Consider the following 54,619-nt stretch of genomic DNA (forward strand, 5'->3'; position numbering starts at 1 on the left):
AACGCCAGTGGAAGTTCATGTGCAGAATAGAGCATTATCCAACATCCCTGCACTAGTTTGCTCTGACAGAGTAAAAATGTGCAAGGAAGGGGGAAGGCCCAGTTCCAGCCTGGGGTATGTCCCCAGGGCCTCCAGGGTGAAACTGAACCTCTGTGTCCTCTCATCGGAGGTCAATCATGCATTAGATTTAACTCTTCAGGCTCCACAAGAAAGTACAACAATTCTTCCCTTTGGATGGGGGAGCACATACATACCATTAATTATAAACAGTAATTACTGTGTTAGCTCCAGTAATAATTGTGTTAGCTCCAGCCAGAGGAGTTTCCCACAGGCAGAAAAGAACAGGGAAACCATGGCATATAAGTGCTCTGTTAGCCACCAACCACATGAGATGATGAGTGGATTAAAGATGGCCTGCCTAAAATCATGTGAGACTAAAACCAGCCTGGGAACTGTACCTACAGTCACATTATCCATCAAGCACTCTTTTGTACTCCTCTTCCTTCTTGGAACACGTCGAGAAGCACCACTGTCCAGCAACTTCTCAGCACCAACCACTGCACACACTGAAAGAAGAGATTTAAAGAGAGCTGGGGGTTTTCTGTTTATTTAGCAAACCACCATTGTTTTCTGCCCTACCAAAGTCACTGCAAGGGGAGAACCTGCAGTGAGAAGGGACAACATGTTTCTGGAACATCAACTCTCAGCCAAGCGCAACCATTCATTCACTTTCTATCAACAGCAAAAAGCATGAGGTGTTCACATTTGGAGCCAAGGAAAGAGCAAATTAAATCTTCTTGTATTCTTCCCATTGAGATAAATAATTTTTTCTACATGTATATATAGTTATTTACTATAACTTTACTTCATTGAAGTTAAAGACTTTATGTTAAATGTTGTGGGTCTTTTAAAATACAATACTCTCTGGAAAAAGAAAACAGGTTGCTTCATCAAACACATTAAACCTTATCTCTATCTGATTTTTAAAAATTGTGAAGCACAAATTATCCAGAGCTTAGCACTCATTGTCTCTTCCTTGGCCTATAAAGTCAACAGTTATGGTTAAAGTTTAATCAATCCCATAAAATGTTACTCAGAAAGTGACACTGGTGTTATGGCTGAAGTACATCTCCTACATTAAAAAGCACTTTCGTGGAAGCCAGAGCAGTGTTATTGAAACAGAGAGCTAATAGGTATCTAGATGAATTTATGAAAGGGAGGAGAAAGTAAAAGAGAGCACTGGGAAAGGCAGCTGAAGGAGGAAAGTAAAAGGAGAGGGAGGAGAAAATGTTTTTTTTTTTCCCAGTGTTTCTCCACAAAGCTAAATGTAAATACATGAATGTTCAGGTTGAAGTATAAGAAGCTGATTTGACAGTTGCTTAAAAGCAGAGATCTTCCTTAATTTAATATTAAAGCCAAATGCAATTTTCACAGTCAACACAGTAAGATTACAACAAACAAGAGCAATGGTAAAATCAGTGTAGACAGATGAAAAGGCATGACTGATTCCTGCATAGTATAGGCTTTTGGATACTGTTAAGATGAAGCTAATTAAATTCTAACTTCATCAGAACATTGTATTTGCTGGCAAAAAAATAAAGCCAGAAGATCAGTAATTATTCTCTGTGAACATTCTTTTTGACCATTATCATCTGATTATTGATTCACTTCCTAACATCTAGCTGAATTCCATTGCAACATGCAAACACTAGACAGGGCACAGTGGGCCTTGCCACAGATTCTACTTCCTCTATGTTTTGGAAACAGCCAGCATCCTTCAATATTTATATTGTGGTACACAGCTCTGTTTGGAAAGTGTCACCAGTGAAGATGATGAAAGCACATGAACTCTTCTGACAGAGGAAATATGGCTTGAAATCAGAACAGTTAGGCCTACCAATAAATATAAAACTGCACAGTGAGCTTCCAGACCTCTGTATTTCACCCAGCAGAATTTAGACTCCACCACTCACCAACAGATTCACAAAAATCTGACAGATTTCAGGTCAATATTATTAATTATGCTGAACCTTTGGTGGGATATTTGATGTCTTCCAGACCCACGTCCAAGCATATACAAACCACTGAGACTATCAGAGACATTCAGAAACTACCCAAGTTAGCACCTTACCAGAACTAGTTGTGTGTGTTACTGTGCAGGGAGAACTAAAAAGAAAACAAAGCCTGAGGACAACCCAGTTTTGAGAAGCAGCTGAAAAAAAAGCTATTTTAAGAGGGAAAGAAATATTTCTCTTTCAAAGGCCTCTGTCTCCAGATTAACCCATGAGTGATTAGCATGTATTTTCAAACCCTAAAGAAAACATTATTTTTTCTTACTACCTTTAATCAAGTTCTGAAGCACACATCCTATGAGAAGCACCTGAGGGAGGTGGGGATGTTTAACCTGGAGAAAAGGAGGCTAAGTGCAATGCTCACGCTGCAGCCACAGGGTGGAGGTTTCCCAGCTATCACACTCCCTGTGACTGAAGGGCACTTACTAGAGTGGCTGCCCCCAGATCTCTTCTGAAACCTCCTTTGGGTGGCGGTGCTTACAGGGATTTGCAGCTCCCTGCAGCAAGCTGTGGTGTGGGGGACACAGCAGCAGAGCAGTATGAAGATCCAAGGTAAAGAAACAGAGAGAGACCACTTGTGTGAGTTCCAAAATAGTTTAATACCCAGAAGGAGTCAGTAACAATTGGCAACCAACTGAACAGTTGTAACATCTTTTAAAGAGGGGAGGGTATGATGGGTGGAAACAACCTTTGTCCAATGGGGAAGCATTGGGGGAGGAAAACACGACTGGTGATGTCCAATGAGGGCAACCCAGGGGAGGGAGCAAGTTTAACAGTCCAATTGCTTACTAAAGATGGGATAACAGACAGGGAACTTTCTAGAACAAAAGAGGTGTGCTCAACTTGACAGACAGAGGTAGGCGGCAGTACAATGGGGATTGACAAGGGCACATAAGGAGATAAGGGGGGTACTGGGGAGACTGACATGGGGATTCACAGGCACTTGGTGGGAAAATATTGAAGTAAACAACTCAGAGCTAAACCATTTGGGGGACAAAATGGGGTACATGGAGCAAACCATTATAAACTGATTAACAACGGACATTTGAGAAATGCTTCAAAAGAACAATTATAAAACAGCAAACCACCACAGCTAAAGGGGGATCTTCTCACACTGTACAACTCCCCAAAATGAGGTGGTAGCAAGGTGGGGGTCAATCCCTTCTCCCTGCGAGGCAACTAGTAGCACATAGCCTCAATCTGAACCAGGGAAGGTTCAGGTTGGACATTAGGAGGAATTTCTTCACAAAAGGGCTTATTAAACATTGGAATGGACTGTCCAGGGAGGTGGTAGAATCACCATCCCTGGAAGTGTTCAAGAAAAGTCTGGATGTGGCACTCAGTGCTAGTTGACATGCTAGTGATCAAAGGTTGGACTTGATGTCTTAAGATATCTTTTCCAACCAAAATGATTCTATGATACCTATAAGAAATTTCAACTGACTTTTTTTTTTTCTCAGGGATATGGATGAGGAGATGGCCATATTTCTGAGATAATTTCAAGTTAGTTGTACCCTGTAGTGAGAATGTTCAATTGCAGCATCAGATATAAGGTGCTAGTATTTCAGCCTAGTTTAACTAAGGTAGTTAGAACTTGATGTTTATTAAAGGATTATCTAAGCCTGGTCTGGGCTGGAATTCAGTACTGGTAATCCAGAGCAACTTTGACTGCAGTAAGTATTTTCTTGTAGTCCTGGAGAAGAAAGCAGAAAAGCTGTCATCTGAAGGAAAGCTAAAGAAACATTTAGCTGTTTAGCCCTGCAAGATAAATACAGAAAACATAGCTGGACAGCTCCCTCTACCCAGGCCCTCTCAGACAGACCCAGCAGCAGCCAGACTCCTGTCACAGCTATTCTCCTCCAGAATCTGCTACAGCATCCAAAGAGAAGCATTCTCCAAACCAATTTGAGTTACATCTCAAATAACCAAATGTTCGTTATGAATTGTTTACAAGAAAGGAAATACCTGCAATTACTCAAATAAAAGCTGACTTTGAGGGCTTTGCAGATCAGACTGTGTGTCAGCAACAAGAACACAAACTAAAGAGTAAATTATGACAAGTTATTCCAAATGTATATGTTTGCAGTTCTGCACAACTTAAGTTGTGAAGGCCATTAAATGCTGGAACTCAGCTGAAGACACTTGAATGTACCAAGGCATCAGAGTGTGTCTTCCAGATAAAAATTATACTAATCTGAATTTAACTTTGAACCTTTTGGTTTACACAATGTGGGATTCCTTCAAGATTTTATAGTGTACAGAGCTGAAATTTTGCCTAGTTTCATCTTGAAATATATGGCAATACAAGATGTAGTTTAATAAATGTAACCCTTTGATCAGGACAGAAATCATGGTAAGAATTCAGTTGTTACTTCTAAACAGGAGTCACAATTAAAACACTGAGGTGTTCTGTACAGTCCTTATTCCTAACCATGCCAAAACTTGTCTTGGACATTCCTATTCTGACTGCAGGGCAAAAGTAATGAATAAAACAATGAGAAAACCCATGTTATTCACTCAAAAGTGTCAACTTGTTCAGGTGAATTTGCTGATGTGCAGAAGTTGATATCAATGAAAGACAACTTCTCAAGTCTTTAACTTGCTAGTGGTTCCAGATCCTCAGAATGACCAAAGTTGCAAGTACAAAACACCAATTAGTCTCTTGTATCCATTTTCCACTCTGCCGGGGCTTAATATGCTATTCTGTCTCCAAGGCTATCTTTAAACAGCTTTAACCAGAGTTTTTTCTCCCTATCAAGAGACTACTGCAAAGCCATGGCTCCCACCATTAGAGTTTTCCTTCAATACTTAAACTAAACCTTTTGCCTCATTTTAATCTTGTTATTCAGATTTTTTCTGTACTATATACAATAAATAATTCTTTCCCCTTTTTATTTTTTCCTGATAAAAAATATTTGTAGACCATGATTTCTTGCTCAAAAATGGAGATTTTGAAAGGCAAACAGTAAATTGTTCATCTCCCTGCCTTATCTCAGAATGGCAAAAATAAAAATGAAGTTTTCTTCAAATAATTTCACAACAAAATAAAGTTCTTGATCACAATTTTACTAGGAACATATTGCTAGTGAAGACACAGAAAATCTCCAGGGGGAGGGAGGCCTAGTATTTAGCAGAGATGCAATGAATTATGAATAAATAAATAAAACTACCAAACTGAGATAAAGGTTAGTGTTTGAATCTTCCCAGAGCAGAGAAAGAGTTGCTATTTCAGCATTCTTCTGATCAGTCTGTTCAAATTATGAGCTAAAAAGGGTTCCTTTTTTTTTATTCCTTTAAATAACTTATTAGTTAAAAGGGTGTGAATTAACTCAGAATGAATGTTCAATTCATATAGTAGAATCGCCATCATCATTATTACAGGAAACGCTAATCATTACACAGCCACTAATATAAGACATTCTGCTAGCTTGCCTTTAATGAACATGACTCACATTTCACTTTAATGATTCCTACACCCCTGTCTCCTCTGAGCCTTCTACTCAGCCATGGGGGAAGGGTGGCCTAAATACCTTTTTAAAGATAAAGGAGTCACTTCCACTACCCCTCTTTTACAGGAGCTCACACTGAAGAGCATTGCAGAAATCTGAAGTCCAGAAAGTACCCAGAGCCATCTCCTTTGAAGAAGTCTCCAACTGGGCTATCCAAACTTGAGGCACATGGAAAGAGTGAACTCCTCAAAGGAGCTGAGCCATCTGCAGCTTTTCCTCCAGAAGATTCCTTCCCACCTTACTCAGTCAACTCCCTGTTTTCCACAATAGAATGCAGAGGCTTAAGCGGAGCTCACAGGGAAGAGGCTTGCATTGGTGGCAATGCAGAGATGCTTAACATGCATTATTCTCTTCCCAAAGAGCCTGTGGGAACATTCCAAAGATAAGCCCAGCACCTCACGCCCTTCTTTCTCACCCAAATCTAACCTCACCATAACAATCAGGTATTGAGAGACTGAAGCTTCAGATTTCCTAAACAGTTGAAACGATCCATTTACCTCCAGGTTAACTATCTTCGCAGCATAGACCATTTCTCAAAAAAATGCACCTCAATCAATCAGGTCAGAGTCAGCAATATCTCTGCAGCAACTGTAAACTATTGCTTGAGAAGCATTGCAACACCCAGAGATAAGCACACAGTTAGCTCTTTGAGTGTCTGCTACATAAAGAAAAAACACCCCACCAAACCACTTTCATGGCATGAGGAATAAATGAAACTGCTAGTTTCACAGGACTTCCATTCCATTCCTTAGACTTTTCTTGCCACTAAGTGTACAAGTGAACTACAGACTAAATTTCACTACACATTCCATCTCTTAGACAGAATCCTACTCCTAATAACCTCACTGCTAGAGCCAATGCTATGTCATGTGTGATCATAGCCTTCCCAAAGGACGAGGCTTCAATAGTTCAATGAAATCAGGTTGTGGTTTTATAGATGATGGTTACAGGTGTAAATAAATTTCTTCTTTACACACCAAGGAATGGTCAATTGTACTCTTCAGTCAAATAGACAAATATTTTACAGCATTCCTGAGAAACAGATAAAGGAAAAGCAGAGACAACTTTACAGAAGGTCCCTCACATCCATCCCATCCAGGTGTGATGTCTGGCACAAAAGCACAAAGCATTCAGACACATGAAGCCAGGACTGAACAATACTACAGTCACTTAAAATACTGGCATCAGTCTAGGGGGGAAAGATGCCATTACTAGAACTGGTTGAAAAGTTCAACATTACAGTTTTCTTCCCTTTATTTCATAGTCTATTTTGTTTCCTTAACTTTTTACATACAAATGCCTTTCCTTCTGTCATTAAATTTAGACAGGCTGGCAAAATTAAATATCACTAACCTTCTTAAATTACCTTCATTGTCCAGAACCTACTTAATATCCAGTCTTACAGGCAGTACTGTACAAGAACAAAGTTTGGTCCACTCTTGACTTAGAAGCTCAAAAATATCATTGAAACTCCACAGAGTGCTCCTAGCAAGGGACAGGGAGTGCAGTTGCCATGTCAAGAGACTTGATTGCAAGAGAGGGACAAGGAGAATTTGAGGAATAGCACAGAGAACAAGAGAGATCTCTGATACTGTTCTAAAGCAACTAAAGTGACCTGAGAAGAGCAAGAAACTGTCCCTTCCCTACTCCCTATACCTGTACATGACATTTATGCCCATGCTTAGCTACCCAGTTTTATTCATCTGTTTACAGGACATCCCTTTATGTTCAGTGTTCTTAGGAGATGCAGGACTTTCTTCCATTTCAGGTTTGGAGTACCATGGCTATTATTTCATGCATTCAGCTTTCCTGCAGTTGCTTCCTGTTACTCCTTAAAACTATATGACAACCTTTTCTCTCTCTTTGGTCTATGTCACACAAGGATCTGCAGCATCACAGCTGAACTATTCCTGGAAATGCTAAATACCTCATGCTCAAAATTCATCCCTGGTGTAATTCAGCAGCCCAATCCACCATTACTCAGTTAGGCCTAATGTGTGAATAATTTTGAACCAGGAACAGAACAACAAAGCCAGCAAAAACTAAATGATGAAATGGTATGAAATGTTGACCAAATATCTCAGAACAAAATGTTTTCCTCTTTTGCTTTGATGATGACAAAATGAAGATCCTCCCCTCAGTATGCACCTGTTCCTGACATCCTGCTTCACATCTCTTACAACCAAGGACAGAACCAGAACTGCAGATTGCCATTGGAAAGGCTGACCATCAAAACTGAGGTACAAGTTGAGAAGCCTGCAAACCATCCCAAGGCAGACAGTCATTGACCATACAAACTCCCCAAGCCCTTCAGGCCAAATGCAGACATTTCAGCTGGTGCTGAATGGCATCTTTCTTACATGGCTGCACAAGTGCCTGAGCCTGTGAGTTAAACTCTGACCTCATAGGCTTGTTTGAGTTTGCAATAATCCCAAAATGTATTCTTGTCAACAACACACAATTTTCAATACATCACTTGCCTTTCAAGTCAAATTAACACTTCACAGTCAGATTCTGCCTTCTAGACGACTCTATCCTGAGACGTCCATGATTTCATTTCAAGGGAGGGCAGAAGCCTTCATTTGTGATTTTAGCTGCAGGGACAGATAGATAATGAACTGCGTAGATTTCTCCAAACCAAATATCACGTCCTCTGAATGCAGCTACCTGACAAAAGACATTAGACTACAGGGGCTGGGACTGTGCTTAAGCTCAGACATGTATTGTTAAATGTGACATGCTCAATTTATCATTAGTTATGAAGTGAAAACGGATGAATACACATTCAATTTAGTTCAGCTGCTTTCTTAATTTATCACACTCTTTCATCATCCATCATTCTTCCCTGCCATCCTTTTGATTTGAACAAATAACACACTTTCATAAGTTTAATCTAATTAATCATAATTGTAAGGCAATGTTCCCTTAATGAAGCATATACTGGGCTATATAAAGTTTGTTGCCATTTTAATAAAATCTGTTCCAGATAAAATCTACAAATGTTTCCAAGGCATCCAAACCCAGCCCTATCTCTCTCCCACTCATTACTCAGGTTGATGATGATGTATCAGCACAAAGAGTTGCTCAAGCATATTGTTCTTTTATAGAACCACTGTTTCAATAAATTGGAAAGTGTTCATCATTTTATGAGACAAGACATGCAGTTTAAAAAGTTAATTGAAGTAGAAACAAATCAGAAAACAAACCTAAAATATTTTCCACGCATTATTGCTATGACATATACAATATTTGCTGTCTTCTGAGTGCATCTCGCATGTCAATGTCAGTATAAAGAGGATGTTGCTCCTTAGCAGCACAAGCAGTATACAGAGCTACTAAGTTTTGCTACAGTTGTCCAACTGCAGGTTACCCAGAACAGAGCCACTTTATAGCAGTGCCACTGAACATGTACCCTCATGCTACATGATCAAGTCAAGGAATTTTAGCTCTTCTCAGGACAACTCAGCATTGTTCGCTGAAATTTTTCGAATCATAACCCCTGATTTCATTTCTACCCCTCCACCATCACTGCCTATGCTACACAAAATTTCTCACCTTGTCTTGCTCTTTGTCAGAGTTTCAAAGATTCATAAAACATTTTTGAGCATCTGGGTAGGAAGTGCTGTAGAGATCAATATTACTTATGGTGATTATTAATGAGAAATTTAGTTTGATCATTGTTAATATACATGGGTACTTCATACAAAGATTAGCATAACCTCCATTTGCTCACAGCATAACATACGCATTTGCATCTCTTTCCATTCTTATATTGACAATTATTTCTAAATTTCAGTAGCAGAAACAGCACATTAGAAAACTGACTTATTTTCCTGCTGACAGACTTTCAAATCTCTGGACTACTAATGAGATATCTGTCCTTTTCAAAATCTGGCTGAAAGATGTACTTCCTTGCTCCAGGGTTTTTTGCCCAAGTCAGTGTCCTAGCCACAAATACTGCTGCAGAAGTATTAGTAATTTCATTCTCCACCCATCAAACCATTTATCCACAATGCAATGTCCATGTTTTCATTTTCAAGTGCAATTTTACCAGCTTTAGTTCAGCTTTTTTCAAAACTAATGAGAAATTTCCATGAGAGAAACAATTCTAACAATTACTATTACCATCTCCACCAAGATGAAGTTTCACTTGGACAGAGGATGGGTGAACAACCCATAAAATATCTACTCCAGCATCTTATTCTGATGCAAGTCACTATAGGATCCCTTCTTGATCCATCAGGAAGGAAGGAAGGCAATGCAGCTCTACAGCTTGTTTTCTAGTTTATGTAAGGAATTGCAGAGTTTTTTCCTTCCACTTTGTGAAATGAATGTGTGATGGTTTCTGGCAGACTTAGACAAAATGTGATTGTGACTCTCCCTCGTTGCACGCAAGATTAGAGCTGCACAGCTGCCAGTGCTCCCTTTAGACCTGGCAAGTTATTTTACATACCCACACAAACAGGGGCGGAAAATAGGGATTTACTGGTTACAAAGACAAAGGCAAGAATAACAGGAACTAACTTCATGTCTAACACAGATTTCCTGTGGCCAACTGCTGCTTTTAATAGCCACTTACTTCTGTAGCTCACCCCCTGAAACACAGGAGTACAGGGTTTAATAATCCACCAAGGACACAGAACACCTGAGCAGGAATGCTTGGAAGACAAAACAACTCAACAGTAGGAACAAGCCCTTGTAGCTGCAGCTCACTACAATAAATTCATTTGTAAAGGAGGAGGTACCCAGGAAGGATCCAGGGTCAGCCTCCTTCTAGTCTCCTTCAGGCATTTAACATAGTTCTGCATTTTTTCTGAAAGGAAAAAAAAATAGTTCTCAGCCAGAAAGGGAGAAGGATGCAATGTAAGCTCTTCTCTCAAGACAAGAGGAGTTTCCACATCTTCTCAGCTGGGGAGATTCCTGCTGTAGTCCTCTTTCCCAGCTCTTCCCTTTACTCTTATTTTGCCCACAACAATTATGTAGGCCAGTGAGGTGGCAATTTCTGCTCCTTGTCCTATACCCCTTCACTTTTTTTTTTTTTACATTTTTGACTCAGAACAGGTGTATCCTCTAAGTTGCTACAGCAACCAGTATATCCAAAGTGCTGCTACCAATTAAGTACAAAGTATGAGACCAATTAATCATTCATTATCTTCACAATGCAATAGCTGGAGCTCCAGGGTAGGCAGTCTAAGAATCCTTACAACCCCCAAGGTACTCATCTTCTTCTAAGCTGATTATTCATTACCCAGAGCATATCAGCATAGAAATTTCTTCAATTTCCAAGGTAATCAGTCTAGTAGAAATGACAAGTCATTGATACTCTGGTGCACCTAAACTATGTGAAGTTTAAAAGGCCTGTAAACACATGTTTAATCAGTGCTTTCAGTGAAAGCAAAGGAAAAAGTCGTACTGAGCACTTGGAATTCAGGTTCATTTCACAGCCTCAACAAAACCAGGCAACCTTTACAAATGCCCTGGTATACACTAAGTGTTACCTCTATCCCAATGCAGAAATACATAAGAATTCAATCCAAGAGTGGATTGCAGTGGAGAAAACTACTCTCAGTAAAATGAATGAGGCAGGAGCCTTCAGCCCCCTGGCAAAAGAAAACCTAGAAAGTGCATGTGCAAAATAGCCCAGCTCCTGCCTTCCTTGGTCTGAAATGATGGGTGAACTCTGACACAGGACAAATAGCAAGATGGCAGCACAAATCACAGAAATCCCAGGAGGCACATGTGAAAGCACTCAGACACAAAGTGGTGCTAATTTTTTTGGGGCTATGGTGCACCCACTCACTTTTTTAGCAAAAAGGTATTTTATGATGAAGCATCTCAACTTTACAGAGGAAGGTTATTCATGGAAAAAAAATTCAATGCCTCCCTGCTCATTAAAACAGGTCAGTAGGAAAGAGAAAAAACAACTCTATGGAAATGGTGGAGCCCATGACCTTAAGCTCTCAAAATAGGAACATCCACAGTAATAAAAAGCATTATTTAGAGAAAAGCGACTGCCAAAAAGAGAACAGCTTAGATGATGTAATGGGAGTGTCCAATTCAAAGGAACGTGCTGGTCTGCACAGACCTTGATTTACTGCTGTAAGATCACACAGCTGTTTTTCCTGCTTCACTTTACCCCCTGAACCTCTTTTCTTTCAGTCTCCAAACTCCACAGCTTCCCACATAACCTTCTTTCCCAGTCAAAGCACTGTTTCCATCATGGAAGCTGCCGCACAGGCCAAAAAACAGCCGGAGGGTCTGGGACACATCATGCCAGGTCAAAGCAGGCAATGGGGCTGGCCCGGTGTGGGGGGGGTGTGTATATGCAATCCAGGAGTGGCAAAAGCTGATTTAACCAAAAAGTGGGACAGCAAGCAAGGAAATAAGTGGTTTTCAGCTCAGACATCTGCAGAGGGAGTAGGGCTTAGAAAAGGGGTTTGCCTGGTGTCCAGAGATGGCTGCTCAGCCCAGCAGGATCCAGGTGAGCCTACACAGCTACTGAGTGCCCCAGATCCTATGCAGTTATTACCTGGCTGTGACCTTGCTACAGTTTGGGAAACTTTTCAGAAGCAGAATGGCAGTCAAAATCCATTCAGACATCAGTTTTAAAGAAGCTTGCTTCCAGTTCAGCAGTAGGACTAAAGAAGTTTGCTCACATGTGGGAAAAGTAAATGAATAGGAACAATATTTCCCAAAGAAATCTGCTACAGCTTTTATAAATAAGAAATCTCCCATTCAAACAAAAAACCCAAAACAAAACAAACCCCTCTGTTTGTCCAAAATGAAAAAAAAAAAAAAAAACCAAAACCCAAAACCTCAGAACTTTTTTTTTTTTTTTTTTTTTGGTAGGAAACTGCTGACTGGGAAAATGATTTTTCTGCATATAACAGTATTTCTCCTGCTTTTCCTTGGAAATTAAAGGGGAAGAAAGGAAAAAAAAAAATCTTAATACAGTTGATTTCTCACATAGCATTTTTGCTATGTTCCTTCAAAATTCAATTCTTTCCTGCAAAGCATATTAGAAAATTAACTTTGCAGGTCTTCCATGACAGTTTCCCTAGTTTTTCTGCCAACTCTCATGCAAGGAAGCAACATCCCCACAGTAAACTACACCCCTCTGAACATCTCCAAACTGAGAGGTACTTTCTCTATCTGAACAATACTGCCCATGTACATTCAGACAAAAGTGTTGTGGTGCTGCTGGAGTTGTCCCTTTACTTAAAGCCATCAACCTCTCCCCCTATTACTTCTTCAGTAATTTTCTCTTCTGGTTTTCCAACCCCTGCAAATTCATATACCGCAGAGGACTTGAAGCCATGCAGGGGTTGTGTCCTACTTATTATTGGCAATTGTGTCCACTTCAGTGCCCTCATTGAGCCAGGAGTTTTCATGCAGTGAAGCTGGTGGAAGAGCCTTCTATTTAAGAACTAATTTGTTACAAAGAATGATCCCTTGCATTTGGTTGTTGTTTGCCCAGGCAGCTCTTTTGTCATTTACATGCTTGGTGTAAGGTATTTACTGAGCACTGCGTTCCTGGCAGCAGCACAGAAACCACCTGGACTCAATTCATTAGTGTCTAACATTATATTTGTAATAAGATCCACCACTTAAAAATCACTAGCAAACATTGTCACCACATTATGCTGCAAGCACAAGATGAGGAGAAAATGTACTAAACATCATCTTGTTACGTGTGTGCCAATGCGAACCTTGCTGTAGGTGGCTGTTATAACCTTGCTTTCAACTCTGCAGAAACAGGTCATAAAATCTGCCTCTCCCACAGAGCACCGTCTTCTCACACAGTGCTAATGTTTAATTAAATGGATACTTGCTAAGAAGAGCACAAGGAAGGACAAGTTTCCACATTCAGCAAGACCATCATTCATGCACATACCCAGTGTTTTCATGTTTATGAGTGTTAAACAGCACACAGTCAACACCCCCAGCTCCTGAGCTTTGAAGGTGTATTTGTCCAACCCAAGAAAACATTTCTTTGGGGCAAGAGCTTTAATTAGAACCAAAAAAAGATAATAAAAATTTTAACAGCAGGTTACCATTCAAATTTTCTCAAGTAAGCAATTATTTTTTCGCTTGTTTTCCAACTTTTGGTTAAAAAGGTGTTTTCTTGGAATTGTTTAGAAAAAAATTGCCAGATAATGGAGCTGATCGATTAAGACCCAGAAAAAAGGATGTCATGCATATGAATAAGCAGGGAGATAGTGCAGGGAGAAAAAGAAGTGGTAATGAAAGGATAAAGAAGGAAACTATGTGCTGCCTGTGAACTGTCTTCTGCATGTTAGCACTTTCTCCCAGTTTTTAAAAGGAGAGGCAGAGTCTAGAGAGCAAATTTAGCAGTGTCTACTTGAAAGGTAAGACTAAACTTAGACCCTGACAATTACTAAAGAAGAACATATTCCTTCAACCGAAGGAATTATTCCTTCAACTGAATAGTCCTGAATCCTACCACAAATCAATCAGCTCTTCTTGCCTAAGAAGCTCTGACTCTATTTTAGCTCAATGAAAACAAAATCAATGAAGGCCAATTATGGCCCACCTCGTTAGAGTATGCAAATAATGCCCCGCGGTGCTGAGCTGCTCTTGCTCTGGGCACTGCCGGAGAGGTCACGCGTTAGGCAAACCAAACGTGAGCTGATGCTGGCACCTAGCTGCCTGTGCTGTGATACATTAGCTCATCACAGCTCGTTTGCAGGAGGACGCAAACGTAGCAGAGACCAACTGTGCCAAACAGCAGCTCTTCAGCAGCCTCCTGTCCTGGAATTTCAGATGCAGAAAGCCCACCAGTGTGTTTCATACAGCAGATTCTGCATTATTTACAAAAATGGCGTGTACAAATATGCAGGAAACAGAGAGCCTGCCTTTCATCATCTTACATTGAGAGGAAAAGGCACTAAAAAAGCATGTAAAAATGATACGATTACAATATTCATAATGAAATTGCAAGGCAAAGATTTCATCCAAGTGCTTTCAACTAAACCTCTCACCCCCTCAAATGGCAGCCTAGAGCTCTGGGTCTCCAGAACAGAGTTCTGGCTACCAACAAAAGGCTGTAGTATATCTCCACCCTGCCACCACTCTAATCTGAGCTTGCTTTTCCCAACACCAAAACCATAGCATTTCAGGAAGCTTTCTCCTCTTCCCTGTGAAAATTCAAAATACAAAGGAAAAGTTTGACAAAATTTTCCTGCATGCAATGAATGGTGCATAGCTGTCTGGAGATGAAAGGCTATTGTAGTATGCACTGCTTTGAGTTCAACCTCTTGTTCCTACCAGTGCCACCCCAGCCCCACGGGAGCACTGAGAGAGCTGACAGTGACTATACACACATCCTTGCAGGATTCAGGCACCGGGCAAGTGCCTGCCAGACTGTGAGATCCAATTTCATGCACCCACAAAAATCTGGCCTTCCCGAGTCCTGCTCACCCTGACCAATTTCCCCACCATTTGTTCACAACAGACAGGATTATACCTTTCAAGGAGCCACCCATAGGAACTGAGCTTCCCAGTTTTCTGGCTGCATTCCAGGGACATTTTTGGCCAAAAGTCCCCATAGTGGCTCTCTGCCCATGTAGTGGGACTCTAACCTTGGCCTCAGAGCCAGCTTTGACAGACAGCTTCATCTTTCCACTGGCTACCTAAAAATTATGATGTAATATTTACTTTACTGCCACACTCAGCAGTGCTGCCAGGGCTTGGGGTAAACTACAGAGCAGCAAACACAGAAAGGTTTAAAATTAAATGCACAACTTCTGCAAGAACAGGGCGGCTCTATTTTTTGTTTTTCTGGTGCAGAAACCTTGATGTTGCAGCATATTCCAGTCTTTTGGGCTGTGTGTGGTTGGGAGTTTTGTGTTTGTTTGTTTTCTTCTCATGTTGTTTTTATGTTGGTCATATTATAGCCAAGGGTATTTTTTTTAAGCACCTTGAAAATTAACATGATTATGCTACACATAAAGCATGGAAGACAAACAATTCCTATTTTTAAATCTTGACACACCTTCCCAAGAGATGTGAGAAGCCAAACCTGGGAGTTCAAGTGCTCCAAACACTGTTGATCCTCACTCTCTCTGCATATTAGTTAACATTGATTTCTAAGCTAAATCCAAGCATTAGCATTTTTGCCATTTAAATACTGTATAGCTTCAGGGACAGAAAGCATTAGAACTGAAACCTTTAAAGCAAAATAGTGGGGAAACAAAATTGTTCATTACTTCACAAGCAGCTACATGCAATAAAAAGCACCCCCTTCAAACAGTTTTGAAAACCACAAGCAAACCCTTGTGCAAAGAAACATGATGTTCAGTAGCATAACAGCCTCCTTGAAACAGTATCCTTAAGAGTTTATTTTACATTTCTGCTAAGAGAATAGTGTGAAATATCCACTTTTGTTTCAGGAGCATGCACAAATTCACACAATTGGAGGGCTGTGAGAGACACTGCAATAAGGGAATTCTGTAAGATATAAAGAGGTCTGCCGGAATTGCCATCATGCCACATGCCCATGAAAAAAACCTTCAGGGTTATCAAGGGCATGCTCAATACAGCACTTCTCCTGTCGCATCCTGGGATGTATTTCTTCTGCTTTCTCTCTGGACCACAACCAATTCAAACAGCAATCTTCTTAATGGCTCAGAGTTTTGCTCCCTACAGAGTCCATCTTTCTAAAGAACCACGGAGACATATACAAGCAACCTGATTCTTTATCTGTTAATGATCTCTCTCTTCTTTAAGCCTACAGGAAAAGATGCTCCACAGCCAGAACAAAATAGCAGACAAGAAGAGGAAGTCTGCATTACTGATGGAAAATCCCAAGGACAGCAACAAGCAGGAAAAATTGGCAGAAGCAACACACTTAATTGTGAGGAAGGAAACCCTATGAAGAGGAGGCTAAAATACAACACCATGCAAGCCTCAGTAGTGGCCCCATTTATCCATCCATCTTTTTACAATTCCATCTTTTTACAATTTCATTTCAGCTGGTGATATGGCAGGGCAAATAAAGCTACTTCAAGAAAAGATTAATCCAGAAGGTCCCGAACTGTTAAGTCACTTTAACTTGTAAAACTGGACAGTACAGGCTCAAGTAAATAATTTTTATCTTTTGACAATAAGCCTGGACTTGGCTGGTTTCTGAAACTGGATTTCTGTAATACAGGTTTACTCTGACTTAGCCAGATCAAATACAAACTCTGTGTAAGAAGCTGGTGTGTGTTTCCACCAGGAGGGGACCAATCGTCTTATTTGCTCCTAAAGCCTGGAATGAGAGTAGCAACATCCCTGTAGTTACCAGTTCCTGGTGCAGCCATCAGTGAGGACTGTAGCACCCACACCTCATGGAGAGCCCATTAGAGAAACAAGGTCTGAATGACAACAGCGATTTAAAGGAAGTCACAAAGTGCCTCAATTTTGGATACTGAAGATAGCATGTACAGCAGAGATCAACTAAGGGTGGTTGGTACTTGCAAGAGAGTACACACACGCATCTAATCTTCATCTTCTACACCATTAGTAACATGACAGTGATGCCACCCTGGGTAGAAGTTAACTCTCAGTCCTGGCCCTTAAGACAAGACTTTGCCCTTTTGGCAAACCACTGCAGCCTCTCAACGTGCTTTAGAAACATCTGCAAATACAGCAGCAAACATACTACTCAAATAACTTCAGGATCAGAAATCAGCATGTCTACAGAAAATGGAAGGCCTGAGATAACCTTGATGATCAACTGGCCAGGAGTTTTCTTGAGGAGCTAAATGAGTGCATATGATTTCAAAGGAGGAAAGGGGATGCCACACAAACATTCCTGCCATCCTCAAGGTTTATTTTGAGCTCCTTGGAAACACAGTAAAAAACCCTGTACTGACAGAAGTGGGAACACAGCTGAATCCTGACCACTACACATTCAAAAGTCCAAAGACTTTTGAATCAAGCTTGAATATGAGCAAAGATTTTTTTCCCTTTGGTGCATGAAGAGATGGTCATAAGACCACATCTTGGTCTTTTGGAGCCCTGCACAGCTCCAAAAGATACTGAGGTGAGTACAAACGAAAGATGCAGTTTTGGCTTCAGCACTACATTTTCTGAACAGCAAGTTATTTCTAATGCTATAACTTCACCCCTTCCCAGTTGTGTACTCTTAATTCCTGTGTTATCTCTAGTTACACAGAGCTAGACCAAGCCCATGTTACTTCTGAACTACTTAGGACTGAAGATTTATATTTGGGCATCACCTTTCTCAAGATATCAGGGACAATTTCCAAAGATCTTTTGACACCTGAAGACTAAAGATACAAGCTTTTTAGTTATTCCAAACAGCATTAATACCTACCAGGCACTTAACCCTAAAAACCTAAATACACTCCCTACCCCCCAACTCCTCCCCAAAACCTCAGGCATGTTTAACTTTCACCATAGGCTAGCCCAGCTAAACAGGTGTGTTTGGGACTTCAGCTGGTCACTGGTTTCCTCATGTGGCTAACTTGGGAATTGACAACCTCCTAAACAACATTATTCCTCTCCCTCCCCAAAAAGTAGTGCCACTATTATTATTGAACGGACAAGGAGGAAATTGCTGCTGCTCTCAAGAGCTCATGCTTCTGAATTCCCATCCCTTTCCCTGAGCACAAACCCAGCATTAGGAGTCGAGTGCAGAAGTGGAAGTTTGATTGCAATTGTTGGAAAGGATTAATCCCTGCCTGGGCAGCTGACTTCCAGAGTGCAATAATTAAGTGGAACCATTGCACAAGATGAAGCATGAGGAAGGAAATTAGAGTATGCCATGCCAGGGTTGTTTTGTGCTAGATCTCTCCGCTCCTGGGCTTACACTCCATCACACTCACTTTATGCAATGCTACCAAGCATCTGGACTAATCCATTATCCCAGGATGAAGTGAGGAGAACACAGGGCCAATTTCATCGTTCCTCTTTGTAACTAATTGCAGGAGACAGTGACTTGCTACTGTATGGGAATGGAGGTAGAAAGACAGAGCCCACAAGCAAGCAATATGAGACAATCAAAGCTGAATGTAAATACAGACATCATCCTTCAGCAACAAAACTTGTGCCTTTCCTAAACACCAGGCATGGAACTGCATACCTAGATAACATTAAAAAACAAAATAAAAATTAGGTTACAAAAAATGCATGACACAAAATATAGAAAGGTGGAAAGTCCTGATGAGCAAAGCACACACAAAAACCTGCTGCTGCCCAATAAAGCTCTGACTTATGCCAACAAGTCACTTCAGAAGCAGAAAGTTTTGGCCTGCCTAGCCTGACACAGGGCCCCCACACTGAGGGTGGCAGTGCTCTGCTGGGAATACCCATTACTTGAAAACTCCAAGAGTATCAAGGAAGACTTAACTGTTAAAAGGCACAAGGTCCCTGCTCCCATCCAAGCTCAGTGCCAGGTCTCCCAAAAGCCCTCTTTATTCCCCAAACCAATAAAAAAACCCCAACCCCCACCCCCCCCCAAAAAAAAAAAAAAAAAAAAAAAAAAAAAAAAAAAAAAAAAACAACAACAACAAAAAAACACCACCACAAAACTCAATACACCATCATGCAGTCATCAGCTGATAGATGGTGCTGCTTGGCAAGGAAACGTCTTTCCTGCAATGTGTCTGGATTAGGTGATGGCCTCAAGATTCCAAAACAAATTTCCTTTGGACTTCTGTGGAAAGTTGCTTTTACATGAGATAACTCTGGAAGCAAAAGCTCAAAATACTGAGACAGGACATGCATTTAAGATATAGCTAAAAACCTCTCTCTTGAGATCCATTCCTCATACTGGATGGATGCCCCATTCCTGGAAGTGTTCCAGGAACAGTGTTCCTGGAAGGCCAGGCTGGATGGGGCTCTGAGCAACCTGGTCTAGTGGAAGGTGTCCCCACCCATGGAAAGGGGGGTTGGAACAAGATGATCTTAAAGGTCCCTTTCAACCCAGACCATTCTGTGATTCCTTAAGAACTGACATGACTCCAGCCAAATGAACCAAGGTACACTGGTTGAATGGTGTCAAGACATCACCTGACACAGCAGTTCACAGAAGTTGAAGGCTATTCAGCTCTCAGGCTCTCTTTGAAAGTAAAACTCCCACAAATTAGTCCTCCAAGACATGCTGTGTGCACAGATCATCATCTGGTGTACGAGAGAAAACTGGATACAGTCCAGCCTGTGAACTGTGCTTTACCACAGCACAAGGACACAACAGAGTCACTGCTCCCAGGGGTGCTGGAAATTCTCAATTTCAGTGAGCCAGGTCCAGGACAGGTCCTTCCCATCACAGAGATGCACACACAGCAACCTGGCCACATCTAGCTGAGATGTGTACCATCTCAGATGTATACCAGCCTTGTACCATGCCTGGCCTAAGAAGAGAGGTGGGAAGCTGGCAGGGAGATTTCCCTCACCATGCCTCCTCATGAAGCTGCAGGGCAGCTGTGCTGAAGCTCAGATACAAATTCACGCCTCCCTGTCCCAAAGGTGGCCACAATTTGGAAAACTGAGTCAAGCACTTTCCCATTCCATGCTATTTAACAGTAAAGACTGAAATATCACTCTTCTCTATACAATTATCATATTTTGTGTTTGTCTTGTATTTAAAAACAATATAATTTTTCTTATTAGCCAAAGGGTAAGGTTACACAAACCATTAGAGAGCCTAAAAGCCAGATATTAACTTTAAAAGACTGTAATAGCCTTGTGATCTGTGCAAAAAAAAAGAAAAATCATCATTATTCCAGATGCCCGATATGCACTGGCTTCTTTGCAAAATGCATTTACCTTTTCATTACTATTTACTGATTGTGCTTGTATTTCATTTGTATGGATTTTATGCAGTAAAAAAGAGCCTCAGAAAAATTTAATAAAAATATGGAGACAGTGAACAATCATTGGAGTCTGTATCTTGACTCTTGAGGTCACAGTTCTGCTCGTTTTATTATGTTCATTTCAGAGAAACATAATTTTTTTTTAATGGGAACAAATCAGGATTGGTAATTGCATGGCCACATCCTTCATGGCACAGCAGCGCCCAAAAACACATCTGTGACAAAATCAAAGAATTCACCCTCACTGCTAGGCTTGAGCAGCCAGCTTATCACACAAATAAATATTAAAAATCCCCATGACTTGTAGTAGCTCTCCGTCCAGCTGCATATCCTCACATAGGGCTGAGTCAAACTCTGTTCTGCAGCACATAACTGGCCTACACTATGCTCCAATGGTGTCCCTCAGAGGGATGCACTGGGACCAGTATTAACTTCATCCATGACATACTGGGATCCAGTGCCCCCTCAGCACATTTGTAGATGACATCAAGCTAAGTGATGCTGTTAACACACCAGTAGGACAGGATACCTGAAAAAGCTCGAGAAGTGGGCCCAGGGAGACTTTGTGGTGGCCTTTCAGTATTTGTAGGAGGCTTACATCAAAGATGGGGACAGACTTTGTAGTAGGGTACAGGACAAGGGGTAACATTTTAAACTAAAAGGTAGAATTAGACTAGAGATAAGGATGGATTTTCCTACAATGAGGGTAGCAAAATGCTAACACAGGTTTCCCAGACAGGTGGTAGAGGCCCCATCCCTGGAAACATTTGAGGTCAGGTTAGAGAGGGCTCCAAGCACAGTGGTCTAGTTGAAAGTGTCCCTACTCACTGCAGGGGGGTTGGACAGGATAGCCTTTAAAAGTCCCTTCCAGCCCAAATTTTCTGTAATAACACTGTTTTGTACCACAGCTTCAATCAGAGCTTGCAGTCTAAGTTGAGGCACAATTAAAAATCAGGCTTCCTTAGTGCGAGTACTGATAAATATTTTTGTTTCTCCAACAGCTACTTTATGTCCACCATCCACAAAAAAATCAGAACTAGGAAACTCCTTCCAGAGCATTAGTATTGATACCTTGGAGAAAGCTTCACAGCCAAAGTCAGCTTTCACCTTAGTTGTGTATCTTTGGGGTTTTCTTTGGCCCTTTCCTAAAATATCTCAGTACTGCTCAAATAATTTCCACTCCTCAAGCAAGAATTTGGTAATACTAAGACTGCCCAATTCTTGAGAAACACCTGTTAAAATAAGGAAGAGCAGGAATACATCGTATTTGCCAATCTGACACTTGCAGTCTTCTATGATTTAGACCAGATAAATATTGGGGGAAGACCTAAATCTTAACTAGAAACCTTTTTATCAAGCTGTTCAGTAATAGAGGGGACAAGGACATTTTAAAGTACCTTAAATTTCAGGATTGGGCCAGGAACTTCCAGAATCAAACTGAGATTTTTAAAACAAGTTTCCAAAGACTGTCAATAATTGAGTTTTTCTTCATTAGCCACCTTCATATCAATTGGGAGCTGTCCATAATGACAGCCTGCATACATTTAATGTATTAGAAGCAGAGCAGCTTAACAGGATACAAAGGGAACCTCAGCTATACTCACTGTGCTCAAGGTAGAAATAACAGATTTCAGCGGAAGAAAAATTAACGTTTGGATTCCATCACCACCTTTAAAACCACCTACCTGTCCAAACCCTGTAGAGTTTTATCAGAGCTTGAAAGGGGCCAACCCTTCTCTAAACTCAAAGGTCTTTCTCTAAACCTAAACAAAAATATGCACTTAGGTCCTAAAATAAGAATCAATGCTCCACGTGCCCAGCACCAGAAACTAAAACTTCTAGTTCAACCACTGATTTCTTGAGCTATCTCTACTCATTCAATCCAATAGAGCTGCAAAATTTCCCACATCTGTCAGTGGAAAAGGAAAAAATGTACAAAAAGCTTCCCAAAGGCAGTAGAGAGGCCTAACTGGCATTGAGTTAAGTCACACCTTCTATGCACTGACCCTCTGCTATTAGTCATCACTGCTGCCCTATAAAAATACTTCTTCAAAGTAAAAACTAAACCAAAGAATGTGGATCTCATGTCTGCAACATATGTGGGACACAGTCCAGAACCACCTATTAGTTATCACCACTGCCCACATGGCCTCTCTGAATACATTTTCAGAGCTAAGTGAAAAGTCTGGGGATATACCACCAAGAGTCAAAGAACACACAGGACTTCTGCTTACTAAAGATGTACAACTGCTGCAGGTTCAAGAAACCTCAGCTTATTCACCTACATATTCTCAATTAGGAAATGACTGCATGATGCCTCTTGTCATGGCCCGTGCCATTCACACAGCTAAACCTACACACTTCCTTGACAAATTCTCTCCAAAATAAGGCAGATTTTGTTAAAAATTAGTTCAGTGGAGATTATTTGTAATTAATTCATAGAACTCCCTTTGGTTTGTCAGACATTTCATTACAGTGTTATTGGATTACCTTGTCATTATCCTTGAATTTAGCAAGACTTTTTGCCTTACAATTCAGTTTTGCCCTAAGCAAGAGGCAAACTGCAGCCTTGGGCACTTTTGCCAAAGCTCACAATCCTGTTGCTGCAAACACATGCACCTAACAGAGCATCCAAAAAACTACTGCAGTTCAGTTACTGATGATCAACTCAAAAAGCAGGAAGAAAGCAGAGGGCCCATAAACTGGCTGTGAAGGCTCTCTTAGGAATCATGCATTTAAACCTTCAACCAGAACAATTCTTGTTCTATCTACAGAGAAATACATCATAATCTATACCTTATAAGAAATATTAAAAAAATATATATCCCAATATTAATACAGAGTAGATTTTTAAATGTGTCACCTAAACTGTATTTTAGGTGTGTAGGCATATAAAGCAGGCAGGCATGCTTTTAAAAGAGCTGTCCTTACAAAGCTTCCTATTTTGAGTGCAATCCAGGAAAGCTCAACCTCACAGCTAATATCCATAAATTGTGACAAACACTTTCATTAGCTCAAAGCTTGCATGACCAGTTCATCTGAACAGTAACAACGACTCAGACCACAGCTGAACTCTGTTCATCTTAAGCAAAAAGCCTTTGCTGTGTCTCACTTGTCTTACCGCTCTAACCCTTTTAACAGAAACCATTTCCTTCTTGAAGGCCTGCCATGCTAAACCTGAAAACACTTCCCTATATATTTATTTGTGTAAGTGCATAATGGGAAACAGGAATTCTTTTTCTAGGAGACTATGGTCTATCAGATTTTAAAGTTTTGACTTCTAGGACAGTAATATTTTTCAGCATTAAATTTAACTTCTCTTTGCTGAAAGGAAAAGACTACTCAGAAATTGACTCAGCTAAAAATTTGTAAGTTCAGTTCTTTCCCAGTTAATTACAGATTCATTAATTGAGTCTCCCTGATATGACTTCATGCTGTAAATTCAAGATGAGCCTGCATGATGAGTTACTGCTACTATAACAAGGATAAACACCAAGCCATCTATGTGCATTAAGAGTCCAAGGAGAGGGTAAAAAAGGAAAGAAACTCAGGTTAGAAATCTGCAGAAATCAACTACAGCTGGTCCTTTATGTCACTGATTGAAGTTTCCATGATTCCAATGTTAAGTTCTCAGGAAGTATGATTTTTTTCATTATATAGATTTAAAGAACAGTAGTAATGCCACACAAGACCCATTAGAAATATAGAATTTATTTTTCATTACATTCAGACAGCAATATATTGCAGATTTGGACATGCCATGTCTCATATCAAAGCTGACTTACTAATCCTATGTTTATAGTTGTGATAGCTATTGCTAGCCCAGGAAACACAAGATGGGTTTCTGGAGTGGCTCTCTTGAGAATGTCAAGCCATTAACAACAATTTTTGCAGATGGGCACTCCTGACAAAAAGATTCATCTGTCAAACCCTACATTATCCAACCCTTACTGTACCTTACCTTTACAGCTCCACAGTTCAAGAAAGCAATTTCAACAGCAGCACTGGACAGGGACATTGAGCACTTGCCCTTATCTTCCCTCAGGCAGCAGTTCTCAATAAAGGCAATACCATGTTATAAGGCCACCAAATTCCTCACATTCCATGGTCTGTGCGCACCTTTCCCATCCTGTAGGGTTTCTGCAACCCTTGCTTGCATTCCCTCCTTGCACATCCAAGTGCAAGCTAATAAAAAGAGTCCATCTCACAGTTCTGAGAACATCCTAAAGCATGTGATTTAAGTCATCTACAACAAAAAATCTGTGAGCAACAGGAAAATAAAGAGACAAATTTTGTTATGTTTAAACCTTTAAAGTACCATGAACAAGAGGTATCTTCTATCCTCACAAGCAGTGTCCTGACAGCATCTGTTCAGTGTACTTCCCTTCATCCTTACAAACTCAGAAAAACTGGGGTGTTTTCTTCATCTTCTAACTCTGCAGGCATTCACCTTGGGAATACCAGGAGCTGCAGTGCATCATCACATGAAGATGGAGAAGGGCAGGATAGTGAAAGAATGAATAGGGAAGAACACAGAGACACTGCCCTTGGCAGGCTCTGCACCAGTCACACAGAGAATATGAATACACACAATGAAGGATTTTGTTGTTTTCTTGCTCTATTTTCTGACAGTTTTTTTTTTTTAATTTAAAAAACCACATTCCTGCTAAGGCTGGTAGTGAAAAGTTACTTTTCAAGAACCACCATTCAGTCTGACTCAGTTTCTACAGACAAGCTTCCTACTGATCCATTTCTCACTAGCATTTTGCTGTAGTTTTTCTGCTGTTCTTCTTTGAAAGTATCTTTGACTTTCGCTCGTTTCAGTCCTCCATCCCTGGAACAAAGAGGGAACAGTAAACCATCAGGGCTGTTATAGCTATTGTTATCAAACTATGCATTACATTAAAACTCTACAGTTGATTAAGGTAGGCAATCTAAATTATTATTATTAAAGGCTTTTCTTCAGAACTTCTATAACATTCAATTCAAGCACATTTATTAAAACCTTCACTTTAAGCACAATGCTTATGCAGTTCAAATTTTCAATTCAGCTCATTAAAGCAGTCTATTAATGTTGGTAACATGCTGTATCTACAATAGAAATCTTTGGCAATCTGGGATGCTACTTCCCCAGACTGTAGAGGCAGTCAATTTTCTGCAACACTACAGCTGTGTCTTGCCTTACATTATTCAGAACTGGGTCTCATAGTTGAATCCATTTGCTCATTCTCATCATCTGAATTTTGCTTTCAAGTTTGTGTCATATGAAATCTAGGCATTATCCTGCTACTTACTGAGGCAAGACATGAGAAATCAGAGCAGAAAGCCTCAAGACCTGTTTTATTTTTTGTTGTTCATCAGATTTGCCAAGAAACTTCACTTTTGCTACTTAATCTCAACATGAGAAACAACTGTGAATGGACCTAATTCAAAAGCATCAAGCCTTTAGATAAGACTCACTGCATGCTACACATTCCAAAGACTTCATACATCTTTTACTTTCACATACGTGCATATGGAGTTAATCCATTGTTTTCCCTGAGTGGAATAAAGTGATGTTGAATGTTATTTGTCACAAAGCTAAGGAGGGAAGCACCTATCAGTCAAACTAATCACAAATAGTCCATGAATTCTAACAAGGAGGTCATCACTCACCATGGGAGTTCAGTCAGTCCTCCTTGGCGAGCAATGGCTGACCTCACTCTGTTGGCAAATTGAACAGCATCTTCATCTTCCTTCAAGAGCCACAAATTCAACATAGAGAGAAGTCAATGGAAGCAGACTTTCTTAACATTTTTTTATCTGTTGCCTCCTAAAATTAGCTCACTTCCACACCCATTCCTTATGCCAACATCATAATCTGATGTTCCCATGTGATAACTCATTTTTCTCTTAGTGTTGAAATTAGGAGAAAATTTTGCTTCAACAAGATGGAACATTACAGCACTGCATTTACTGCTATCCTTGGTATATTTGATGCACTGCTGATGGTACCAAGCTTCATCAGGAAAAGCAGAGTCCAATCATTCATCAGTCAGCACTGACAAAAATGCAGTATAAAACTGATTTGGAGACAGGAGGTGGGCTGAAGTTTAGGGGGAAAAAAAGAATAAAAGTGCACTTGCAGACAAAGTCAAGTTTTAAAATAGCAGTCAGGCAACCAGATGCTGGATTACCTTTCTAACCATTGGTGGCAAGTACCACACATTGCAAACGATGGCCCAGCTGGTCATTATTCGCAGCAGGTAGCTCACGATATTGTATTTGCTGCTGTTCCAGAAAGCATCTCCAAACTGAGGATCATACTGCAAAGGATCACAAAAAATGATTAAGCCTTTCCCCAGACCATCACAGCCTCTCAGACCTGGGATTACATGGCAGAACCACAGCAGATATCACCCATTTGCCTGAACAGCCGAAAGAATTAAGTCTGCTGTGAGCAGGATGCTTCCCTTCAGCACTGGGAAGGACTAGCTGGATTTCTCTTCCTTCCAGCTTTCTGGAGGAAGAAGCTGACCCCATCAGGCCTACCAGCCAGGCTCTATAGGCCAAAGGACTTCACTTTAATTTCAGCCACTTATTCTCCAGGAGCCATCCACAGCATCTACCCAATTGCCAGGTCTACTGTGCTTTTAATAGCAGCTGTATTGAGACAGCTTCCTGCCCCTCTGACAAAAACCCATCCCAAACTCTGAAATTAAGCAGCCAGCTATTTCCACTTACTTTGATCGCAACAGGATAGATTGTCCCTCCTATTTCAAAGCTCCCCTTCTTGAACATCATCACAGATGTATTGTTTATGCAGGTGCCTGTCCAGAAGACAAAGTCATTGCTTCACACAGCCATTTCAGTACAACACAACATCCACAGACAGGTCTTACCCATAAAGGGCATGCATTTGCTGCTTGCTGAGTCAAGCATCTCACCCCTGCTTACTTTTAGCCTTTGTCTCGTGACTGACTCTGAATGAAGCCAGAAGATGTGCAAGATAAAAAGCACAATGCTGAGGTTATATCTGTAGGACGGCAAATTCATAATCTCAGGGCAAAATAAACATGCTTCCCCTTCTTCTGCCTGCAGCTTCTGCCAGAAGCAACGTGCAAGGACAGTATTGCGTTGTCTCTATGTATATTCATCTTATATTAAAGATGAAAAACAGGAATGCCCTAACGAAGTTGAAGCCAGAGGCGAAGATAGATTTTTAGCAGCAGAAACCATGAAAAAAGAACAGGGATGACATGTACACTGAATGGAGATAAGTAGTTCAGCTTCTTACCTTCTGGAAAAATTAAGATTGGGAGCTTGCTTTTATCTGCCACATGTTCCCTGAGTCTGTGGAAGCAGAAGGAAAGCTTAAAAGCTTGAAAAACAGCTCCTTTCCACTCTTCTTTTCCCAGGCATATGCTTTATGTATTACATATGCATGAAACCAAAGCTTTTTACTAGACACTAATTTGTACTTGCTTTTTTTTTTTTTTTTTTCCCTACAGAAACTGAAGCTTTGTGCCAGCCATCCCTTAGGCCCCTGGAACATTACATTGAGGCAACATCCTGTTTTCTTTCCCCTGCATTGTTTTACTAATGACTGTCAGAGAAGCCAACAATTATATGCCATTAAGCCAGTCTAACTCTGATCCACTCAACTTTCAAGAAATTGCCTACATAAGAAAAAGACATATTGATGCAGTGGTCCATCCAGCCTCTGCTACTTAACAGCATATTTCTTAAAATGGGGATTTCTAAATGCCTACAGCTCACAGTACTTGAATAACACTTGGACAACTTGGCAAAGCTGTCCTGCTGTGCAGAGGCCAATAAGTCAGTGAAGAAGTTAACCTGTCAAAATTAACCTAAAAAGTTCTCTACAAATTAGGAAGAATTTTTATCCCTGTACTACAGTACTCACAGGTATGCTTTTGGTGACATCCTGCAAAAAAACACTTTTGTACACTGGACACCCAGAAGAGCAGCAGCACCTCGCACCTGTGGCCCGGCGGGCTGGGCCTGGGCCACGGCATTTCCAGTGCTGGAGGGACTGGTAAGAGACAGAGAGCTGAGCTGCAGCCCGGAGGGGGGGGATTTTTCTGAGTTTGTCCCTCTTTTGGAGTGGCAAGAAATTTCATTGTTTAATATTATTTAGGTTTTCTTGTTTAATAAACAGTTTTTTCCAATTTTCTCCAAGGAAGTTTTTTTTTTTCCAGAACTGGTTGTGGGGAGGGGCCAATTGAATCTGCCTTCTAGAGGAACCCCTTTGGGGTTCTTATAAAAAGATATTTTGCCTTTAACCCAAACAAATAAAGCTTTTTATTTCTAATGGCTCACAATTTCCAGTGATACTGAGCTTTTGTCACAGAAAGCCAATTTTATCATCAGTATTCTTCTCCAACAGGAAGTACCAGAATTTAAGTATTTTCATATTGTTTCAAAATACACACTTGAATTCATCAGACATTAGTTATTATGCTGATGGCTTCCCAACTGAGATAATTTGTGACAGTCTGCAATCCAAAGCTTCCCAGAACCTTTGGTGTAAATCATGACACGCTGCATAAATGTTTCAAAGCCTTCCCTGGTGACCTGGAAACCTGACATTTTGACCTCAGTGTACTGCACCAAAGCCCACACAAACAAGCACACTCAGGTCATTCTGAGTGATGCAGTGTGCTGCACACCACCCCTCTAACTCATTCCCAAATCCAGGTCTTTGCCCAATGCCTCTCCAGGGAGGCAACCTAGCACACAGCTCACCTTTTTGTCACTAGATGGCGGTCCTTGATCTCGGAGCGCTCGAACCAGACGTGAGGACAGGCCTTGACCGTGGCTCGCTGGATAATGCCCATCAGCCCGCCGTGAACCTGGCCCACCTGCAAGTCCAGTAAAGCACATCAGTATCCGAGACACCTGAAAGGCAGAACTTCCTCCTCTCCAACCCTCCAAAAACATCCAACAAACCCAAATGCACTGGGAGGCTGCAAGCCAGGACTGAACAATGACCACAGAACTCTTAAAATGCATTCACTTGAAAGAATCGAGACACTTACATGGTAGTAATCTCAGGTACTTCAACAGAGGAAGAGCTTGGCATTGAAAGTCCAAGGACAGCTTCTCCAGCACATAATATAGACCAATTTCAACATAATTTACACTTTCTCCAGTGACCAGTGCTCAAGCAAACATCTCTGCTGTGAAAGTTAAGTACTGAAGTCCACAAGCAATACCCCACAATCTTTCCCCCTTCTGGGGTTATCTTAGATCTCCTCATACCATTGCATAGCATCCATCATTTGTCAAAATGATCGCATCTATTGGTGATGTATGGTTGGCAACACAAATTCCTCCCTTCTGAGGTCTGTTTTCCCTGCAATTACATATTTTTTGTTAGACTGCTAGGGCATTAAGCACCACATTACACACCAAATAGTTCCATGAAGCTGTCAGGTGAGTCAGCCTCTAGAGTGCAACATCAGCTTGCAGCTCAGGAGAGAGCAATCCCCATCTCCAATGGGATGTCACACACATATATGCATATACACACTTTTGCTCACTCACTTGTTATGGTAATGGATAGTACCAGACAGAGCTCTGACAAGGATGCGGGAGCATGTGAGGTGAACCACTTCGCTCAGGTAGTTTTTCACACTGAAAGAAATTAGACATCTGAAGCATCCTGGAAAGCAGCTAGATGCATATGCAATATTCTCCAGCCTACTCAACACAACTCAGGGCTGAAATCTCCCTGGTATTCTGAAGCACAGAGGGATGTTCCCAGCTCTACCACTCACTTGCTACAGCAGCTCAGCCAAGATACATCATGCCCTTGGCACCACTTAGCTAGGCACAGCTGTCCTCTCTTTGCTGGGTGTTTTTCATCCCAACACTACTACCTGCCCTACAATGCTCCATTTGAGTATTTCATGGCAGCAGCAGGAACCCATCAGAAATCATCAACCTCAGTGCCAAGACTGACAAGAACCCAACCTCAGCCCAAATTCAAAATGTCACTAAAACAAGGTCCACAAATTTGTGGGTGGAATGGACTACTGGTAGTCTGTTATAAAAATCTGTCTACTCCTAATCTTCAGCTGTTTGCAATGATGCAATTTGGTGAGTTCATTCCTCACACACAGTACCTACCTGCCATTTGGCAGCTGTCCCACCACAGTTGTTCCCACAATCATTGATGTAATCCCGATGGCAGCAAGGCTAAAGCTACAGACAAAACAGATATTAAACCTTTGCTCATTGTAATAACACTTTTCCCTCTTTAAAATGGAAAGGGATTGCAGAAATCCAATTATTCCTCAGATACTTGACATATGCAGTTCTCTAACTCAGCAATTCCCTAACCTGTTGCTTGAAGTCATGGTGTAATAAAGGCAGCAGACACAGATACTCCCATGCACACAGTGTCAGGGAGGTTTAGAGCTTACATTTATTTTGCTAATACACATCGACTTAGGGGAATCATTCATGGAAAAGATGACCACCAGCTCTACTCTACTCTCCAAAGCAAATAAGCATTTCTTAACATAAAAGGAGCCTTTAAGCAAGTTAATATTTTATATCTGCCAATGCTGCTTTTGTGTTAAAGAAAGCTGAGATGACATTTACCAAGAACACACAAATTTACCTGTTCCCAGGCTGACAAAACCCCTCAACAACATAGCTTACCGTAGGGGCAGCAGGAAGCAGTACCGCACTACCACCCCAATGACCCACACAACAGTCAGCCTCAGGCTGATGTAATGGAAGTTGACATTAGTTCTTGTGAGCAGATTCCAGGAGAGCAGCTCTTCTGAGGAAAATCGTTGAGTAACTTCATCTTCCACAATAGCCTCAAACCCCTTTCTGCAGAAGTAAAAAATGTGGGAGAATTCGAAGTCTGCTCGATGCAGAAGTGCAATTTCTTTCTCCATAGGCGTTTCATCCCTTTCAATGATACCTTGGGAAGGAAAAGGGTAACCACCTGAGAAAATAATTCTGTCATGTAACTAACAGTCACCCTCCAGACCACTAGTCACTCTACTGTATTACTCAAGAAGACAAATTTACTGTCAGAGACCCTCCTAGGACAGGAAGAGAAACTGCAATTGAACACAGCACACCCTGCAGGAGGCCACTTCCAGCTCCCCTTCCTCACACCAACACCTTGAGCAGCAGCTATACCAAATTGTTACCTACTGAACATGAAGCAAAAAGGCAAACCCTTTCGCACCATCTGGCATGTTCCCAAATCAAACTTAATTCAGGACTTTTATGCATTCAGAAGAAACAAAGTGAGACCTTGGCCTTTCCATTCCCTCCCGTGCTCTGTGTATTTAAGGGCATTCAATCTCCTTGATGGAGGCTTCCCTATTCCGATCTCGTCTGACATTCTGATGTCCCACAGCCCCAATAGTGCCAAAGCCCCAGACCACAACACTGTGCAGCTCTGAACCAAACACACCTCCCTGCCATCACAGCACTAATATTTCCTGTAAGTACAGGCAGACCACAAAATTTTTTAAATTTTACTTAAAATCAAACAAAGAAAAACCCTCCAAAACTCTACATCAAAGAAAGTTGTGCCTAGTGGAGCCTCGATTTAGTTCAGCACCAACAACTGTTTCAGCTGAACTCTGGCCACATAATGCCTGGAGAGAAACCTGGAGAGTTCAGAACTGCAGTGCAAACAAGAATTATTCCCCTTCCTCCAACATGTTCATTTTTTAATAAGCTTATGGTCTGATAAGCACAAACTTCTCATCAGAGCTTTCAAAGGCAAGAACAAATTGTGTAAGCTAAACAAAGATCAAGTAGTTGCTTGCTGGTAAGCAAGTCTGGCTCCAGAAACTGATGACTGAAGAAATCTGGAGTAACAGTTAACCAGAAAAACCATCCCCTGAGACACTCAACTTGGATTATTACAGAGGTCCAAGTTCAGGTTGCCACTCTGTCAGACATCCTCTGAAAATTGCAAAATCTCATTCCATGCTGAGATAAAAAAAAAAATGGGAAAGGACATCCAATTTTGTCAAGCTACTAGGAACTTTCCACATCCTAGGATGTGTTTTGTAGAAAATCTTCCTCTCAGTTAAGTCTTGTCAGCAGAAAATCTCTCAATATATTTCCTGTGCCAATAATTGTGACATTTAAATTACAAGTGATATGGAAAATCTTATTGCACATACAGATATGGCACATATGGGATAACACGGGAAGCTCCAAGATACAAGTACCACAAGCCACTGAGGCAAGCACTAAAGAACAACAACATTGCAACAAAACCTATCGACACCTTCAGCTTGGAACCTGGCAGCCACAACTTCCAATTGTGCCAGCAGGCCACCTCACTACATCATCCTATGACAAGCGTACAAATATAAACCATTAATCTGGCACATCCAAAAAGCCACATGCTCTTCAGGACCTAAATTATACAAGCATCATCACATCAAACATTTATCAAAATGGACTACGCTTATGTCATACGTTAAGCCCAAATCAGAGCTCTAGTTTTTGATTCAATTTTCCTTGCACTCAGAAAGTCTCCAAACTGTGAAATATCCAGGACTGCAGGTGAGTCACTGCGACCTGTCTGCTCCGTGCTGCTGGAAACTGTAGGCAAGAAACCAGGGGAACACACCGGCACCCATCACACAAGTACCACCCATCTTCTCCAGTTCCCAGAGCTGGGAATGTTTCCTCCTTATCCAGCCCTTATCCTTCCCCCTTCTTCAGCACCATTCAAGCATCTGGCCCATCTAGCTCCAGCTTCCCAGCTAAACCCAGCTGTGAAGTTTATCACACTGCTAGCAAGCTGAGATAGCAGGCTGGAATGTCTAGCCTCATCAGCCTATGCTGTCGTAGTCACATGACACACATGACACCATGCACCAGCTGCCCTGCAGCCTTGGGACAGCTACTCCAAGCCAAGATCTCAGCAGTACATGAAGGTATTACAAACAGAATTAGACACATGCTGCTCTGGTGATGTACTTAGCCTTCTTGTAATCACAAGTCACATTTAATGGCCTTTAATCCCTTGGCCATGGGCAGAGCTGAGCTTGCCAAAGACAGCACTATGCAGGAGTACAGCAAACATTACTCTCAACAAAAAACAAGCCACAGTCACAGTTTTCCTCAATATTGCAGTGCTAGCCCCAAGCCTGCAAGTTCACATGCTCCAGTTAACTAATTATACCAGGCTCAAATTTAACACCATCTACTTACAAAGCAAGTAGATCTACTTAGTAGTATCAAGTAATTAGCTCCTTAGTAGTATCTACTTATGTAGTAACTAGATACTACTAACATTATTTGCATAAGCCTTTCTTTTATTTAATGTAATTTTCAAATCTCTTATTAATACTTTTGTCTTTTTTAAACCCACCACCTTGAAGACAACACAGCCAGCACCCACACAGAGCTGAGAACTGGTGATTCAGCTGCAGTGAGATAGACACCTAACCTCCAAGCACCTACTAAGCCAAGAGCTACCACTGGGTCCAGCACAAACTGCCCTCTAGCAGAGACGGATCTTGAGGTGACAGCACCACATAATTCCTCAAGTAACTACATCAGCCAACTTTTCTCTTGAAACTATTTCTTATCACACCACCAACACAGGGGCACTGGCAGTCCTTTCTGCCAAGAGATGTAAAGTACACTGGATTTGACACTGCAGAGAAAGGTGGTGTCTCTTCAGTCATGCCCACTTGGTTTTGGGGATGCTTTTTTTGTTTGGTTGGGTTTTTTTTTTGGTTTTTGTTTTTTTTTTTTTTTTTTTTTGTTTTTTTTGTTTTTTTTTTTTTTTTACTGTGGGACACAATTTCAAAGTGTTTGTGGAGGACCATTTTTGCTCTGCCAGGAAACAGGAAATGTGCTTGACTTTGCACATACATCTACAGTGCTCCCTCCTATGCTGACCCACCTCCTTGTACTGGCTGAGTGGTCAGGAAAATCATAAGAGATGATACACACATCCTTTCAGCACTTATACATAGGTGCATACACACACACAAACATGTACCTTTACCCTGTTTTAATCAACTGCTCGGTAATTCATTATCAGTAGGAGTTCCTCCTCCCTCAGTAAATATTGTGTAATGCAATTGGGTTTCTCTGTCTGCTCATGTTCTGTTACCTCAGTGGACACCAACTTATATAATGCACTGTTAAACCTATACATGCCCTGATCCTCAAGGACTTTCTTCCACAGCCAGGAACTCCTAATCACAAGTCCGTTACTCCTATGCTTTAAAAATTCCCAGGAGGAAGATATGGAGCACAGCTTGGCACCACATGTCTCCCCATACTTTCTCATGTAAGGAACAGGTAAGATTCCAGCTTCCAGCAGAAAGAGCCACCTCCAGTGGGGAAAGATTTTAACCTTTTATTTCAGATATATGAAGGACATTAAAAAGGGCTTCAGGCTACCACTGTGATTGTGTATCCCCATCCATAAGACTGCTTGAACACAGCCTGGGCTTCAGGCTACCACTGTGATTGTGTATCCCCACCCATAAGACTGCTTGAACACAGCCTGCACACAATCATCTATATGAATTACCTCAGGCCATTTTTACTATCTCTAATAGTCATCCAGACAACAAACTACACTCGGCTTCGTGCAGGTTCTGAACACAGCACATATTAACACTACATACCCTTCAGCTGCAGGAGAAATAGCTACTTGTAGCTTTTTTTTAAGGATAGTTCAAAAAACAATCTACTAGCTAGGACCTCTCTCTCTTGATGTCTGTTTACTAGAGAAGAAACAACTATGTGTAAGAATGATCAGCTGTCTAGGAGGATGACAGCTCCTACTGTGCAGCTAAAGCAGCACAGTAGGGTCTCTTGCCCTCTCACTGGCCCATGACACCCATGACTGCCCTCTCACCATGACCCATGGTGATGGGGCACCATCAGCCTTACAGGAAGAAAAAGGGTATCTTCCTACATCACTGACAACCTGAGAAGCAGACAACATGTCACTGACAATTAGCTGAAAGGACCGCTAACCTTGCCCTTCCCCCTTTCCTCCCTAAAAATGCCACAAGTTTCAGGACACTGGTAAGTTATATACGATGTACTTTTTCTCAGCCACTTGAAAGTCAGCAACTAAGCAAGACAAGTTTTAACCTGTTTTCCGAGGTGCTGTGCAGTACCTCCAGTTGATTATCACAGATGCTGACAATTGCATCTGCTGCCATGGAAGCCAGTTCCATGCCTGGCCTGCAGACAATGCGATCCCAGTGTTTGCAGTATTGATAAGGGTATCCCTTTGGAGCTGAAACACACATACCCGGTTCAGCAATTCAGTCCCCACTACTGGATCATGTTTACATGAGCTAATCCACAGGCTCAGGTAACAGCTGACTTGTCTGCTAACTGGCAGGCTGGGCCTGTTTCCAGTTGTGCAGCCTAAGGAGGGAACACACAAAAAATGCTCACACTGCTGCCAAATGCTGTCAAAACAGAGCAATTGAATAACAAAACTGAAGCACTCAGGAACAGGGAGGAAACCAAGTGCTGACTGCAATGCTTTGTTCAGCCTTCTCCTCTTTCCTGTTTCTCTCATGGCTCCAAAGTCATAAAGACAACTCTGACCTACTGGTCTACCACAACTCACACACAGTATGGGTTAAGATATAGTTAAAGAAATAATTTCAAAACTAGGCTAAAGGAAGAAAGATTAAGCAAATTTTCAGCTGTCTTTCTACAGACAGTGAGTGTAAGAAGTTTGACAAACACTGATACTAACTTCAGAGACTAAAAGGTCAATAGCCACAGACTGAAAAAACCAAGCCCACCACACACCTTCAACTTGCAGTCCTACCACAGGAAAAGCACTCAGCTTGGGAAAGAAAGGTGTTGTCCAACAAACACTTAAATCTCTTCAGGCAATGTTTAAGCGCACTCTAATGCTGTTAGGAGTGAGATAACTGGCCAGCAACCCTGCAAGCATCAGTGTAAAGACAAATTTTGAGATGAAAATTAACCTCATATTTAAACAAAAAAATTCCATCAAATTTCCATATCAACTGGCTCTACTTGGTGCTGTTAAATTTCATGTTGTTTCATACCTTCATTTCCTCATCCCCTGATTTTTCAATGACTCAGTATAAGCCAGTAAAAGCAGCATTTTATACTGCAGGAACTGTTTGCTAGACAGTAGCATTGCAAAATTAGATATATAAGCGTGCTGGTTTTCAGTGGGGTAGAGTGAATTTTACTCACAGTAGCTGGTATGGGGCTGTGTTATGGATTTGTGCTGAACACACAGTTGATAATATAGAGATGTTTTTGTTATTACTGAGCAGGATTTACAGAGCCAGGGGCTTTCCTGCTTTTCATACAACCAGGCTGGTGAGGAAGTTGGGGGTGCTTGGGAGAGTGGGAGGAGACAAAGCTTGGACAGGTGACCCAAAGTGACCTTCCAGACCATATGGCATCATGCTCAGGATATAAAGTGGAAGGAAGAAGGGGGAAAGCAGGACATTTGGAGTGATAGTGTTTTTCTTCCCAAGTCACTGTTACCCATGATGGGGCCCTGTCCTTCGGCCTGCCCGCGGGAAAGCAAGCAATTCATTCTTTGTTTTGCTTTGCTTGTGTGTGAGACTTTTGATCTCCCTGTTAAACTGTCTTTATCTCAACCCATGGTTTTTCAGGCTTTTTACCCTTGCGATTCTCTCCCCAGTCCCGCTGGGGCAGCGAGTGAGCAGCTGCCTGAGGATAAACCATGACTTTCAGTGAGCATGTAACACCCCACCTATTCTCAGGTTCTCTCATGCACACATCTAACTGCTTCATTTGAGAAGGCCTCAGTACTCCAAAATCGTATTAGTCTCATAAACGTGACTTTACCCCAAGCTCTCACCATTGGCAGTAGGAGTCTGTGGCATCTGCAGCTTTTTGGCACCTTTTTGTAACCGGATAGTGGCCCACTGTTGAACAGGAAGAAAACATTAATTTCACAAATGCAGCATTCACGTAAGGAAAAAAGTCACCAAAAAAACCCAACAGTTAGTCAAAGACACATTATGATTGTCAAAGAATATCTTCATCAGGTAATTATCATCCATCCTCCTCAGATGTGTCCACAAACCTAAACCCATACACAGTTCTTATGAAGAAACTCAGAGTAATTAATAATTTAAAAAACCAAACCAAAACAACACTGAATGCTAGTCAGTACTTCTCAACTCTGCTTTCAGTCTTCAGAGAGCAGTGCTCGACACCTGTTTCAGTTCCAATTCAGGTACACAGCCACCAAGAGCCCAAAAGGCCTCTGTCAGACTTGCTACTGCCACAGCAGCCACCGAGACCAGGCTGCATGGAAAGCCCCAGGAGCTGAGGCAGACACAGAACACACACAGCACGTGTTCACAAAGCTGACAGACACATTACAACCTAGACTGTCTCCCTTCAGAGTAGTTTCATCATAGTGAAGAAAAAAAAAAAGTCCTAACTGGGTTAAGTGAAACTGAAGCCTGCACACAGCTGATTTCACTAAAAACCAAATCCAGCATTTGCAGTCATGAGAAATTTCAATTAAATTCAGACTCAATCCAAAAAGGATAGCACCCAAGAATTTTCCAAGCTGAACAAACTGAACAAACCTGCCATTTCCCTTGACTCTGCAATTGCTTCTTTCTTGGCATCTTCACAGAATCGTAGAATGGTTTGAGTTGGAAGAGATCTTAGAGATCACCTAGTTCCAACCCCCTTCCACGGAAAGGTACACCTACCAGATCAGGTTGCTCAGAGCCCCATCCAGCCAGGTCTTGAACACCTCCAGGGATGGAGAGTCTACAGCTTCTCTGGGCAATGTGTTAGAGTTGCCTTCTCTTCCCCAGGCTGAACAACCTCAACTCTCTCAGCTCTCATTCTGAAACTCTGAGCAGCATGAAAACAGGCCAATTCACCAGCTTTAGGGTGAGCTACAGAGAGCCCCTTCCTTCTCAGTTCTGCTGCTGCTAAGGCAATAGCTCTTCCAGGAATTAATTTTAACTGCAGCAATAACTCAGTTCTTTCTGTAGTACTCAAGTACTTTCAAGTAAATTTCTGGCTACATTCTTAGCAGTACTGTGACCTTAAAAGCTCTGGGAAATACCAAACCAAAACAATGTTCAAGGAATAACCTATTCAGAGCACTGTCATTTTACGTTTTGTCTATGGAATGGATTTGGGGGTACAGAGGGACCAGCAAATACATTTATGCAATCATTTCTGACCTGACTTGAACCACTGCATTCAACAAAATAGTATCTCCACAAACAGCTAAGTCACTTATCACACAGAAGAACATATTTGGCTAATGGTCTCAGCCATACACACCAGCAGAAAAAAAAAAAAAAAAAAAAGTTTTCATCTTTCCAATCTTCTCAAAGGGATAATCAAAACCTGGAAGAACACTTTGTTCAGTGCTCAGAAATACAATGTAACATTCTCTTCAAAAAGCTCTTGCTACAGAAATCCTGCAGTTATGGGTTCATTCTAGGCTGTGTCAAAGCCTGAGCCTCAGCACAAATCATGAGGACACAGGTTATTGAGACAGGCCTTTGTAATGCCCAAAAGCTTGCAATACCCCTCTATACTGCAGTATCTTGATATTTTGCTATGCAAAGGAGGCAGTGCAATCTTCCCAAAGCAGAGAAATTGCAGGGTCATGTAACTCAAGTCAGTTTCTACTGCTCAGATACATTTATCAGCCTTATTCAGAAAAGCACATTGCTTCTTCCTAAGTGGTCCGACCTTTGCTCCTCAGGTCCATCTAACTCCAGAAAGGTGCAGCAGCCCACCTGGGGGATGGGGGAACAGTGGCAAAGAGAAAGTCTGCAGAGGACAGTTCCCTTTGCACTCTATCTGTGCCTTCCCAGGAAATGGGAGCGCTGCCATGAGCCTGACAAGAGCGTGGCATCATGTACAAGGGTCGCACAGTGCACTCCAGGGGACAACTGAATTGTGCTCCACAAGTCAGTGGCTGAGGCAGTTTTACATTCCATGCCAGGTCTCTTAGGGGATTTAAGCACACTTCATAAAATAGGCCATGATGAGACCAGCTCTCCCTCTTGGTCAGGAACATTTGGGCATTCCTAAGGACTCACATCTACCAGATGACACATCAAACAAGTTTTAAGTTCTCCGTCAGCTTGCTTCTTACCTCAATCCATCGTATTTCCAAAAACTATTTATGTTCCAGCAACCAAGGAGTAAGAAATGAGAAATTTTTACTTAACATCTAATTCTTTCATGTATTCTCAGGCACCTGAATTAAAGGCACTACCATCAAAGCCAGAATCTCATCTTTGATCAAGTGAAAAGCTTGTTTATATCCAGGCTGGGAAACAAAAGAGACACCACCCGCAGTAACGTGAGTAATTCCCCTTCCTTCCTGCTAGTCAGGAGTATGTGCCATCCATCGCTGCTTCAGCTGGTTCCTATGCTGAAGGACAACAAGGTTATGCTATAAAGAGCTATCACAATGTGAGCTGATCCATCCCACAGAGGGGAAAACAACGTGTTTGTGTATTAGAGATCATAGCATTAAACAATTACAAGCCATAGCCTCCCTTCTACTGAGGAAATGACCAAAAAGCAGACTGGCAAGTCTTTTCGATCTCTCAATAACACTGGCACAAATCTAAGTGGCTTCTTCCAGCTGATGCTGAGCTGGCAGTCCCAAGGACCTTGGTGCAGACCTGTGTTTTTAGTAGGGACTCTTGAAGCAGCTTTGGGGAATAAGTATAAAACACCAGACTCCTGAACAGATTAAAAATAGTTCTAAAGTGGGGCTACCCACTGGACTGAAAATGTAAAGTTAGAAAACAGCATGATCCCAGAACTACAAGCATTAACACAAGTCTTATTTTGAAACTTTAGTATCCTAACTGCTGACAAGAAAGTAGCTTGGGTGCTTTAATTATGCAATGCAAAATCTGAAGATATCACACATCACTAGGCAAGGAAAACATCAACTTTCCCCTCAAAGTTCTCCCTCCTTATCCTCCTAGAAAAGACCTCTAATTTATCAACACATTCAAAAAAATCTAAAGTAGCCAATAGATCAAATTCACTTACACATCACTAAGCAACTGCCACACATAGAGGACCTAGACAGTACTTGAGAAAGATAGTTGTCTACTTAGCAACTGTCTTATCTGGAGTTAGTAAGGGCTTTTCATACCTCTTAAATGTGTGATTTTTGCCTCTGAGGTCTGACTATCTCCAAAGCCAACCTGACAGGTCATTTTATGATCGCATGTCTAGACACTCTTTGCTGGGATCAAAAGACAAATCATTAGGAACACCTTAGAGTGTTGCCCTGTTCCCCTAAGAAATGGGGCTCAGCCTTCCACCTCATTTACCACCTTAACACCACCTCTGACTGAACCGTGTTCGATGATTTTTTGGAAGGGAGAGATAACTGAAATCTGCAATCACATGAAGACAGACCACTGGTGTTCCTCTTTTAAAAGCACTGGTGGATCAGAGCCAAAAGTTTATGTGCTAGTTTAGGTGATTCCTTGGAATCTCTTCAAACGTGAGTCACAGCAGAAAGATTGCAGAGCACATCCCACACAATGCCACCTTGTTTAACACAGCAAAATCTGCATGCCAGTTATTGGGTTGTTTTGTGTGAGGCAAGAACACCAACACCACCAAGAGGACCAATCATTTCTGAGTCAGGGCAAAACATTCTCTCTCAACTCCTATGCACTTCTTATTCTGATGGGACACCCCTGGCACTGCCTCCAAGGAGCTTCCCAAATTCTTCCACACACCAGAGTTGCATAGCAAGTCCTTCCTGGTGGACAGGTATCCAATGAGCAATTAAGAGTCTAGCTTTACAGGGTAACACGAATGGCATCAGCAAAATGAATGTCAAGCAGCTTCTTTTACAGCAGCTTCACAAACTCTTACTTCAAGGCAAGCTCTGAATACAGCTGCTGTTATTTTTTAACAGCATTTGATTATTAACAGTGTTCACATGCTGTAAAATTGAGAGCAGTTTCAGACAAGAGCTGTTGATCTGGAATATGGTGCATTAATTATTGATGCAATTACAGCAGAAGGCAACCCCCAGCTCTCTCAAACTTACTGATATACAAGGACTCTTGATTTTTAAATCTGTGGTAAACATACATAAAGGCCTTCAATGGACTGGGGTCTATGTTAACGCAGGCTGGAGATTTACTTCAAGATTCTGCACAAAATTTGCTAAAGTACTATTCCAAAAGTCAGTGTAAGCCCTGTAAACAAGGGTGCATCATTCACACCAGGCATGTCTCCAAGACATTCTTCTCATTACCATCTGAGCTGGCATCTTTCAAAGCTCTCTCAAATTCTCCTCTGCCCACCAGTCCTTGAAGGATACCAATTACATAGATGCCTTCACTGACTCTGTGCAATGACATTAGTCAGCAAAGCTTGCTGCCGAGGCCAGTGAGTTACACAAGCAGTCATAGCCCACAATGATTCATCTATTTATCAGCTTACATCATCTCCTTCTCCTTTCCCCACCCTCATGCCCAGCACCACACACAATCCTGACAGTGACTCAAGGGAAGAAGCTGCATCCTGGCATACCTAGGACAAGAGTATCAGTCCATCATACTGGCCCTGCACAACCACAATCTCCAGTTTGACCGGAGGCACTGGGAGGTCCTTTTTTCCTCATATCTAGGTCCACTCATATTGCCACAGAGAGGTCCTTTTTTCCTCATATCTAGGTCCACTCATATTGCCAAGGTCATCTGCAACACAAGGAAATTGGGCTTAACCTCCAGCTACAGAATAATACTACACTGTTGCCCAGCAAAAATACCTTCCCTACAGGCAGCATAATAAGGTATCAGAAATTGCTTCTGTTACAAGGGGCTGCTGTTAAACCCCTGATGGATCAGTCACAGGACATGAACAACACCTACTACAAGTGCAGCATCTGCTGTGCATTACAGCCAGCAAAACCAGCCACACAAGAAGCACTCTCTCTGCTCACTGCAAGCCCCCACAAAAAGCCTCGAGAGACTGGGAAGGGGAGTGCACTAAAAGCGCTTGCAGTCATCAACAAACCATTAGTCCAGAAACAGACAATAATGTGATGTTAGTTAATAACCAGGTTATTTGTTTCCTGACTCAAACATGACCTAAACACCTCACTTCCTTCAGGCTTTCTTGTTTCTTAATATTTCACAAGTATTATGCACCACACAGTTTAAAAAAACACATGAAATTTTCCCATTAGAAAGGGCAAGCAGGGCAGCCTGTACAAAGTGCTGCTGACAACTCTGTCTCAGGCAGCAAGGCATACACCAAAAAAAAAAAAAAAAACCCAGCAAACTGGAAAAATGCCCAAAGTATTTAACAAGGTGAGCTGCAATCCATAAAGCAGAGATCATCACTTGAGGGGTGCATTACTACTGCCAAATATAGAGACACACAGTCCAAACCAGTCCTCCAGATTTTCTACAATCTGATGGAAATAGAGAAATTGATCCTACGTGACAGTGACTGCTCTATGGTCCTCAATGAAAGACAAAGGACTTGCTGAAAGGCTGGATTCTCTAGTGCTTGGCAAGACAGCTCCAATGGCATGTTTGCAGGGGCCTCGACAGCCCCAAATCATAGTAAGAGTTCACAAGAGGCAATGGATTAAGACAGAGCAAAAATGAGACCAAGGGGTAAAGATGCACTAAATTTAAAATTCTAAGCTATCTGTTGATGTCGAAAAATAAATAGGAAGCAATGCAGCATGCTGTGATGACTGCAAGAGACAGTCCCCAGCATTTCAGCAGTAGGGAATATTTCGGTGGCAAGAGACTTGACAAGCATCAGGACAGCAAGTGCCTAGTCCAGACTAGCTCCTCATAGGGGCAAACAGCTGCTAGAGATGTTTCTGCAGCAGTACTCCCACATTTTAAAAAACCATACTAACATGGTGCCAAAAATCTTTCTATTAACACTGGAAGGAAAGCCACAGGCAAAAATGAGCAATCTCTTAAAAGTTTGCTGAGTTTGGTAAGGTAATTCAGAAGCAAGTTCATGCACTTTCAGGAATACTCACATGATGGGGGAAGCAGGTTTTCAAATATCAAGTGCTGCCTGTGATACTTCTTTAGCACAATTTTCTACACATTTTCCCTTATCACATGGGAAAAAATACAAACACAGAGGAAAACAAATATACCCATTTAAAGCTGGTAATTCCTGGTACAGTACTTAAGGGTCAAATGCAACCCAACAGCAGCACATCCTCATCTGTACATGCTGCGTTTTCTTAGCAGCATGTGCTTGCTGAGGCAGCTGAGCAGAGAGAAAAATCTATTGTGCACCAACTGATGTCCCTTGTCAGAAATGCCAGATGGTGAAAGTACATAAACACTTTGTTCCTCAAAGGAGCTTCCCTCTCCCTTTTCTCAGATCATGCCTGCAGCACCAAACAAGCTTCTGCCCTCCTGAAACAAGAAGAAAAAGTTGTTTTTTTTTAATTGGCAAGAAAAAAAATCAAGCACAAGCCCTCCGTCATCTTAACTTGCTCCATCCCACACCCTACACAACAAGTGAACACCACAGACGCATTCTTGGATGTCTTGTTTTGCTTGACATGACCTGAAGAGGTATCACAGCAAACTGTAGAACTGTCCCTGAACTATGGACAGACTTGGACCCTCAAAATAGATGGACTCGAATAAAGCAGACGTTGTAACCTGACAACACAGGCCATGCAGGAAAAAAACCACAGTCACTGTGTCCTTCCACTACACCAAGACAAGGGATATAAACAGACAAAGCCAGTGTATCACCTGGGATGCACAAACAGCCACCACTTTGCAGACAGTTCCGGTAATCTGGCCCATTAAAGAGGCAACAAAAGCAGCAACATCCTGACTGAACACGCTGCAGGTGCGAGAGCCCACCCTCCCTCCTGGAAAAGATGGGAAAAGGCCTGGGGAGGGCCAGGGCTGGGAGCGGAAGAGGAAGCTTAAGGAAGCTGTTAACACTACTGAAAAAGGCCTCAGCCATCAGAGACTTCAGCATCCTGTAACCTCACAGAGCCAAAAAGCTCTTTTCAGGAGGAAACGTGCACACTCAATTCAACATCCCAGGGAGTCTCAGTAGCCCTGCTAGCAGCACATTTTACTATTAACACAATAGTTATTAATAGCTTTACCTTATAAAAGGAAATACATCCTTCCAAATTATTTAAATAACCTACTTCTTGAACGTTTGATATGCAAGGATACAGTACTTTTCCCAATATTACTCTGACTAATATCCACACTTTAGATATTACACATCAGATGTTCTTGCAGGTGCTGCTTGGACCTGGCTGCAGACAATCATCCTCTGTCGGGCTTCTAACCAAGACAGACCTGTGAGCAAATGAAGTAGAGACATCCCACAACAAACCACTTCCTTTCACGGATTATCCCCATGCAAGTATTCTGAGGACAAAGAATTCACAGGCAAAGCAAGGCCAATTTGAGATAAGGAGAATACCTGGGTGGATTGAGCTTCTTCACTCTCCCATAGCAAATCAAATTTAGCTGACTCTTCTCAGAATACTTTCCAATTTTTCATTGCCTTTTCTTTATATATACATTATTTTATATCATATCTACGTCAAATATAATTATGTATTAATTTAATTTTTAATATATTGAGCAGCATGCAACTCCAGAAAGTATTTAATGCAAAAGTAATGATAACTCACAAGTGTAATGATAACTCGCAAAGTGGACATTATTTCCTCCCTCAAGGCAATAGGAGAGCTCTCACAATTAACCATCACCAATATGCCGCCAGATACTTCTCCACAATTCTGCCCAAAACATTCTGACTCACCTCTTGTTGCAACATTTGATGACACTAAAAAATAATGATTAATGATCTAGGAATAAAGAATGTAAATTGTGATTATTCACAGCTGAAGGCAAGTCATCCAAACAAGACTATCTCACTAGGCCATCTGGATTGCTCCCTCAGGCCAGAGTGATCTTTGCCTCCTCAGCTCCTGCTATTCAAATCCTTTTTCCACTAACAACTGTATCTTCTCTCCTCAACAGTTATCCTGATACCATTCACAGTCCCAGAAATTACTTAGAGCAGATTCATTCCCACCCAAAAGCCTAAAACCATTTTGCCTTAAGATGCATTTAACAAATGCTGATTTAATAGGTGGGATTTTTTTAGCCAGGCACTGAAGTACAAGGCTTGCCTGAAAACCTCGAAGAACAAGATGAAATTAAGACAAAATCTACTTTCCATAGTCACATAGTGATGCATATTGCATGGCCACTGACTGCTGTGAGTCATTTCACTTTTCCTCCTTACAGCGGTTTCCTTGGTTTGGGTGCCCCTCCTCCTTGGAAAAAGCGTAGTAAAGATGTATATCTGATCATGTGCAGCAACAATTTAAAAACACTATTGCTCTCCACTACCATAAGCTTCAGAGGGAGAGTTTTCACACACATATTAAATATGCCGCATGCAGAAGGCAGTTCTTCTGCGAGAAACTGGGCATCCCTGAGAATTTAGAGGCAGATGGCAACTGAGGTGCTGTACATGCTCAGCTTGGATGGGAGTCGCCGTCTGTGAGCATTAGCACTCCTGGCACCAGACCTTTACACCCTCCGAGAGCATGACCCCAAGTGGAGTATCATTTTCCCCAAGGAGAGCACAGCTGCCACCGAGCAGCGACAGCCTCGCCCAGGCCACGGTACAGCCTTAGGTAACAAGGTTTATTCCGCTCTCCTGCGGGTTCGGGGGCAGCACTCCAGAGCCTACACAACCACAAAACTAACACAGATCTCCAGTTTTACTCGAGGGCTTGAAGCCCGGAACTACAGCGGTGCAGAGCTTATGCCAGGCAGGACGTGACCCACCCGCTCTCCTTTACAGGAGGACACGATGGGACCGGAGCGCACAGACGCTCCTCCGGGATGTCCACCCCCGCACACGCCCCGGCCGGAGGGAGCCGTGCCCGGCCCGCCGGCCCGGGGGAAGCGAAAGAGGCGCAGCCCCGCGGGGAACGCAGCAGCGGGAACACCCCCCCTTACTCTCCAGAGCTCCCGCCTACCTCCAGCGTCTTCACCAGCACCCACATATAGGCTTCAGAGATGCCTAGCGAGATGCCCAGCGCCGAGGGCAGCATGATGAGCCCGAGCACCACCGCCACCCACACAGCGCCCACCTGCCCCACGGCCCACACGACCTCCATGGCGCGCAGGGCCGCGAAACGCCAGCACCGCCAGCGGGAACCGGACAGCGCCGCCTCCCGCCGGCCCTAAAGGCCCGCGGCCGCACCGGCCCGCCCCGCCCCGCCCCGCGGCCGCTCGAGAGTGGCTGGGTCGGTGCAGCTTTGGACGCTGATGTGCCTCCGGAGAGGACGCCCGCGGGGCGAGAAGCAGCTAAAGCCGGGTTTAGCGAACGGCACGGAAGGCTCCTGGTGTAGGAAACACGGCTCCAACGGGTGAGGGCGGGAGCGCGGCGGCCCTGCCGCGGCCGGCCAAGTGCCTCGAGGCAGCAGCTGTAGGAAGCCCGAAACGAGCAGCTCAGGGAGCAAAAGTGAAAAGGAAAATTGGGGAAAGCTCCTGGGTCTGTGAATATCAAAGTGGACAAAGATAGCTAAAGTAAAGAAAAGGGGCAAGGTCTGCACTGGTCCACCTGTGTTTTTCTCCTGATTTGGGCAGGGAAGAGGGATTCACTGAGGGTCTAGCTCCCACCCCGGCATTAGGCCCTCTCGAAGAGAAAGGAAACTTTGTGGCAACTGACTGGAGGAAGGTTTGCCTGCCCCACCCTGTGCACAGCCAGTCTACAGCACTTGGCGTGACACAATCCATACCAAGAAAGCGGTGTTAGCAGAAAAAGGCTGAAGAGGGACGGCAGCCTTGACAAAGCATCCTGGGGAAAGGGAACAACATCATTTTCCGAGAAAAAGGCAGTCAGCATATTTTCTGTGTGCATCCTTCATAACTGTTTCATAGAAGTGGGATGTTTGGTGTGCCTCTCCACATTTGAGCAATCAGAAATATATCTGAGAGCCAAGTGCTTAGGATCCAGTGAAAAACCTGAATTGGAGTCCAAGGCCTAAAGAACTATTTCCAGGAGAGTTGTGTGGACAAGGGCATTACTTTCTGACTCGATTTTGGCTCTGGTGTCTCTTCTCCTACTCTTTGCCTCATCTGGTTAAATAATTTCTCTGAGGCAGAAGCAGGATGATCCCTGATGAAGCCTCTAGACACAACAACCACAATTGTCCAGCTAGATCTGACATTGCCAAACAGCACTTCAGTGTCTTTATTCTTCTAAGTGTTTAGTTATGGTCATGCCCATAAGGCCCAGTTAGGATCAAGGCCATAACCTGTTAGTGCCATACACAGGGTAATAAAGAGTTCTTACTGTCTGCTCTACAAGTGGTTTTAAAATATTACAAAGATGTGTGGATCCAAGTCAATTAAAAGTGCCCAAAGCCCAGAACAGAAACAAATCAAAAGATTATTACTTTCCAGACTGGCTGATATCTGTAACACAGACATGGCTAAGATATTTTAATTTTGCATTTTGTCTGTTGCTTCCCAAGCAGAAAGTGATACAGGCTTTTTAGTACTTGCTTGTGAATTTTCATCTGGGGTTTAAATGGCAGAGGCCTTGGTTATTTTGTTTTCATCTGGCATTAAGGAATAAAGTGCTTCATCCAAAAAACAGATGTAGCAGCAACAGTAGATGCTGTCTAGGTCCTGAGGAAAACAGTACAGTGTTCACAGTAATGGGTCATACAGTTTTGTATCTCCCTGACATTTCAGTACCTTCATTTAAACAGCAACTAATGGCATCTAATATTGCCATCTGAAGCAGGAATTGCAATACAGATAATCCTGTACTAGGCAAAGTGTTGCCTTGTGGGTTTGTTGAGAAAACAAATATTGAAAACTGAAAATAATTTGACTTGGTCCATGTGCTTGTTAACTTCTGCTTTAGTGAAATGGCACACCGTATGTCAAATTTGATGGCGTGTGGCAAATTCCTGAGTCTCAGAAGGCTGGAATCCATCAGTGTACCTGGAGAAACAAAAGAAGATTCTGGAGACCTCTCCTTGTAATACTCATCACATGGAATTAAGGCATTGTTTTTTTTTTTTTTTTTTTGCTGCAATAGCCTGGCTATCTGACCTGCTGGCACTGTCCTCAGAGTAGGAAGGGAAAAGTCTCTACAAACATTTGTGTTTTAAGAGCAGGGGAAGGTGGCTGGGTTGGCACCTGCTCTCACTATGCAAGAGTGGGGAAAAACACTGTGAAAATGTGTCATGACAGGAGGCAGTTTAGGCACAGGCAGCCATCTTGCGTGAGCTAAACAGACCAGGACAGAGGCAAGATTTGCACATAAATACATACTCTTATTTATTGCATCCAGGCTTCCCCTCCATGCTTGCATGAATATTTCACAAAGCTATTAATGTTAAATGGGAAGAAAAAAAATCAGTTCTGTTATTGAGTTGCTTGAAAAACCACCTTCTCTGCCTGGGACAGCAGGAAGGAAACATGCCTGCTCATCCAACAGCCTCCTGGTGACAGAGCTGCTACCAAAGTCCTGTCATGACTGTGCTGAAGTTCGGCCTTTGCACAGATCTTGCACTCCCATTGAAGAATAGTTGGCCGTTAATTGCAAAAACTGTTGACTTACTTAAAAAAAACAACAAACCTACTTGCTCCCTTTACTGAGTGACCTTTGCCTTTTAAAGATAAAGCTGTTATAAACTGCTGATCACCTATCTACTGACAATTTAGTTTCAAATTGATTACATCATTACATTTTATTTGTTTGCACTGTAATCTGTGAGGATATAAAATATCTCTGCCTCACTTTTACCAGTGAACCTGTTTTCCTAAGAGAGGAGGATATTTTTTTTTGTTCAAGCACTAAGACCATACTTTCAGTATGGGTCAGACAGTATGATATACATTGAAGATTAAGAAAAAATGCCAGTTTTAAAAATTTTCCATGCTTTAATTTTTTCAAGGCCTATTTCATTTAGAAAGGCTACAGTTAGTCATGTTTCTAACAGAGTATTTTTCAAAAAGAAAAATCCCACAAGAATAAACCAGTGTTGCTATACTTGGAAGAAAACATTTTCATATATCTTTAATTTTCATTTTATTTGACAAAGTACAGTGCACACCAAAAAAGTTGTGGTTGAAGTGATATGCTTCAAGTTTACCTAAATCAGGTGCTCCAAATGGATACAATTTTTTTTTTTAACTTTGTGAGAAGTTTCTGAGATTCTTAATTTTTGTCCTATTAATACTAGCAATAGTGTATTTTTATGTCTGTGGCAAGAATATGTTTATTGTCCAAATAAACATGACTCTGTGATGTAACACATTATTTTAATGTGGGGTTGGATTGAATCAAAGACAGAGGAAAAATATAAGTCTTACCACAGTGCTTTTCTAAATTTTTTGGGGGTTTGTTTGTTTGTTTGGCCACACTTATTTCATCCCCCCTAATTATCAGCAAGTTTTGGTGGTATGGAACATGGCTGCAAACTTGGTTTCCAGGATGGGGGAAATCTTGTTAACCAACCCAGGAAGAGAGCCTGTACCTCATGAGACACTCCCAGTCTCCCTTTGCTAAGTTATTGCATGTGTTACTGGCTTCTGGTAGGTCAGATCTAATAAAAAGTAGCATTTCATTAGTCTCCGTCAGGTGAGCTGGGCAGCTTCAGAATATCAAACAGTTTCATATAATGTAAATATCAGTGTTTTATTGCAAGTAAATAGGGTCATGGTGGTTATCCCAGTGCTCATTTTTATCTTGTGCTGTTGAGGAATGGCAGGTAGCCAGCAAAACATTCGGGGGAATTCTGCACTCTGTCATCTGTCTTCTGGCTGCAGGCAGGGCATGATTTCTCTCTACCACTGTATTTGCTGTAACTCACTGTAAAAATGGATACGTTTTATACAAGGAGTCAGATGTTTTCAGCTTCACTTTGTATCCTATGTGGAATTTTACTGTCTGCTGTCGTGGACTTCCAATTCTTATTAGACTGAAAATAAATAGAAGTAGTTTGGCTTCCACACAGCCTTTGAGCCTGGCAATGTGCACTGACGGAGCTGCAGCCTTGTGTGTTGTCTCCAGCAGCAGCAAGGGCTTATAAGCACTGTGTGCTTCATGAACACAGCACCCAGGCGTGCCCCACCTCAAACAATTTAATTTCCAGAGTTTAGAAATTTAGGTTTCTAGGAATTAATCAATCCAGCTCAATTAAAATCAACCAACCCAGCAGATGTGCTAGAATTTGTGACACCAATACAAGGAGCAGGCCACAGGGATGGCACCTCCTTTGGCTGTTGACCATGATCAGGCAGCCTGAATTTCTACTGCACTGGAAGAGAGGAAACAGTGAAGGAAAAAACATGGAAGTATTATTCCAGAACTCCATGATCTCCTTAATGACCAAAACTTCCAGGGCAATAAAATTAACCACTTAAAAATAAACTTTTTTCCATTCACTGCAGGATTTTAAGGAAGGACAAAACATGCTCATAGCCACTAAATTAATTTATCTTTACATCTTGGTTTGTTTGTTTTCTTGTTTTTGTTTTTGTTTTTTTTTTCCTTGAGTGATATTAAAGCTTGCACTTCCCAAAGGAGCATTAATAAAGTTGTAGTCCTCATGGCAGCTCAGACACACACACAGGGGTGCCACTTCCTGGTGCTGCTGTGCAGTATAATCCTTGAGCTCAATGCACCCACCGGATCCTCATGTCACATGGACACTGCAACATGCAAAGAATAACTTAAAAGCCCAAATGTCTTAAGACAGCATCTGGATAAAATTCAGCCTCGGCTCAAATCTAACAAGAATGTAATTTTTCTATCAATCTCTCTCCTTCTAATCCCTTGTAAGTGGATTTCAGAAAATTATATTAGAAAACACTGGACAGAGTGGTTATTTGAAGTGTAACAAACTTCAATTATTATTTCATTGAATGCATGTACATACATCTTATTAAAAGTCATAAATTATATGAGAAAAGGAAGCTGTCCATAGCCACATATGATGAGCATTTTAGGAAAAAAAATACTATATAATAAATGCAGTATTTAATGTATGAACTAATGAATGCTTACAAAAAAGGCTGTTTTACAGATGTCTGTATAAACTTAAAAGATAGTTATTAATAACTTTCCCTTATAAAAAGAAATACGCCTTTTCAAATTATTTAAGAACATAATTTTTAGAAGTTTGATATGCAAGGATACAGTACTTTTCCCAATATTACTCTGATTAATAGCCACAGTTTAGATATTACACGTCTTTCACCACACGTATCTTTTATACTGTCAAATAGAAATACTAGGGGACATCAACTGATATAAATAATCCACAACTGCACACAAATAATGACTACTGATTAGTAAAGCAATTATCATATTAAAAGAGTTCAATAGGGCTCACCATACTGTAAAATTAGAAATCAGTCAATACCACAGTCATTATATATAATACATTGATTGGATGTACTAAATGTGAGCCTTGATGACAATTGATCACAGTGAACTCAGTTCACAGAGGAGTCTGGTACACTAATTGAGGAACCATCCTTAAATAGAATAATAAATAGAGGAGGAGGGGAGAGGAGAAATGGCTACAGAGCTAAGGTGCTGCCTGTCTGTGCAGTGAAACAATAAAAAAACAATGAACCAGGAAGGCCTCTGTATGCTGGATGTCCACTAACTTCCAAGACTCCTTTTCAAACACCAAATGAACCTGTCAACTCATCACAGGTCATCTCCACAATCTGTGCCACAGCTGGGAAACCTGCTCAAAAGAGTCTGAACAACACCTCAGAAGAAACATTTCCAAAAGCAAATCCCACAAAGAGGCCAGAAACCCCAGAAGTCTCATCTGTGACACATGTGACCAATTTCCATTGGTCTGCTTGAAATCAGGACTCATGCGTAACCAAAATTTGTTCCTTAGAGTGAGGAGCTGCCCAGACTGCTTTTCTTGGTTTTGTTCACGGCAAGCTACACATGGAAGAGTTTGAGTGAAACACTGCATTATTAAATTTGGCACTATCAGTTTGTAGTTCTCACTACAGCTCAAGGAAATGCATGCTGGCAGAAAACAAGTTCCAAACGTCTTCATTATCCTGAAAACTTATTCTGAAAGTATCCCCAGCCCCAGATGAAGATCAAACAGCATCAAGGTACTGAAGAAACTCATCCCAGCAAAAGCAAATGTTGTACTGCCTCCAGGAACATCCCAGGTTTGTCACCTCTACTGAGTGTCGAAAAAAAAAAAAAAAAGCCCAGGGTTTAGACTCCTACCTGATTTTGAATGAACTAAAGGACAGAAGTAGTTCTGATTTTGGTTTGTGACTGGGAAGAGATGGCCTGGAGAAACCCCACACAGCAAAGGCTGCTGAAACTTCAAGCAGGCACAGGTTTTGCAGGTAATAAACCATGATCAATGTTCGAAAATGCAGTGTTCGGAGTACGCAATGTTATTTTGACGCTTTCATGGTTTCCTGGAAATGGGAGAGCAGGCTGTACAATGTGGCAGCGGCCCTCTGGCCACAGAGAGCAGCGACAGGCACAGCTTTCCCAGGCATTGTCCTGGGGAAGGCTATGAGAAGATCAGAGGAAAGAATGACAAACAATTCTTATCTTCACTTGCTGCACCTGTTGTTGTGAACATGTGCAATGTGTTATGGAAATTTGTTTACCAAAGGGTGATTTCTTAATTGGCGAATGTTGATGGTGTTTGGAATCAAGGACCAATTAGGCAAAACTGTATCGGACTGTCGGGAAGGGCAATGGGTTTCTTCTGGAATCATGAACTCAATGCTAATTATATCCCCGCGGGGACCCACGCTATGACAGTGTGAGGCAGTTTGCTGCCAACGACTGGACGCCACTAGATGGCCCCCGTTGCATATCTCTTCTAACGCTCAGCCATGCACCTTGAACAGCCAGCTAGGAAAAGTGAGACATGAGCATTTCAACGTTCCCAAATGTAAGTCAGCAGTAGAAAAAGACATTCGCAGCCAAAGGAATAAAGGACTTGAGCTACACCAGTTAGTTTTGTTACAGGGAAAGATCATTATAAAAATGAGCACACTGCTCAAGTTTTGTTATGGACCTCAAGGAGAACTTTTTAAAATATATCTGGTTTTCCATTCATACAGCTGTTAAAACAGTGATATCTTCAAGAATTAGAAGCAGCAGCTATTTTCATTCTTTGCCCCACCCACATAGGAGGAGGGAGTTATTTTATTCACTCATTCCAACCTACATTTATTTCAACTTGTGGCTCATTTCCTTAGGCAGCTCAAGTTTGCGATGAACGCACCCTAGACCACTGTGGCTTGTTTCATTTTCCTGATGCGTTAGAGCCACAGCAACAGTTGGCATTTCTCATGTGCTTCATACATAGGTACCAGCTAGCAGCACCAAATTAAAAAGCAAGGCTACCTAGAATGTAGGTCTTCCCTGCACTTATTAGCTGTATCATATTTAATTTGGAGATTAGATCATCCAGTCAACTAACAGAACAAGGGTCCTTGATTAAGGGGAAATCATGGTAAACAATAGAGGAAATTTGTGCTCTGGAGGAAAGACAGCATTCACAGGCTTATCCAAGATGACATGACACGTCTATGTTGTTTGCACAGCTATCAGATAATAAATACATTAAACAATATAACAAGCAAAAACATAACTTACTCTGACAGGGTTTGGTGGTTTTTTGCTTTTTTTCCTTGCTTGGTTTTGTTTTGGGCATTAATTGCCTGGTCCATCCAAATACTCCACTTGCTTCCATTTTAGCCTATCATTTGTCACAAATGACCATGAGACCATGCTGCATTTAATCCTGCAAAGATACATGGTAAAAAAGAGGAACTCTAATAGTTTAGAAACCTGGTTCCTGCAAGACCAGTGAAAGATAAGTAAAGAGGAGGAGCAACATGAGTGCAAGCTCCTTGATTGTGAAAAATAAGCTGTTTGTCAGCTTCCCACTCATGTTGTTGTCATAAGAACATGTTCTCTTTTACTGTTACCATACCCTCCTGGTGGAGGAAGAAAACACACTTATCTGTGGAGACCTTATGGATAATAATCAATTCTTCCATAACCTTGGCAGTCTAAGGGCAATATACAATATCAGATAAAAACAATTGCCAAGGCCTCTGCTGATATA

The 54,619-nt window shown here is 41.8% G+C and overlaps 1 protein-coding gene across 2 annotated transcripts; it reads right to left on the reverse strand.

Annotated features, from left to right (window-relative positions):
* Positions 1 to 24,119: 24,119 nt before the first annotated feature.
* On the reverse strand, positions 24,120 to 46,654 carry LOC137472578 (glycerol-3-phosphate acyltransferase 3). Of its 2 annotated transcripts, none has more exons than XM_068187845.1 (12): positions 46,490 to 46,654; positions 37,286 to 37,352; positions 31,096 to 31,366; positions 30,559 to 30,633; positions 29,974 to 30,063; positions 29,689 to 29,782; positions 29,173 to 29,288; positions 27,701 to 27,756; positions 27,148 to 27,233; positions 26,601 to 26,729; positions 26,080 to 26,159; positions 24,120 to 25,258 (listed from the first exon to the last, which is right to left on the reverse strand). In XM_068187845.1, exons 1-12 carry the CDS (start codon positions 46,628 to 46,630, stop codon positions 25,132 to 25,134), a joined length of 1,332 nt encoding a protein of 443 aa, XP_068043946.1. In that variant the 5' UTR covers positions 46,631 to 46,654; the 3' UTR covers positions 24,120 to 25,131. The 2 variants fall into 2 exon arrangements, with proteins under 2 accessions (XP_068043946.1, XP_068043947.1); XM_068187846.1 differs by lacking the exon at positions 46,490 to 46,654 and adding an exon at positions 35,711 to 35,829 and having other exon boundaries at positions 37,286 to 37,310.
* Positions 46,655 to 54,619: the final 7,965 nt, after the last annotated feature.

The sequence above is a fragment of the Anomalospiza imberbis genome, chromosome 4, assembly GCF_031753505.1.
Source record: "Anomalospiza imberbis isolate Cuckoo-Finch-1a 21T00152 chromosome 4, ASM3175350v1, whole genome shotgun sequence".
In the NCBI taxonomy this organism is placed as follows: Eukaryota; Metazoa; Chordata; class Aves; order Passeriformes; family Viduidae; genus Anomalospiza; species Anomalospiza imberbis.

Excerpts from the sequence above, each read along its gene's own strand:
- LOC137472578 (XM_068187845.1), bottom strand. The coding sequence starts at position 46,630 with ATGGAGGTCGTGTGGGCCGTGGGGCAGGTGGGCGCTGTGTGGGTGGCG. Across the intron at positions 30,634-31,095 it reads TGCTTCCTGCTGCCCCTACG|CTTTAGCCTTGCTGCCATCG; the intron begins GTAAGCTATGTT and ends TTTTGTCTGTAG. Across the intron at positions 26,160-26,600 it reads TGCCACCAATGGTTAGAAAG|GAAGATGAAGATGCTGTTCA; the intron begins GTAATCCAGCAT and ends TGGCTCTTGAAG.